The 71,614-nt window shown below is 42.4% G+C and overlaps 4 protein-coding genes across 10 annotated transcripts; 3 read left to right on the forward strand and 1 right to left on the reverse strand.

The window, feature by feature from the left end:
* Positions 1-2,414: 2,414 nt before the first annotated feature.
* On the forward strand, positions 2,415-7,897 carry LOC110485145 (nuclear receptor coactivator 7). Of its 2 annotated transcripts, XM_021556215.2 has the most exons (7): positions 2,415-3,077; positions 3,678-3,816; positions 5,124-5,270; positions 5,644-5,796; positions 5,934-6,029; positions 6,252-6,325; positions 6,506-7,897. In XM_021556215.2, the coding sequence occupies exons 1-7, from the start codon at positions 3,052-3,054 to the stop codon at positions 6,639-6,641; spliced, it is 771 nt and encodes a 256-aa protein (XP_021411890.1). In that variant the 5' UTR covers positions 2,415-3,051; the 3' UTR covers positions 6,642-7,897. The 2 variants fall into 2 exon arrangements, with proteins under 2 accessions (XP_021411890.1, XP_021411897.1); XM_021556222.2 differs by lacking the exons at positions 2,415-3,077; positions 3,678-3,816 and adding an exon at positions 4,375-4,634.
* A 1,489-nt stretch (positions 7,898-9,386) lies between these two features.
* Positions 9,387-13,653, forward strand: LOC110533712 (histidine triad nucleotide-binding protein 3-like). The gene is made up of 4 exons (XM_036934604.1): positions 9,387-9,432; positions 11,567-11,636; positions 12,183-12,309; positions 12,999-13,653. The coding sequence occupies exons 2-4, from the start codon at positions 11,575-11,577 to the stop codon at positions 13,062-13,064; spliced, it is 255 nt and encodes an 84-aa protein (XP_036790499.1). The 5' UTR covers positions 9,387-9,432; positions 11,567-11,574; the 3' UTR covers positions 13,065-13,653.
* Positions 13,654-15,883: 2,230 nt separating this feature from the next.
* Positions 15,884-21,636, reverse strand: LOC110485162 (actin-binding Rho-activating protein). 3 transcript variants are annotated; one of them, XM_021556245.2, is made up of 2 exons: positions 21,526-21,636; positions 15,884-17,651 (listed from the first exon to the last, which is right to left on the reverse strand). In XM_021556245.2, the coding sequence occupies exon 2, from the start codon at positions 17,585-17,587 to the stop codon at positions 17,090-17,092; it is 498 nt and encodes a 165-aa protein (XP_021411920.2). In that variant the 5' UTR covers positions 17,588-17,651; positions 21,526-21,636; the 3' UTR covers positions 15,884-17,089. The 3 variants fall into 3 exon arrangements, with proteins under 3 accessions (XP_021411920.2, XP_021411912.2, XP_021411905.2); XM_021556237.2 differs by having other exon boundaries at positions 21,393-21,622; XM_021556230.2 differs by having other exon boundaries at positions 15,886-17,651; positions 21,397-21,622.
* A 244-nt stretch (positions 21,637-21,880) lies between these two features.
* Positions 21,881-38,964, forward strand: LOC110485187 (tRNA (guanine(10)-N2)-methyltransferase homolog). Of its 4 annotated transcripts, none has more exons than XM_036943774.1 (15): positions 21,881-22,119; positions 22,323-22,388; positions 22,520-22,593; positions 22,748-22,829; positions 22,917-23,009; positions 23,171-23,305; positions 23,627-23,783; positions 23,899-23,979; positions 24,472-24,636; positions 24,825-24,906; positions 25,093-25,227; positions 31,584-31,704; positions 34,891-34,966; positions 35,301-35,454; positions 38,431-38,609. In XM_036943774.1, exons 1-14 carry the CDS (start codon positions 22,042-22,044, stop codon positions 35,432-35,434), a joined length of 1,479 nt encoding a protein of 492 aa, XP_036799669.1. In that variant the 5' UTR covers positions 21,881-22,041; the 3' UTR covers positions 35,435-35,454; positions 38,431-38,609. The 4 variants fall into 4 exon arrangements, with proteins under 4 accessions (XP_036799669.1, XP_036799675.1, XP_036799681.1 ...); XM_036943780.1 differs by lacking the exon at positions 38,431-38,609 and adding an exon at positions 35,547-35,845; XM_036943786.1 differs by having other exon boundaries at positions 21,882-22,119; positions 35,304-35,454.
* The last annotated feature ends 32,650 nt before the right edge of the window (positions 38,965-71,614 follow it).

Below are 71,614 nucleotides of genomic sequence, written 5' to 3' on the forward strand. Positions count from 1 at the left end.
AACAATGCAAAACGTTATGTTTGGCGTAAAAGCAACACAGCTGAACACACCATCCCCACTGTCAAACATGGTGGTGGCAGCATCATGGTTTGGGCCTGCTTTTCTTCAGCAGGGACAGGGAATATGGTTAAAATTGATGGGAAGATGGATGGAGCCAAATACAGGACCATTCTGGAAGAAAACCTGATGGAGTCTGCAAAAGACCTGAGACTGGGACGGAGATTTGTCTTCCAACAAGACAATGATCCAAAACATAAAGCAAAATCTACAATAGAATGGTTCAAAAATAAACATATCCAGGTGTTAGAATGGCCAAGTCAAAGTCCAGACCTGAATCCAATCGAGAATCTGTGGAAAGAACTGAAAACTGCTGTTCACAAATGCTCTCCATCCAACCTCACTGAGCTCGAGCTGTTTTGCAAGGAGGAATGGGAAAAAATGTCAGTCTCTCGATGTGCAAAACTGATAGAGACATACCCCAAGCGACTTACAGCTGTAATCGCAGCAAAAGGTGGTGCTACAAAGTATTAACTTAAGGGGGCTGAATAATTTTGCACGCCCAATTTTTCAGTTTTTGATTTGTTAAAGTTTGAAATATCCAATAAATGTCGTTCCACTTCATGATTGTGTCCCACTTGTTGTTGATTCTTCACAAAAAAATACAGTTTTATATCTTTATGTTTGAAGCCTGAAATGTGGCAAAAGGTCGCAAAGTTCAAGGGGGCCGAATACTTTCGCAAGGCACTGTAACTGAATGGTGCGGCAGGTAGTCTAGTGGTTAGAGTGTTGTACCAGTAACCGAAAGGTTGCTGGATTGAATCCTTGAGCTGACAAGGTAAAAAATCTGTCATTCTGCCCCTGAGCAAGGCAGTTAACCCACTCTTCCCTGGTAGGCCATCATTGTAAATAATAATTTGTTCTTAACTGACTTGCCTAGTTTAAAAAAAGGCTACAATGTAGTCATTGTCTATATTTGACAGTTGAACGGCTATGTGCTTCTAGGTGGATAGTACTTCTCTATTTAATTTCATGCTCATAAAATGCTCATAAAATGGGTATTTGTGTGCATATATAGGAGGAAGAGACAACTCCCTATCAGAGGATGATAAATACAGTAGTAAAGTTTTGTTTTACAGTAAGGCAGTTTCTCTTCCTCAACATCTGTGAGCGAACAGGTGGACGTCAGGAGTCCATCTTTAAAGAGGGCTGACACCTGCACTTTTGCCTTTTACCAGTGAATGCTGTTTACTCTTTCAAAACCTTTTGAACAGTCAATATTCTCCTCACAGTTTTGTTTTCACATGGTAGCCTAGTAATCCTATTAGTTCTCTGACACCTCTTTAGAGTCTGTGACCTATGTGTGAACCCTACTCTATCTCTCCCATCCCAAATCAACTGTTATTTGTCACGTACAGTTTACAGCAGGTAAGACTAACTGACGCAGGTTAGGGGTGATAGACAAATGTTTTCTACTGCCTATTATCACTCAGACATGCACCACTATTGACATGAAAACACACAATAAGAGTTGGAATGATAACCTCTGTGTGAAACAGTACGTTTTTTAAATCAATGGGTTTCATAGATTGGGGTTGCGCTATACAACGTTTCAGTGGTTCTTACATGTAATATCCCTAGGTCCAGTCAAAGTCTCTGTGAGAATGGTCTGATGAAGTGTCAAACTCTGTTTGTATTCTGGATGATAATTCCTCATCCTTCTACTCTATTGTTTTTGATAGAGGGCCTGCCACAGGGTCTACAGCAGTCTACCACAGCAAACCAAACTAAAGACATGCCATGGCCTTCTTCCCCATCCCCCATCTAAATATACACATTTTCGTTTAAATACTTATTGCCTGATTTGCATTTTGTACACGATCCCAAAGCAGCCATTCAATTAGTTACAATTAATATTTAAATGCACTAAGGATGCCTTTAGCATGTCCAGGTCCATGTGAGATTTCCCATGACTCATCTGGAACATGCTGAGGCAGAGAGCGGATTTGCATGAATTGGAGGAGAGTTGAAGCAACTAATTGATGCTTAACTGCCAAGTGAAAGTTGTCTAACAGGTACAGTACAAACTGTAATTATTAAGCAATTATCCTGGAAATCACACCCACTATACCAGATTGTTTTCTCAATCTGCATTCATTTTTTTATATACAGTAGGTACCAGTAGATCTTTAACTCACTGCTGTCTATTGCGCATGATTAATGTTTTTCACTCATGGAAAGTTGTCCATTTATATTTAACTTAATAAAATACATTTCACATATTCATGTAACTGTCAACACCATCGACCCTCCATGTGTGTCTGTATAATCAGCCCCCACTCAGTCTGATATGGATTTCTTCCATCTTACGGTTGGCTACTCTTGTGTAACCTCTTGGCCTCCTCTGTGACCCCTGGCTTTCTTTTAGACAGAGTTTCCAATTCGCTCCTTACCCCTTCCTCTTGACACTAACTCTTGGAGATTTGAAGACTGTACAGGGTATGGATAGGTATATGCAATGTAGTGGAGGAGCTTCCACCTTACAGATCTGCACACCTTGAAGGGTAAGGGCCAAAGTGAAGTGGTAGGGAGTCAATTGGGACTGGCTGTGTTTCACACAATAGAGTGCAGATTACAATAAAACAAAAGTATCAAGAAAAGAGACAGATAGAGATAGACAGTGTCCGTCAGCCAGACCTTTATCTGTTCGTAAATTAGCATCTCTGAGACAGTGAATTAACACGGTCATTTTCTGAACCAGGTCCAGCCCAGAGAAGCATACTGTAGCAAGTCAAGATGTGTCACAGAGGCTATCTAACGCCATTATGAAATCCTCCATGCCAGGCAGCCTTGAAGGACCTTAAGAAAGGGTTTTATGGTGAAAGGGGCTTATCTAAGGCAACGCTGGAGTATAAGATGGCTGAGATGGGGTGGACATGCTGTTAAAGCTCTGAGCCTGCAGACAATCCGCTCTCATCTTCACCACATCATCCTCTCTTCTTCACCTCCTTTTCCATCCCCTGAACCACCTTTCTACCCCGGCTACTATTCAGCATGGGAGCCAATTACAGCGTTGAAGAGTAAGTCACAATACTTACTTTGGATACCAAACCTGGACGCTTGATTTGGAGAAATATGGTTTTGTAGGTTTTGTAAAGACGAATCTTGCTCTTTCTTTGCTAGAGCAATGGGAGGGATTTTGATATTGCAGCTTTTGGGGGTTTTCTTGTTCGGGGGAATAGCTAGGCCTATGTCAGCTCTAGCCTCTTCTGCATGAGACTTCAGGTCTTGTCTGTGCAAGAATTCATGTGGGTGGTGAGCCACAAGTGAAGGCTATGCATGATCCGATAGTGGCATTCCAATGGTGTGTAGTCATGTATTTGGACCCTTAATGAACTTTTTCCTATAAGTGTTATTTCTGAAAAGTAGCTGAAAGACTTGTTTTTCCATGCAGAAATTGGTTAACTTTAGACTTGTTTAAAGATTTCTGGCTTGTGGTTGTTAGATTAGATTGTGTTTCAATAATATTGTAGAATAGTGTGTGGGCTTTTGGTGAAACATGTATTACATAATATAAAGTACATAAACAATATATTGATGTAGGAAAAATAGGAAAAACCCTTGAATGAGTAGGTGTACCAATACCAAGCTTTTGACTGGTATTGTGATTGCCTCCTCAGGGTTGACCACTTCTACACCAAGGACAACAACATGAGACACCACAATAATCCCCACTATCTGGTAGTGGAGAAAGACAAGCTGGCTGTGATTGACAAGTTATTCCTCGACCCAGCTGCCCCTGCCTCCAAAAACTGGGAGGTGAGTTCTGACTCAAGGATCTCTATCTCTCAAGGATCTCTATCTCTAATACAATGAGAGCAGTTTATCACCATAAAGAATGGATTAGAAAAATGATGCAAGTATGAAATAATAGATTTAAGCAAGTTTGAAACTTTTTTTAATTTGACATTTATTTTTCCAGACTAGGTTTGTTGTGATGAAATATCTATCAACCATTGTCGCTGCAATGCACAGATGTGTTAGCCTGGGTACCAGTCTTCTTCTCCTAACATTCCACTCCTTGCCACTTCTCATAATGCTAAACATGTTTGGCATATGGCATGGAGTACAAGGAGTGGAAGGTTAGCAGACAGACTAGAACCCAGGAGTACAAAGAGTGGAAGGTTAGCAGACACAGACTAGAACCCAGGCTACTTGTTTGCCCACTGCTGTTAGTGCAATAATTACATACTTTGCACCTGGTGGACATACCATATTTGGGCATACTTCCCATAATTCAGTTAACTGAAAATGACATCCTGTTTTTCGAGAATCTGAACCACAAAACGGAGGTGGCCATTGACGTTACCATAAGCAGGGTTGCTATCAGCCAATGATATTTAGGGGGATGAAACTTGAATTATTTAAAAGAGAGCATTTGATGGTTGGGTACAGGTTATCAGTTCACACTCTTGCCTGTGCCTGTGGTACATACAGTATCATATACTAAGGCTAATGTTACATTATTAGTATAAATGAGTGTTAGACTAAGAGGAATATTAGTAGACATGAGACCAATGCAGGAGAACATCAAGGTGCTTTACTTTGCAAACAAATGTCTGGAGCCATATGTAGAGGTGGGTTGCTAACTATACTCAGATATTCATGAATTGTAATGTTTAGCGTGAGATAATGTACTAGTTTGTATGCCTTTTTTGTTGATAGAAGAGTCGTTTTTGGGTGGTCTGCAAAAATGGTAATTTCTTGGAAATAAATGATTGTATTTAGTCTTTTATCACCCACCCTCCCTCACTAGTACTGATTGTGGGTGGTTTCATGTTTTATGTGTGTTTGCGTTTGAGTCAGTTAATCACTCAGCCTTATGTTTTACAATATCAGTGTGGTTAAGAAACTAACAGCAGAGAGAAAAAGAGAGTGTGTTTGAACAGAGTTGTGGTTTCATATCCAAATCATCTTCAAGTATCTGAAATTGATTGTGTATCTTAATAAAGTTACTTTAAGATCATTTGAACATGAATGCAGGAAATTATAATATTGGGGACATAATCAATGTGTCATTTTGTAATTTGCATGAACTTTCCCCTTAAAGAGTTATTTCCCTGCAGATCATCACAGGGAAGGATGCAGTGAAGCGTCGACGGAGTGTGTGCAGCTCAGAGGAGGGTAACTGCTCTGAGGACGAGGAGCCTGAGGACTTACTTCCTGTTCTCCGAAACCACAGCCAGCTCCTTAATGACCACCACATCGAGAGTGTGAGTTACTGTTAACCTACACCAAAACGAAACACTGTAGCTAATACAGTCAATCCTGGCATGTTTACAGAAATGTTGATGAAGGTGCTTTGTACTTATCAAATAAACCTAATGAAGTAAAGGAAAAGTAAAGCAATCATCTCCCAGCACTATATAAGCTACACAGCCAGCTCATGGGAGGAACTTAGTGCTTTGGTTTATTTGATATGTACAAAGCTAAATATATGGGACTTTTTTGGGGGTTCTTCAATTTATACTGAGTTCCGGGCAAATAAAGTGCACATACTCATCTCAACACTACACAGCTTTGACATGTGAATTTAATGGGACATTTTCTCATCATCAATCTCATCCTCTGTTTCTGAAACCCCAGCTAGCCAATCACATGCCAGCAAGGACACAGGGGTATCCATGGAACCTGGTCTACAGCACAGCCATTCATGGCACCAGCCTGAAGACTCTGTACAGGCAAATGGCCCACATCGACAGTCCTGTGCTTCTGGTCATCAAAGACATGGAAAAAAAGGTGGACATCTCAACAACGTACTGTTCTATATGATTGACATTTAACGTAATATTACATCCATGTACATTGTTATTACATTATGAATGGGTCATACGATCCCAGTAAAATGCTAATAGGTTTGTTTTCCTCTCTCTCAGGTGTTTGGTGCCTTCTCCTCCCATCCCTTCAGAGTGAGTGACTGTTGCTACGGAACAGGAGAGACTTTTGTCTACAGTTTCGACCCTGCATTCAAGGTAACACTGCATGCTGTTGTGTGCACGGCTTTGTCCAAAATGGCATCCTATTCACTATATAGTTCACTTCTACGTTTGACCAGATCTTACCTTTGTACTATAGGGAATAGGGTATCATTTTAGATACAGCCCCTGTCGTTGTAGTTAATAGGCTGTGGTCAACATCACAGTATCTTTCCCCTGACTGTCGTGAGTTAGTCTGACACCTCTCTCTTCACACAGGCCTACAGGTGGAGTGGTGAGAACTCGTACTTCATCAGGGGCCATATGGACTCTCTACAGATTGGTGGAGGAGGGTAAGTGTTCAGAATTTTCTTTATCAGAAATACCTAAGCCTAAAATACCTAATACCTAAATACCTAATCTAAAAGTAAATCGAGTTAGCTTCCACAAACCCATTGATGTCTACAGATCAGATAGGCTAAACCGCATCCCTTGGCGCTGGTCTGATATATGTTTCTCTTGTTGACCTCTAGGGGGCTTTTTGGCCTGTGGCTGGATGCTGATCTGTACCACGGTGCCAGCTACTCCTGTCACACCTTCAACAACCAGCCCCTGTCCACCCAGCAAGACTTCACAGTGCAGGACCTGGAGGTCTGGACTGTCCAGTAAACAGAGCGAGACACTGAGAGACTCAGAAGCGGAAAAGAGAGAGAGAAAAAAGCCAGAGCCATGTCTATCTATGGTTTACAACATGGCTTTACTTGTGTTCAGTGAGGTTTAGCCTGTGCTCAAGCTGTTAGAGTACAGTGAGCTGAATTCATATATGAACGGACAAAGCCATTGATCATGTGACACCAGTCATTCCTATGTGAAAACTCAATAGTGCATTTGAAGCCAAGGAAGTCTGTTAAGATGGTGTCTCATGTGGGAGATTTACGTAGGCATAACATGCTTAGTTTGAGCTACTCCAGGATGTGACGCTGCAGGCTAGCTCAGTGCTGCCCCCTCTCATTGAGTTTTTCACATTGAAGGCAGATTGGGGTAAGGCACGCTGCCATTAGCTACAAAAGTATGATAATGACTTCTTCTGTGTGCGATTTTAAAATAATCGGTTCCAGCACATACATATGGTATAATAGAAGCAATTATCAGTAGCATTATTTTTTGGTTTGTTATTATTTTATTTACACAAAGATTGCCATCTTCCCATTCACTATTAATGGGGATCCTGTGTTCTGCAAATAATGCCTGCAGTACTGTGGTTGGCCTTGAATGAGAGGGGGCAGTCATTCTCCCCTGGGTTTGTCCTGTGTAAAACCTGGTCTCGTGACTTTTAGGCTGGTTTTAGCTGTGTTTTACCAGCGCGTAACCTATTATACCAGCATTAACTCAGATTGTATCTGTGTTTCGCCTGGTTGTATCTGTGTTTTGCCTGGTTAACTGAGGACTGTAAAAACCTTTAGAAATACCTGGAAGTCCATTCACTTGTGGTCTCTAATGGTTTGTACTAAAGGTATGGGTTTAAATCCCATGTTAAATGTTTTCTTAACTTTGTAAAAGAGAATGAAAAAAAATGTCAAGAACAAAACAGGATATAAGATGTACGAATTGTTTTAATTTGGCATCTTCTTCACATTACTTTGATGTTCTTATTTACAATGACGGCCAAGGAACAGTGGGTTAACTGCCTTGTTCAGGGGCAGAACGACAGATTTGTACCTTGTCAGCACGGTGATTCCAACGTTCTAACCACTATTTAAATAAATGTTATCTAGGGAAGTATTTTGTTTTGTTTGCTTTGTTCTGTTCTATTTGTATGTGTTGAGTTTGTAAGTATGTTTTTCTGTATGTGTGCTGTACAGTGCTGGCACTGTTAATGGCTCATTAAAATTCTGCATTTCCAGGTGACAAAAATGTGCTTTAAACCTGTGTGATTATGTGACTGATTGTTATAAGATCAATAAGCATCATTGCCTGAAATAGTAATACTAATATTAATCTCATCAACAACAATATAAAAGCAAGATTTATAATAACAAAAGGATTTGACATGTGTTAGATTAACCCAGTAGTTTGAAATATCATACTAGATGCCCAGTCATTTCTGTATGTTGAAATTAATCTAGCAATAGGTAGCCTAAGGCCACCTCAGTAGTCACACATCAGTCATTGTACAAGTATTGGTTTTGAAAGAAATTATAAAATGTCACAGCATTGATTTACATCTTGTTGTACTGTCAAAGAAAGGACGTTTGTTTAATGAAAACGACACCTGCTATCTCAAAAACGAGGTCTACATAGGATACAGCCTAATGTGCTTTCGCAAGAGCTAATGGGTATCCTAATAAAATACAAAATACCTCAATTGAGCACATCTTTATTACTGTAAATAGTAAGGAGGAGTTAGATCAACTAAATTATAGGCTATGACCAGTAAAATTAATCAAGTTAATCTGTATCGTTCTTTTCCTAGGTCTGTCTGCTGCAGAACACGAAAATGGCTTAAAAAATCCCATCTTTAAATCATTTAGGCAAAAACAACAATGCAATATAATCGATGCATTAACGTATACATGTTGAAGATGTGGCAGAAAATAGAAAAGCATATCTGTTAAATGACTAAAATGTAAATATTTTATCTAGACTGATTCAGTGAGGGACGTGTTTCACTTCCGCCTTCAGGTGGTCATTAGTGCATATTGCCAAGTTGGGTAAATGTTTGCTTTTCCCGTCGACTCACCAACTATAAACTAGCTAGCTAGGCTAACGTTACCTTAACTAACGTTGGCTAGCTATGTTAGCTGTCAGATAAACGGCGACAATGATGACCACTGACAGTTAATGACAGGTCATTTGAGCTAATCCGTTAACCCCTTTGTTCTATGATCATACTCCATAGCTATGTGGAAACAATATACAGTATTGATCCCCCAAAAATAGTTTTTAGGCAGGTTAGCTTCCAAACTGAAAACAATGCTGATTGTGATGGACGTCCTAGTTGAACCAGCGAGCCCCACCATTACCTGGTTGTGCCCTGTTGGAAACTGTAAGTCACTCAGTAAAGAGCATGTGTCATTAGGTATGCAACTTTAAAGGTGTGTGTTAGAGGTCGACCGATTAGTCGGAATGGCCGATTAATTAGGGCCGATTTCAAGTTTTCAAAACAATTGGAAATCGGTATTTTTGGACACCGATTTGGCTGATTTAAAAATACATTAAAAAAAATGAACACCTTTATTAAACGAGGCAAGTCAGTTAAGAACACATTCTATTTTCAATGATGGCCTAGGAACGGTGGGTTAACTGCCTTGTTCAGGGGCAGAACGACAGATTTTTACCTTGTCAGCTCTGGGATTCAATCTTGCAACCTTACGGTTAACTAGTCCAACGCACTAACCACCTGATTACATTGCACTCCACGAGGAGCCTGCCTGTTACACGAATGCAGTAAGAAGCCAAGGTATGTTGCTAGCTAGCATCAAACTTACCTTATAAAAAAAAACAATCAATCAATCATAAACACTAGTTAACTACACATGATTGATGATATTACTAGTTTATCTAGCGTGTCCTGCGTTGCATATAATCGATGCGGTGTGTATTCGCGAAAAAGGAAAGTCGTTGCTCCAATGTATACCTAACCATAAACATCAATGCCTTTCTTAAAATCAATACACAAGTATATTTTAAAACCTGCATATTTAGTTAATATTGCCTGCTAACATGACTCGTTGCGAACTGTGTGACCTGGCTTGTTGCGAACTGTGTGAAGACTATTTCTTCCTAACAAAGACAGCCAACTTCGCCAAACGGGGGATGATTTAACAAAAGTGCACTTGCGAAAAAAACACAATCGTTGCACGACTGTACCTAACCATAAACATCAATGCCTTTCTTAAAATCAATACACAGAAGTATATATTTTTAAACCTGCATATTTAGCTAAAAGAAATCCAGGTTAGCAGGCAATATTAACCAGGTGAAATTGTCTCACTTCTCTTGCGTTCATTGCACCAGAGTCAGTGTATATGCAACAGTTTGGGCCACCTAATTTGCCAGAATTTTACGTAATTATGACATAACATTGAAGGTTGTGCAATAACAGGAATATTTAGACTTATGGATGCCACCCGTTTAGATAAAATACTTAACAGTTCCATACTTCACTGAAAGAATATGTCTTGTTTTCAAAATGATAGTTTCCGGATTTGACCATATTAATGACCTAAGGCTCGTATTTCTGTGTTATTATGTTATAATTAAGTCTTTGATTTGATAGAGCAGTCTGACTGAGCGGTGGTAGGCAGCAGCAGGCTCGTAAGCATTCATTCAAACAGCACTTTCGTGCGTTTGCCAGCAGCTCTTCGCATTGCTTCAAGCATTGAGCTGATTATGACTTCAAGCCTATCAACTCCCGGGATTAGGCTGGTGTGAAATGGCTAGCTAGTTAGCGGGGTGCGCGCTAATAGCGTTTCAATCGGTGACGTCACTCACTCTGAGACCTTGGAAGTAGTTGTTCCCCTTGCTCTGCAAAGGCCGTGGCTTTTATGGAACGATGGGTAACGCTGCTTCGAGGGTGGCTGTTGTCGATGTGTTCCTGGTTCGAGTCCAGGTAGGGGTGAGTAGAGGGACGGAAGCTATACTGTTATACTGGCAATACTAAAGTGCCTATAAGAACATCCAATGGTCAAAGTAATGAAATACATATCGTATAAGAAAAATAGTCCTAAAATTTCTATAGTAACTACAACCTAAAACTTCTTACCTGGGAATATTGAAGACTCGTTAAAAGGAACCAACAGCTTTCATGTGTTCTCATGTTCTGAGCAAGGAACTTAAAAGTTAGATTTTTTTTTTTTTTTTTACATGGCACATATTGCACTTTTACTTTATTCTCCAACACTTTGTTTTTGCATTATTTAAAACAAATTGAACTTGTTTAATTATTTATTTGAGGCTAAATTTATTTTATTGATGTTTGTTTTAACTTATAATAAATAAAAATAAGTGTTCATTCAGTATTGTTGTAATTGTCATTATTACAAATAAATGAAAAAATAAATTGTCCGATTACTCGGTTCCTCCAATAATCGGTATCGGCGTTAAAATCATAATCAGTCGACCTCTAGAGTGTGTGTGTCACGGCTGATTTCCTCCTCTTCATCTGAAGGAGGTGTAGCAGGGATCGGACCAAAATGCAGCGTGGTAAGTGTCCATAGTAGATTTGAATGAAAAACCGAAACAGTACAAAACAATAAACGAAACGTGAAAAACCGAAACAGTACCGTGTGGTGAAACAGAAACAAGTACCCACAGAATATGGCTGCCTAAATATGGTTCCCAATCAGAGACAACGATAGACAGCTGCCTCTAATTGAGAACCAATCTAGGCAACCATAGACATACAATATACCTAGAAGGGAAACAGCCCCATAAACATACAAAAACCCCTAGACAAGCCAAAAACACATACATCACCCATGTCACACACCCTGACCTAACCAAAATAACAAGGAAAACAAAGAATACTAAGGTCAGGGTGTGACAGTGTGTGTGTGTGTTTTAACTGATTATCCTGCTGTGTCTGTGATCAGTAGAGAAGATGGTGGAGATAGGGATGGAGATCCTTCAGAAGAACAATGTCTTAGACCTCAGAGATGTTAGGTATGACCACAACATTCTCTCCAGTCAATGTCACATGATTCAAATGAAGGAGCGTTTTTCAATCTTCAGATGTTATTAGGGCTGTGACAATACCAGTATTGAGATATGTTTTCCATGGCAAAAAAAATTCAATACAAGCAAACTCTTTGGTTCTTTAAAAACCTGCTGTATGCAAAGTATTGTGTGATTTAGCCTGAAAAATGAACAAATGTGACTAGATGACAACATAATGATAACTTTACAACATTAGGGCTGTTTTTCAAAATAAGTTAAATCCATGTTGTGTTTTTGTTTCTTTGCCACGATACTGACGAGTGTTGCAATACTGGTATCGTCCCGGCCCTTTTATTAACAAGTGACTCCAATTCTATAGGCCAAATGTTTGCTATGCATGCATATTTGATTGGTTTGGCTTAATGCAATGACATACAACAGCAAATCACATTCTGTAGTCTGTAGAATTTAGCATTTTGAACATGCTGCTGTTGTCACAGCAGATCATGCAGAGACAAAAATAAAATAAACATTGCCTGCTTCTGTCTACAGGTTTGGCTTCCACTGGCCCCCATTCTGTTCTGTCTCTCACCTGCATCACCATGTGTTGGCACCTGCCAGTCAAATGGGCTTCATGTCCCGCCTCTTCTACAGACCCAACTCCTATTGGTTTGTCATGGTAAGTCTCTTTCAATTGGCCATTGTAGTACAGTAGCTGTCAGAATTTGTGTGATAAATGTTTCACTATTCCCCCCACATTGTCTGTTCTGTGGTAATATTATCCACCTATTGAGTTCAGTGTTCGTCTATACCACAGTCGGGATAGAACAACAATTTCCCTTGCCTTGCTGCCTTGACAGCACCTGGACACCAACACATCAACTCCACTCATTTAGACTTGTCGGAGTAGCTTGTTAGCATTGTGTTTGGGAAAGAGGGCTTTTTTAAAAACATATACATGTAGTTAGACAGTCTAGATTGGCAGATGATGAACAGCTCCATTGTTCCTGTTCTAGCAGCTCTTTTATTTCACTCTGGCTGTTGTGTTTTTGTCAAGAGCCAGTCAGCCAACACTAATCTCTCACTGCATTATCACTGCCAGCTTTCATGGTCGATTAACTCCATGTGGAGACTACTGTACTGGGGAAATCTGATGGGATGAAGTAAGGTGACTAAAGCCCCAAATACACCGGACTAAGAAACCTGTTTTTACCTGTGTCTGACTTTGGTGTGTATATGGGTCTTCCCAGGTTAAAGGATGGCCATCTATACAGTATGTCAGGGACACTCACCCATATCAGTCTATTCCCATCAGGTTGGTTTGCAAGCTCTCACCTCATGCAAGAGCTTTTGTTTTTCTACCTTTAGATACACTACATGAGCTTGACAATGGACTGGAAATTCAGACATCAAAAAGCCATGAAGAAGCCATGAATTGTAATTTATTTATTATTGTACTATGTGTGTTTGTCTACTTCAGGCGGACCAGTTGATTCAGCAGCTGAACTCTTAAGGGAGAGACCAACTGAGTGGTGGGTTGCAGTCTGGGCTGGTCCAGTGAGAAACGGGGTTACCTTACTAGTAGTGAAGTGAGCACGTCAGGACTGTTCTGGTCTCCCTCCGTGGTTCTCTGTGTGAGAGTACTATACTCCCTAGCAGGTTACAGTGAGACTAGTGATGATGGTACAAATCAACTCAACTGAGGTTTTTAATTCTACTATCAAGCTGAACAGTCAAATCAGAAATTAAGCTAAATATTTTTTCCTTCTAATTCTAAAAACTTTTGTGAAAATTACCAATAGTTACGCTTTATTTTTTAGCACAGTATATGAAATAGTAATGACTGGAATGATTTTGGGGTCATTTTACCCTTGGTAAAGAAAGATATCAAAAGTGATACAAATATACACTGCTCATAAAAATAAAGGGAACACTAAAATAACACATCCTAGATCTGAATGAATGAAATATTCTTATTAAATAGTTTTTTCTTTACATAGTTCAATGTGCTGACAACAAAATCACACAAAAATGATCAATGGAAATCAAATTTATCAACCCATGGAGGTCTGGATTTGGAGTCACACTCAAAATTAAAGTGAAAAACCACACTACAGGCTGATCCAACTTTGATGTAATGTCCTTAAAACAAGTCAAAATTAGGCTCAGTAGTGTGTGTGGCCTCCACGTGCCTGTATGACCTACAACGCCTGGGCATGCTCCTGATCAGGTGGCGGATGGTCTCCTGAGGGATCTCCTCCCAAACCTGGACTAAAGCATCCGCCAACTCCTGGACAGTCTGTGGTGCAACGTGGCGTTGTGGTGGATGGAGCGAGACATGATGTCCCAGATGTGCTCAATTGGATTCAGGTCTGGGGAACGGGCGGGCCAGTCCATAGCATCAATGCCTTCCTCTTGCAGGAACTGCTGACACACTCCAGCCACATGAGGTCTAGCATTGTCTTGCATTAGGAGGAACCCAGGGCCAACCGCACCAGCATATGGTCTCACAAGGGGTCTGAGGATCTCATCTCGGTACCTAATGGCAGTCAGGCTACCTCTGGCGAGCACATGGAGGGCTGTGCGGCCCCCCAAAGAAATGCCACCCCACATCATGACTGACTCACCGCCAAACCGGTCATGCTGGAGGATGTTGCAGGCAGCAGAACGTTCTCCACGTCTGTCACGTGCTCAGTGTGAACCTGCTTTCATCTGTGAAGAGCACAGGGCGCCAGTGGCGAATTTGCCAATCTTGGTGTTCTCTGGCAAATGCCAAACGTCCTGCACGGTGTTGGGCTGTAAGCACAACCCCCACCTGTGGACATCGGGCCCTCATACCACCCTCATGGAGTCTGTTTCTGACCGTTTGAGCAGACACATGCACATTTGTGGCCTGCTGGAGGTCATTTTGCAGGGCTCTGGCAGTGTTCCTCCTTGCACAAAGGCGGAGGTAGCGGTCCTGCTGCCTTGTTGTTGCCCTCCTACGGCCTCCTCCACGTCTCCTGATGTACTGGCCTGTCTCCTGGTAGCGCCTCCATGCTCTGGACACTACGCTGACAGACACAGCAAACCTTCTTGCCACAGCTCGCATTGATGTGTCATCCTGGATGAGCTGCACTACCTGAGCCACTTGTGTGGGTTGTAGACCCTCATGCTACCACTAGAGTGAAAGCACCGCCAGCATTCAAAAGTGACCAAAACATCAGCCAGGAAGCATAGGAACTGAGAAGTGGTCTGTGGTCCCCACCTGCAGAACCACTCCTTTATTGGGGGTGTCTTGCTAATTGCCTATAATTTCCACCTGTTGTCTATTCCATTTGCACAACAGCATGTGAAATTTATTGTCAATCAGTGTTGCTTCCTAAGTGGACAGTTTGATTTCACAGAAGTGTGATTGACTTGGAGTTACATTGTGTTGTTTAAGTGTTCCCTTTATTTTTTTGAGCAGTGTACATGTGTGTGCATAGGCTCCAGTATTAATGTAAAGAACGATTAGTAACGTAAAGACATTCTTAAGTGATCATGACCAGGAGACCTGAGAATGGTAAGTGAATGGGATGTATTGGGACTGGGAAACATACTGTAAGTCTCATTGCAGGATACCTTTGATAAAGATGAGTAATGCATGTGCATTGTGCCACTGGCCGGCATCCCAAATGGCACCCTTTCCCCATCTGGGCTCAGAAGTAGTTCAATGAATAGTGTGCCATTCGCGATGCAGTCCCTGTCAACAGGATCTTGTATTATGAGGTAAAATAACTGAAAGCAGAGAAACATAATGAGAAGTATGAGCTCTTTTAGGCCTCAGTCAAGTGGTCAGAAAAGCAACTGTTTTGCATGAATGGTAATCAATCATATATGATCAAAGAGTAACATGGAAGTGTATGCTGGAGTGTGGCGGTTTAATATATTCACTGAATAATACCTACATTACTAATTCATCAAGATGCATAATAGGAGCTCAGTCATCCATAAACAATTGTTTCTTGAGTCACACATTCATTTAACACAATACTCTACATTAACTGTGTTATTTTATTAGGAATGTTGGAGAGTGATTCTTAATTTTGTTATGCACTGCAGCCCGATGGAACACTCAACAAAGTAATTATTAAATGTGTATATATATATTTGACCTTTACTTAACTAGGCAAGTCAGTTAAGAACAAATTCTTGTTTACAATGACGGTCTAGGAACAGTGGGTTAATTGCATTGTTCAGGGGCAGAACGACAGATTTTTACCTTGTCAGCTCGGGGATTCGATCTAGCAACCTTTCGGTTATGTAATGTATGTTTAGTTGTATGCTGCTGCATGAAATTGAGAGCGTCATGTGTTTGTATTTATTGGTTGACGTGTTGCTGTAAAAAAATCTCTACATGTATTTATGTAAATGGTTGTTCATGGTTAGGTTAAATAAATGATGCATTGCTGCCTCCACTAGGGTATTACATTTCCTTCCTGGTCTCTCATTAATGGGAAACATCATTCAGTAACACTTAATGTAAAGTATGCAGTTATAAGGCTTTATGACTTGATATAAATGTTTATGACCCTTTTCCAATGCCTTATAAAAAGTATAAAGTGTTACCTATCATTCTAATGCAATTTATCATGAATTAACAGTCATTTTTGGTGATCTGTTGGAAGACTTTATTGAAAAACATCAGTGCTTTCCTTTGTAAACATGAACACGTGTGTGTGTGTGTGTGCGGAATAAAGTATATTAGTTGGTGACAAAATAATTATTTTTCAAATGAGGAGTATATTTCATCATATTGTGTTATGAGTGCAAGTAGCTGCAAAAGCATTCCTCAAACAACTCTTGTTAAATTGAACAATGTGAATTTAGTACAGTGTGAATTCCACAAATTCCAGTGGCCCAAAAAGTGATGTGCTATTTCTACTGAATGTAAATAAAATGGTGGTACATTTTGCTACATTGTCAACCATGTATGCAGTTTCATAGCCTCCTTCCAGCATTTCTAACATAAGCCTACAGTGTCAGTGTGTTTTATTTGTGCCCTAAAAAGTACACCTTTCCTCTGTGTCTAATTACAAAGGTTGCTAAGGAACATTGTAAACGCTATGTAGATTACAGTGTAGTGGTGTAACTGGGAATGCAACGCAAGGTCCATTCAGGCCAATAGGCTCAGGTTCATCCTACATATTGCATGTCACTGCTGCCACAGGTTGGTTCTCTTGGGGCCTGTCCAGAAACAACTACCCCTACTAGGTGCAGGTGTAAATCTGAAAGAATTGATAGGTGTTGTAGCTGCACCTTGCTACCTAATGTAATTTATCATATTGCTTAGACCTAGCCAATCCTTTCACAACTACTGTACATGAGTGCCTAAGCCAAGGGCTAGGGGATGTTTCTGGACAGGGCCTTGGTTACTGACTTGTCCGTCAGCTGCATTAACCTGGTCACTGAAGCAGCATAGAGACGACCCTGTCATCTCATCCTGGTGACTGTAGCAGTGTGATGAGGACCCTGTCATCCTGCCCCTGCCACAGCATCTCCCCTTCAAAGCTGACCAGGCCTTGTTTTCTGGCCCTCAGCAGGATCCCCACCACCTTGTTGGAGATGTTCACATAGTGCTCAAACAGCTTCCCAAACTCCACTGTCACCACAGGTCTCTCCTCGCTGCCTCCGTCCCCACAGCTTTCCCCGATGTCCCTGATCACCTGGCAGAGCTCCTCCACCTCCCGGCTGATGTGGATGTGGGCGTCCTGGCCCCTCTGCTCTGTCAAGGAGCCCTCCTGGGGCCTCCCGTAGCCATCCTGGTCCCGCTGGAGCCTCTGCTGCTGGGCAGTCGCACTCACCATAGCCCCCCGGTCGTTACTGAAGGGGTTGTCTTTCTGGTACTCCTGGTGCTCGTTGGACCATCTCTGCCAGTTGTCCTTTAACCCTTTCACTGACGTCACACACACGGTCCTGTCATCGTTGTTCTCCATGGTGGTGTCTCAGATGTCTTGTACATATTAAGTGGTCCGTCCACTTTTAGGCATAGTTCATTTTCTGTGGGTGTAATAAAAGTTTTAATGAACAACTGTTGAGAGCACAATTACATGTCTGTGTATGGTAGCCTAGGCCTATTTCTAATTTACGGAGACAAAGTACTCATCACAAATACCCTATTTAAACACTTAATTACACCCTGAATAAAGTTATGATAACTTTATTATAACTAATATAGTTTATAATAACAGGTCATCATCCTACTAATGCTCTGATGAAGGTGAGAGTTCTTCCAGATCAGAGGTTTCATACCCATAGGAGGCACATGGGCACGTGCCCCCTCAGATTTGTCCTGTAAAAAAATATATATATATATATATATATACAGTACCAGTCAAAAGTTTGGATACACCGACTCATTTCACGGGTTTTCCTTACTTTAAAATGTTCTACATTGTAGAATAATAGTGAAGACATCAAAGCTATGAAATAACACATGGAATGTAGTAACCCAAAAAAGTGTTAAACAAATCAAAATATGTTATATTTGAGATTCTTCAAAGTAGCCACCCTTTGCCTTGATGACAGCTTTGCACACACACTTCTCTCAACCAGCTTCATGAGGTCACCTGGAATGCATTTCATTTAACAGGTGTGACTTGTTAAAAGTTCATTTGTGGAATATCTTTCCTTCTTAATGTGTTTGAGCCAATCAGATGTGTTGTGACAAGGTAGGGGTGGTATACAGAAGATAGTTATATTTGGTAAAATACCAAGTCCATATTATGGTAAGAACAGCTCAAATAAGCAAAGAGAAACAACAATCTTTACTTTAAGACATGAAGGTCAGTCAACCCAGAACATTAGAAAGATTCTTCAAGTGCAGTCGTAAAAACCATCAAGAGCTATAATGAAACTGGCTCTCATGAGGACCGCCACAGGAAAGGAAGACCCAGAGTTACCTCTGCTGCAGAGGATAAATTCATTAGAGTTACCAGCCTCAGAAATTACAGCCTAAATAAATGCTTCACTGAGTTCAAGTAACAGACACATCTCAACATTAACTGTTCAGAGGAGACTGTGTGAATAAGGCCTTCATGGTCGAATTGCTGCAAAGAAACCACTACTAAAGGATACCAATAAGAAGAAGAGACTTGCTTGGGCCAGGAAACACGAGCAATGGACATTAGACTGGTGGAAATCTGTCCTTTGGTCTGATGAGTCCAAATTAGAGATTTTTGGTTCCAACCGCTGTGTCTGTGAGACGCAGAGTGTAGTTCCCACCGTCAAGCATGGAGGAGGAGGTGTGATGGTGGTTTGTCAGTGATTTATTTAGAATTCAAGTCACACTTAACCAGCATGGCTACCACAGCATTCTGCAGGGATACACCATTCCATCAGGTTTGCGCTTAGTGGGACTATCATTTGTTTTTCAACAGGACAATGACCCAACATACACTCCAGCCTGTGTAAGGGCTATTTGACCAAGAAGCAGAGTGATGGAGTGCTGCATCAGATGACCTGGCCTACACAATCACCCAACCTCAACCCAATTGAGATGGTTTGGGATGAGTTGGACAGCAGAGTGAAGGAAAAGCAGCCAACAAGTGCTCAACATATGTGGGAACTCCTTCAAGACTGTTGGAAAAGCATTACAGGTGAAGTTGGTTGAGAGAATGCCAAGAGTGTGCAGAGCTGTCATCAAGGCAAAGGGTGGCTACTTTGAAGAAACTCAAATATAAAATATATTTTGATTCGTTTAACCCTTTTTTGGTTACTACATGATTCCATATGTGTTATTTCATAGTTTTGATGTGTTCACTATTATTCTACAATGTAGAAAATAGTAAAAGAATTTGAAAACCCCTTTGAGTAGGCGTGTCCAATCTTTTGACTGGTACTGTACCTCTTGGTGAGAATTTCTCTTTTGCCAAGATAATCCATCCACCTGACAGGTGTGGCATATCAAGAAGCTGATAAAACAGCATAATCGTTACGAAGGGGCACCTTGTGCTGGGGACAATAAAAGGCCACTTTAAAATATTCAGTTCTGTCACAGAACAGAATGCCACAGATGTGTCAAGTTTTGAGGGAGCATGCAAATGCTGACTGCAGGAATGTCCACCAGAGCTGTTGCCGGATAATTAAATGTTTTAAAGAATTTGGCAGTACGTCCAACCGGCCTCACAACCGCAGACGTGTAACCACGCAAGCCAAGGACCTGCACATCCGACTTCTTCACCTGCGGGATCGTCTGAGACCAGCCACCCAGACAGCTGATGAAACTGTGGGTTTTCACAACTGATTAACTTCTGCACAAACTGTCAGAAACCGTCTCAGGGAAGCTCATCTGGGTTCTCGTCATCCTCACCAGGGACATGACTTGACCGCAGTTTGGCGTCGTAACCGACTCCAGTGGGCAAATGCTCACCTTCGAAGGCCACGCTGGAGAAGTGTGCTCTTCATGGATGAATCCCGGTTTCAACTGTACATTTCAGATGGCAGACAGCGTGTATGGTGTTGTGGGGGCGAGCAGGTTGCTGATGTCAACATTTTGAACAGAGTGCCTCATGGTGGCGGTAGGGTTATGGTATGGGCAGGCATAAGCTATGGACAACAAACACAATTGCATTTTATTGGTGGCAATTTGAATGCACAGAGATACCGTGACGAGATCCTGAGGCCCATTGTGCCATTCATCCACCGCCATCACCTCATGTTTCAGCATGATAATGCACAGCTCTATGGCGCAAGGATCTGTACACAATTTCTGGAAGCTGAAAATGTCCCAGTTCTTCCATGGCCTGCATACTCACCAGACATATCACCCACTGCACATGTTTGGGATGCTCTGGATTGATGTGTACGACAGCGTGTTCTAGTTCCCGCTAATATCCAGCAACTTCGCACAGCCATTGAAGAGGAGTGGGACAACATTCTACAGTCCACAATCTGCCTGATCAACTCTGTGCGAAGGAGTTGTGTTGCGCTGCATGAGGCAAATGGTGGTCATACCAGATACTGACTGGTTTTCTGATCCACGCCCCTACATTTATTATTAAGGTATCTGTGACTAGTAACTCAGTAAAATCTTTGTAATGGTTGCATGTTGAATATACTATTTTGCTGAGTATATATATATATATATATTATAAACGTTTTTGTCAAATATTTTGTTGTTTCTCTGTAATACTACTAGCCACCTAGCAATTTTATGAAGTTGGGTTTAGCTAGTCCAGATAGGTTCCCAATCACCCAACCTCATAACTAGCTACCAATTTCAGGCTATCAATCAAGTTATGAGTAGCTAGCTTGTCTATCTATCTTAGCTGGCATGCCTGCTGGCAAGGTTGGTAGTCTATAGAAAAGCTAGCAATTACTAAATGTACTGAATAAGACTCACATTCCTTTGAATCTTTTACCTAGATTTTAGTAGACCTGTAGATATATATATATTTAGTTTCTTAAAAAAAAACAGTCAGGAGGATACAGAGAGCTCTGGAGGTATGCTTAGATATGCAGTAAAATAAACATATATTTTTTACATAGAATTAAGCATAATGATTGTGGCTCTAGATTGCAGGAAAAAGCTGCCTAAATTCGCAAACTTCTGGAAGGGGACCACCCACTGCCATCCTCACATACTTTGTGAACCCTCAAATGTTTAGGGTACATGATACCCTGTTCCAGATTGCGTTATAAATGAAAAATAATGAATTAATCTCGCACAAATTAATTTCACATTACAAGAAATATAGGAATGCAAAGTGAGCACACATCTGTAAACGGAAAGTGACATACATACGGTAAGGTGACAAGTGTCACTGCTACAATGTCAAAGTCGATGTATTGCTTATTCTGAGATTTTCTTCTTCTGTCCGTGTCGACCCGTTATGAATAGCTGACATTGGTCCTGATATTTGATTTTTGGTACCTTAACACTTCTTGTCACGAACACTGATGTAGCCTGTGGAACGTGTGTCTGTTAGCAACATTGTATCCATGCTATGGAACTTTACATTGGAACAGTGAAAAACACTGATAGGCATCCAAAGTAGCCAATGACAATGTGGTGATGATGCAGGCGGCTAAATTTTGATCCAATCGTTGAGGAGGTGTCACGTGCCCTGTCAGTGAGCGGTGTTCTGAAGTAAAGCGGTTACCCCTGGGATATGTTTAGTTGGTGGATCATTAGCTCCCTCTACAGTAAAATGATGCACCCTCATTTATGAAGCAGTTATGTTGCAGCTATACAGAATAATAAGCACACAATGATTTAGACGTTAATGACAAAACAAAAACATACACATCTTAATTTTGCTTTGACAAAATACATGCATTTAATGCACAATCATTGCTGTTAAAGTGGTATTTATTTTGAAACAGACAGGAACCACTATTCGCGGGGACGCAGTTTTAAGCCGGGTGTATTTTGCGTAAGAACTCGAACATGGCGATCCACTGTAGCAGAATATGCCTGCAATATTTGATACATCTGGCCCACGACAATGTTGACTTCAGGCTACCGGTATGCATATAAATGTCGTACCTCTCTGTCAAACTGTAAATGTTGTGTTATTTCTTTCTATCTCTAAAGATGTTGGTGTCTCATTACGGAATTTCTCCCATACATTAGCTTGCTACGATAGTAACGTTACTATCTACAAGCTGTCATGTTTGAATTCTTCAGAAATGTTCTGATTTTATTTATTGTCCATCGTAACATTACAGGAGATTAGGTCGCTGCTGTCCCTCAGGGGCAAACCGTTTGATCCAGGTGAAAACTTTAAAGAAAAGGTAAAATACGTTAGTGTCTATATGTATTATTAGCATGATAGCTTTACCACTGAAGGGAGGAGTTGACCATTATCAGCTGTCCATGCATAGGCTTCTCAAATCCTCAAATCTTCTGTAATTCTTCTCCCCAGTCTCCATTCTGGCTCCTGAATGGCTTGTCAGAGGAAGATGTCAACAGCATCATGGCCAGAACTGTTTGTGCAAAGTAAGTGAGACAAATCAACAATGGAGTTGCAATGAAAAGAGCTAGAGGGGCACTGCAGCATTGCTCATCAGCCCTTCTCTTCTGAGATGATTCTCAACTTGAATGTCACAGTAAATTGTAATGACCTTTTTGTGGTTATTTGTTTATCACCTAGGTCTGCATTTGAGCTGTGGGGCCATGGCAGAACGCACAGTGAACTCAGGAACTCGCTCTTGAAATATCCAACAGAGAACATGGTTTGTGAGAAATGGCATTACATCTAAATAGAGGGCAAACTAATCATGTGGAGTATCTAATGTGTGTAACTTTACTGCTCCCAACAGTCACCCTTCCTACAGAAAGACTCAACATACAAAATCAATGTCTACACTTTCAACAAGACTCTAGAGTTCGAAGATAGAATTAAGAAGATAGATGTGAGTATGATACACTTGACTTGCTCCCAGTAATTTGTATTTAAGATTGATCCCAGAAAAGTCAACTTACTCTACCTTTTTTACTGCCCTATTGTGTTAAAGGCAGGCACTGATAAGCAGTATGCACCTGGACAAGTTACCCTGTGGTCTTCCTCCCCAAGGCAATGGAATATCTCTCATTCGAGGGAAGGGTCAATCTACGGAACCCTAAACACATCTTCTGTCTGTTGGAGGACTATGGAACTGACCCTAACGACATCCCAGACGAGCCCCTCTACATCTACTTTGGGAGATGGGTGAGTCAGTGTGCTGTGTGCTCCTTCATTTCTGTGTCAGTATCCAAATGAGTAATTACTATGTCAGTATACAAATGAGTAATTACTATAACTCATGAACGTTATTTACCACAGTGGTTGTTAACCTTATTTGGTTACCAATCACATTTTGGTCTGCCTGAAGTATTCCCTCTTGTGAAACTTATCATGAGGCCTATGTCCTTATGAGTCTTCCCAAGTCCCCCGTGTATAAGCCAGGTACCAGGTTGAGAAGCACTGTTTCATTTAATGATAAAGGTAAGCCTATATTTGATATTGTCTTATCAACTGTATGTTCCTTAGATTGCAGATGGCCAGCGTGAGTTGATTCGCTCTCACAGTGTGAAGAACAGGCACTTCATAGGTAACACCAGTATGGACGCTGGGTTGTCTTTTATCATGGCCAACCACGCCAGTGTCAAGGCTCACGACCTGGTCTACGACCCCTTCGTTGGGACTGGTAAGAGATAAGTTACTTTTGGTCTTTGAACTGACACTTGCAGAAATACACTGCATTTAGCTGAAACCAAGGCTAGTCTGTGCTTATTGGATTTTTTTTTCTATTTCTCTCTCAGGTAGCCTCCTGGTTGCATGCTCTCATTTTGGTGCATATGTCTGTGGAACGGATATTGATTACAACACCATCCATGGGATAGGTAATATCCTAGAAATGGCCTTGTTTACGTTCTCTTATTTTGGAACCCAGAGCTAAATATCTTGTTCTTTGGCAAGTTTGTTAATCCATTTATATGATGAACATTATGTTGTTTATGCTCTTTCTATCATCTTTTAAAATAGTTCTTTTTTTTCTGTGCTCATTTTCACGCTCAAATCCAATTGCATTGTCCTATAGGCCTAACACTTGATACTGGTATCCCCCCGGTCCTAGTTGTAATCATATCACGTATCTCAATTTTTTTCCATGGCAAAATAAGAAATAGATCAAACTCTACTGGTCCTTTTACACCTGCTGTGTGTAAAATATTGTGTGCTATAGCTTGGAAAATAAATAAATGTGAATCTCGATGACATATTTTCAACATGTTTCCTTGCCACAAAACTAACGATTATCGCGATACTGCTATCATCCCGGCCCTAATTACAACCAAGTGCATTGTTGTATAATAGTATTTTTGATTGTTTTTCAGGAAAAGCGAGTCGTAAGAACCAGAAGTGGAGGGGTCCAGATGAGAACATCAGAGCCAACCTGCGTCAGTACGGCTCAGAGAAGCTGTATGTGGACGTCCTTGTGTCTGACGCCTCCAAGCCTATCTGGAGGGACGGAGTGCTCTTTGACGCCATCATCACTGACCGTACGTTCTTATCCTAGAGCTCTGTGTGTTCTCTTCCCATGTAGGGTCCTCCATCCTGTAATGTCTCCTGTACAGCCATGCACGAGTAAAACGTCTTATTCTGTTGAAGTCCACAGTCTTTGTGATTTGTTCAGATTTAAATCTGTTCAATCTCTTGTCTTTCATTTTTGTGTTTGTTTAATTCTCAGCCCCCTATGGGATTCGGGAGTCAACCAGGAGAACAGGCTCTCAGAAGGACAGTGTAAACAGTGTGAAGCCATCTGAAGACTAGTACGTCTTCATCTTCCTCTTGAGTCTCAGTGTTGTTTATAGTGCTTTGTATATTTGCTCAGTTTTGAAAAAGACGGCCTGTAAAACTTGCAAGCAAGCAATAGATACACTATAGAGATATAAAGTCCTCTCAGATTATGTTAAATCAGTGTGTAAACAGTGAAGATGCGTTTATCTTTCATCCAGCGTTGGAGACAGCCATGTCCCCGTTTCCATGGCCTACCACCTGAGTGACATATTCACTGACCTGTTAAACTTCTCAGCTCAACACCTGGTCATCGGAGGGCGGCTAGTCTACTGGCTACCAATCTACAGGCCAGAGTGAGTAATGTTGTGTTTGTTTATTTGTCAGGGACCTTTCACAACAACACCAGTATTGCACCAGAGTTATCTACATATAGGTACATGGTTAATATCCATCTGTGGTCCCTGGATACAGCACTTCCTGTTAAAGCTCTATAGTCTGAATTGGTCAAATATTCACATCTGGTGTTGTTGAATCTACTGTATCGTCATGGTGTTTACATGGGTTTGAGCTCACAGATGTATTGTCTACACAGTCTCCCTCTTCTATGTGTAAACCAAATAGCACTGTCATCAACTGTTGTGATGTCGAATAGATACAAACAGCATTTGATAAGACCTTATTGCACACAGGGTCAACCTCACCAGTCAGCAGTGTTTCCTGCTGATACATGCTGTTGTCTTTTCCCCTTTACCCTGTTAGACCACTAGAGGGCCACAGTCACACTGGTGATTTAGCCTACACCCTGATGAAGTGGTGCTACTGTACTAGATCTGCTTAACAAAGCATTCTAGTTTAGATGAGGGCTTTTCTCTCTGCACCTTTTCCCCTCATAAGCATCATATTCTCTGTCAGGACCAGGTGTTTATTCCCATCAGCACATCTCATTCTCTGTCCCAGGCCTGGGGTTAGTGGTGTTCTGGTCGGTGTGCAGGTGTCCTGAGGTATATTGGGTGTATTGTTCCATACAGCTGGTTTACTGTGTGGACCACAGACAGGATACAGGCCCCTGGGACTTCTGGCCACTGATTACAGGGCAGGGTTTGAGTATCAGGAAGATGAGACCAGACCATACACCACAGCCCTGTGATGTTTCTATTACACCTCCCGCTCACCTCCAGCAGTTCCCCCTGACTGTCTGTGACACACACACTGGAGTTCCCCACACTGACTGGCTGAGACAGGGAAAGGAGAGAGGGCTACAGCCCTTAGCAGTGGTGGTTGAGAGAGCGAGAGAGAGTCTGTGCAACTGTGTGCCTCAGTCTGACTGACTGTGCCTGTGCTCTGCTCTTCTCCTCACTCTGGGTGTGTAACTACTTAGCAGTTCCTGACCCTGTCTCATTCAGTGCAGAGTGCCAAAATAAACCCATGAGGCCAGACATGCTGACACTGACCAAACACAGCCTGTCTCCAGGTCCTGATCTGTGGGCTCCACACTGGGGATTGGGAGGCTGTCGGGGGGTTATTGGGTTTCTGTCACCCTGCTATGGTGACGGGAAGGAGGGAGAAAGGCCGGGTTGCACCCAGGCTGGGTTGGGCTGGAGGTCCTCACAGTATCAGTCAGGAGTCATGACCTCCAGAATGTCAGGACTGGGTCAGAACAAAAATACCCCTGTGTTGGGCCTGCTCTGACCCTTCCACTCATCTCCACATTTACTGAGCAAAGAAGAAGGCGGGTCTTAGAGAAAGAAAATATATGGAGAGAAAACGGAAAGTTTATGAACAAGAGACTTAGGGGATGCTAATAAGACAAGGCATGTGGGTTTTTGGTAGAGGTGGGAATTCAGTTGAGAGAAAATGTTATTGCACAAAGTTGGTTAGTAACACTGTTGAAACATTAATAGTAGATGTCTTAGCTGGTTAGATTTAAGTGGTCCTAAGTCTGTCCTGAGAGAGCGCGATATAGTACACCACTAGATGTCGCCATTCACCAATGACTGTTACTGTGGTGGACCTTTGAGATAGAACAGGGTGACTAAATGGTTGAAGGGGACAGGACTGTGGAGCAACATGCTTGTTTGTAAACACTGGAGTCACAAAGGGGGGTTGCAGTGCAGCTGCTGTAGGAAAAAACGATTTGCTGTGTTGTGTTACTGTTGTGTTGTTTTGGGCTGGGGTCGGACCAGACGCAGGCCAATACGAGGTCCCCTAACACTGGTCACAGGCCTAGGCAATGAGGTCCCCCAAGCCGGCCAATTAAAACATTTCTGCCGTCGTCATGAGGAGCACCGCCTTGCCCTGTGCCTCAGCTGCCTTTCAGTGTTTCAATTAACTCTGTGGTTTCTCAAGCTCATTAGTCTTTCTCTTGCGCTCTCTCTCTCTCTCTCTCTCCCCCCTGTGATACTGTGTTTAAATTTGAACTAGTTCAATACTTTTCCAGCCGCGGTGTGGTCTGTTGCCATTTCCTCTCTGTTGCAGCCCCTTGGCAGGAACCAGACCCATTATCTCAGAGGCTAAAGCATAGAGATAAAGATGAGTCCTCTATATCTGTGCTATTATAGCGTCTGTGACAGCATGGGCAGCGCCATTGAGGCTACAACCCATAGGAATCCCCACCGAGTTGACTACTTTAAAATGGCTGAAGCGTGGTTGAAGCCCTCAATGGCGCTGCCAATGCTAAGATGGCCTTTTGGTTACTAGATGTGTCTATCATTCTCAATGGGTTAAAGTCATAAGCCAGACGGCGCTAATGAAGCAGAGTGCAAAGCTAACAGGAAGCTCATGGGATTTGAACTCCCATGGTTGGTTTAAGGGGTTATCGACTTCCTTTTGTCTACAACACTCCTGCTGCTGCCTTACTGAGAGACAGATCCTTGTGCTTAATGCCGGTGTCTATCTGACCTACAGTATACCATCAGGGCTCTACAGTGCAACCATTTTAATCGCATATGCGCCTAAATATTTTGCTGTGTGACCTGACATTTTTTTATTTGGAGCACCATAGCACCAAAAAATGTAAAGATAATTGTTGCAAGGATTACTTCACTGTGCGGCAGCCCCTGAGTGGCATGGAGAATACACTGAGTGCAGATTCATGCCCGTCACCCTTGCACTATTGCTACAAAGAAAACGGCTTGTTACATCAAATATATTTCATTGTGCTCCTCAATTTTTCAACTTAGGCGCAAACATGCTCCTTAGAGCCTTGACCAGGAAATAAAGACTATTGGGCTTAAATGGTCTCTAACTTGACCCCCAGTCTGCATATCACATGGGGTTGGTGGCACGTGGTAATGGCTGGAGCGGAATTATTTGAATCGTATCAAACACGCGGTTTATATTGACTCTGTGCTGGTGCCCCTTGTGTATAACCTCGCTATTGTTAGTTTACTGCTGCTCTTTAATTATTTGCTACATGTATTTCTTATTTAAGGGTTTGTAAGTAAGCATTTCACTGTAAGGTCTATATACCTGTTGTATTTGTCACATGTGACAAATAAATTTTTATTTGATGCCATTCCATTCGCTCTGTTCCAGGCATTATTATGAGCCGTTCTCCCCTCAGCAGCCTCCTGTGCTGCTTACTTAGCATCTGCACAGAGGTTTCAAGTCTGTATTTGTCTGAGGATGGAAAAAGCTGTATTGAAAGGCCCCATCCATCTTTAAATGAAACAGCCAATGTCGAAGGTCCAGCTATCCAGTAATAAGAGGTGATTGATTGGCAGGTAGAATTAACACCCGTTTTGGTCGCGGTGCTCCCTGAAGCATGTGCGCGCACACACCATAACATATTAGAGGCCTGTATTCCACAGTGGCCATAGCAACTCAGGAGACAAACAGTAAGGTGAAAATATGGCCCAGTGTGGTGCTGGTTGGAGAAAGTGCTACGTATGCAAACAAACACTCTCTCGTAATCTACATGTATTCATAATAATGGCTACACTGCAGTCGTTCATTTCGTTAGTTGCTTACTGTTAGAATTACAGCTCCTGATCCTAATCTCTCAGAAGCAGCTATTCTCTAAACACTAGCGAGAATCTCACAATATTAGGAACCACCTGTGTCCTTGGTTCTGCCGTTTGATGTCAATACTATTCATAATAATAATAATAATAATGTGATTAATAGATGTGCCTATAAAATACAGGCCTCTCGTGTGTGTGTGTGTCAGCACTGACCAAAGCGAGGCATTGTGGACGTTTTAGAGATTCGTCACTCCACTCCATCCTATAAATTGAACAGAGTCATAATTCTGATCAGATGGGCTTCACTTACTTCCTTCGCCCTGTCTAGTGCATAGAAATAAACTAAACAAAACATTTGCTGTGTTACGTTCTAGCACCAATAAAGGGTTAACTAAGGTATAGTGTATTGTGTTAGTTAACCCTTTATGGGCGGTAGACTAAGGTATAGTGCAATGTGTTAGTCTACCACCCATAAAGGGTTAACTAAGGTATAGTGCATTGCCTTAGTACTTATTTATAAAATGAATAAAGTCCCCTTGATATGGAGTTTCCTCTGGTTCTCATAAACTTGTTTTGCATTTTCATTCCCGCACCACTCACACCCAGCAGCATCCACTCGTCACACACAAAATAAGAATTCACTTCAATAAAACGTTGCTCTGCTGATTAACATCAGTAAGCTGACCAGACTATCATATCATATGGAGCAGTACGTCCTTACTCTACTGAGGCTTTGCTTCCAGTTGCTTTCTCTGAGCAGGCCCTGATATCCTGATGTCAAGGGCATATCTTATCATTAACCCAAACACCAGATGTGCTCTGGGAGGAGATGCTACAAGCAATTTAGGTCAGAGGCATTGGGCTGTGATGTGCTCTTTTAATTTGTTTTTTTTTAAAGCTACTTTTGCTGCTTGCTTGAGTGATTTGAGATGTCAGGGAGTTCCATGCTATCATGGCTCCATACAGTATATTACTGTGTTGTCTTGAATTCCTTTTGGTTTTAGGGACTATGAAGATACCTTTTATTTGCATGCCTTGTGAAATATGAATGTCTGTCAGCGCTGTATGTTAGTTGATTGAATAGACAGTTTGTCTGCGTCACTTTTATTGATTTTTTCCCAATCTCCTCAGCAAACAGGGGGCGTCGTAAGGATCTCCAGGAGACATTGACACAACCTCCAGACCTTCCCGGAATGTCCTAAGGACTCATTTTAGTTTGAGCCAGGAAAGATCAACATGCGTTTTGTTGACATTGGAACATTGCTGGGCAGCTGTAGGTTTATTATGTATTTATTTTTAGCACCTGAACACATTACCAGGCAGTAGTCAGGGTAAAACCTTAGACTGTAGGACTTGTTTGGTCAGTTGTGTGGTTAAGAATGCTGAGCTTCTCCTTATCAAAGACAGGCCTTCTCCCTATCTTGACAACAATTGAATGAATATGCCTTGACAATGTCTATCTGGCCTACATTATACCATGCAATAAAAGGTAGGTGGGCTAGTCTACTGCACCTCAGCCTATAGGGCTTAAATAGCCTCGAACCTGACCCACAATCTGCCTGCCTATGGGACATCTGCACAGAGGTTTCAACTCTGTATTTGTCTGAGAAGATGGAAAAAGCTGTATTGAAAGGCCACACCCATCTTTAAATGAATCTGCCCATGTGGAAGGACCAGCTACCCAGTAATAAGATGTGATTGGCAGGTAGAATGAACGCCTCGCTTTGGTCACGGTGCTGACAAACACACCCACACTAGAGGCCTGTAATCTACAGGCACTTGCATTCAGTAGCATCTATTAATCGCATTATTATTATTATGAATAGTATTGACGTCAAGCGGGAGAACCAAGGACACAGGTGGTTCCTAATTTTGTGAGATTCTCGCTAGTGTTTACAGAACAACTGGTTCTGAGAGGTTAGGATGAGGAGCTGCAGTTGTAGCAGTAAGCAACTCTATCAAAATGGATGACTGTAGTGGAGCCATTTGAATATGTTGCATGGATTGCTAAGGCAAAAGAATATGAAAGTGTGTATCCTTATTTTTAATTGATGTAGTTCTGTACCTGTCGATTTAATGTTATGTATTATGTCAATTTATGTAGTTCTGTCCTTCAGCTTTAATGGTCTATTAATATGATGTTTCATGGACCCCATGAAGAGTAGCTACAGCTTTGACCCTAGCTAATGGGGATCCTAATAAATACAGTACCTTGCCCTGGACAGCTTTAGTTGTGGTGCTTTGCCGACATGCGCGCGAACACACACACACACACACACACACACATACACACACACAGCGCTCCTGACAAGAATACGTTTTCCCGATATCTTAAATCTAATCTAGTTCACCTTTTTCAAAGTGGCTTTTGTCCACTTCAGTCAGATCATGACATGGTCAGTAAAAGCCTGGAGCTGAGAGAGAACTGGCCTAGAGTTGGGAGCGGGAAAGAGGATAGAGAAAGTGAGCGAGAGGGAGGGAGGAGAGAGCTGATCTGGGTTGAGTTCAATGGAGAGAGAGCTGACCTGGCCTGGGTGTAGTGTCATTTTGAGGGGATTACATGGAGGCTAAGGCTGGCCTACTCTGCAGGTGAGTGTATGGTGAGATGCAGATATTGTAGTTTGAAGGATGATTTGGACCCACCAACCCTTTAGATGTATTAGTTCATGCTTTACAGTACAGGACCAGCTGTTTAAAAATGTACTCAACCATAATGATTCACCAGTAGAGTGTGTGTGTGTTTGTAGGTACTGTGAAGAGATGGTGCCCCTGAATGCCTGTCTCAGACTGGTCAGTAACTGTGAACAGACCCTTTCCAGCCACACCTCCAGACGTCTCATCACCATGGAGAAGATCAAGGAACCAGAGGTGGGTGTCTGTCGGTCCTTCCATCTGTATGTGTCCGTCCGTCTGTCTGGTGTGTGTGTATATATATGCTTTTGTACTTGTCTACCCTGTGTGTGACTGCTGTTACGAGCGGGTGTATGCGTTTGAGTGGAACATCACTCATTTCGAAAAGGTCGATGGATCCGTTTGTGAATAAGATTGCAACATTATATAATTGTAGGTTTTCATGTTGCTGTGGTGTGCTTACTATGAATTACATGCATGTATCTACAAAGTAAAGTATCCGTGCGTGCCTCTGAATATGTTTGTGCCGTGTTTGTAGGTACAAGCATGCACATATGTGTACTATGAGTGTTGTCGGTCTGTGTTCTTTAAACATACACACGCGCAATACAACACAGTTAAAGGGGATGTCGATGGTGCTTCCCTTGAGGTCTGCCATAAACCTCAGCATCTGGCTATGATTGGCTTTTTTTATATACAGCACATAAATGACTTAATCACACATTTTATGGAAAATAATCCATCTTTGGATTTGACAACCTCTTCACTTCAAAACACAATTATACCCATAAAGGCAAGCCCTGTCTGAATCAACGCACACACACACACACACACACACACACTGGCATCTGTCTCTAACTCCCAGTGCCCCAAACCTGGAACATATATCTCATAGCATGCTACTATATATAGATAAATAGTTCTTCATAAAGTATTCATACCCCTCGACTTATTCCACATTTTGTTGTGTTACAGCCTGATTTCAAAATGGATTAAATCGATTTTTTTCCCCTCTCAATCGTCTACAGAAATATCTCATTTACATACAGTCCCAGTCAAACGTTTGAACACAGCTACTCATTCTAGGGTTTTTCATGTAGTAACCAAAAAAGTGTTAAATAAATATATGTATTTTATTTTTGAGATTCTTCAAAGTAGCTACCTTTTGCCTTGATGACAGCTTTGCACACTCTTGGCATTCTCTCAACCAGCTTCATGAGGTAGTCACCTGGAATGCCTTGTTAAAAGTTCATTTGTGGAATTTATTTCCTTAATGCGTTTGAGCCAATCAGTTGTGTTGTGACAAGGTAGGGGTGGTATACAGAAGATAGCCCAATTTGGTAAAAGACCAAGTCCATATTATCGCAAGAACAGCTCAAAGAGAAATGAGAGTCCATCATTACTTTAAGACATGAAGGTCAGTCAACCCGGAACATTTGAAGAACTTTGAAAGTTTCTTCAAGTGCAGTCGCAAAAACCATCAAGCTCTATGATGAAACTGGTGAGGACCGCCACAGGAAAGGAAGACCCAGAATTACCTCTGCTGCAGAGGATAAGTTCATTAGTTACCAGCCTCAGAAATGGCAGCCCAAATAAATGCTTCACTGGGTTCAAGTAACAGACACATCTTAACATCAACTGTTCAGAGACTGCGTGAATCAGGCATTCATGGTTGAATTGCTGCGTACTAAAGTACACTAACAAGAAGAAGATACTTGCTTGGGCCAAGAAACATGAGCGATGGACATTAGACCGGTGGAAATCTGTCTTGGTCTGGTGAGTCCAAATTAGAAATGTTTGGTTCCAACCACTGTGTCTTTGTGAGATGCTGAGTAGGTGAACAGATCATCTCTGCAAGTGTGGTTCCCACCGTGAAGCATGGAGGTGTGATGGTTTGGGTGTGCTTTGCTAGTGACACTGTCAGTGATTTATTTAGAATTCAAGGCACACTTAACCAGCATGGCTACCACAGTATTCTGCAGTGATATGCCATCTCATCTGATTTGGGCTTAGTCCCACTATCATTTGTTTTTCAACAGGACAATGACCCAACACACCTCCAGGCTGTGTAAGGGCTATTTGACCAATAAAGAGAGTGATGGAGAGCTGCATCAGATGACCTTGCCTCCACAATCACCTGACCTCAACCCAATCGAGATGGTTTGGGATGAGTTGGACCGAAGAGTGAAGGAAAAGCAGCCAACAAGTGCTCAGCATATGTGGTAACACCTTCACGACTGTTGGAAAAGGATTCCAGGTAAAGCTGGTTGAGAGAGTGCCAAAATTGTGCAAAGCAGTCAAGGCAAAGGGTGGCTACTTTGAAGAATCTCAAATATAAAATATATTTTGATTTGTTTAACACTGTTTTGCTTACTATTATTATTATTATTATTATTATTATTATTATTATTATTATTATTATTATTATTATTATTCTACAATGTAGAAAATAGTACAAATAAAGAAAAACCCTTGAATGAGTAGGTGTGTCCACCCCTTTGCTAAGACACTCCAAACTGAGCTCAGGTGCATCCAATTTCCTTTGATCATCCTTGATGTCACTATAACTTGATTGGAGTTCACCTGTGGCCAATTCAATTGTTTGGACATGATTTACAAAGAAACACCTCTTTTATATAAGGTGACAGTTGACGGTGCATGTCAGAGCAAAAACTATACTATAAAGTCCAAGGAACTGTTCGTAGATCTATATACCTGAGGAAGTATACAACTATTTCTAGAGCGTTGAAAGTTTCCAAGAGCACAGTGGTCTCCATCATTGGAAAATTGAATAAATATGGAACTATCCAGACTCTACCTAGAGCTGGCCGTCTGACCAAACTGAGCAACCGGGCAAGAAGGACCTTGGTCAGGGAGGTGACGAAGAACCCGATGACCACTCTGACCGAACTACAGAGTTCCTTGGCTAAGATGGGAGAACATGCCAAAGGTGCTTCTACAAAGTATTGACTCAGGGGTGTGAATACTTTTGCAAATGAGATATTTATGTATTTCATTTTCTTTACATTTGCTAAATTTTCTAAAAAATACATTATTATGGGGAATTGTGCATATGATGGGTCAGCAAAATCAGGCTGTAACACAACAAAATGTGGAATAAGTCAAGGGGTGTGAGTACTTCCTGAAGGCCCTGTATACAGTGCCATCAAATTATTGACACCCTTGATAAAGATGAGCAATAATGACTGTAAAATAAATAATTCAAATACTGCGCCTCTAAAACTACACACTACATTTTTTAATATTACTTTATATTGTGCACAAAATAATCTGAAACAACCTAAAGTAACTGAAAATGCATCCAAGTTTGTAGAGTATTTGAACAATTTATTTTATACAGTCATTGTTTTTTTTAATCAAGGGTGTCGATTTGGGACCCCACTGTTTATCACATTTCCATAGTCTCCTCCTGGCAGGCTGTATCCAGCAATGCTGCTCAACCCAGTCTTCAAAGGCTTCTGCTTTAGAGGCTGTAATGGTAAGAATCAAATCAAGACGGGCTTTCCTGACTGGGCCGTGAACTTGGCCCGTTTTCCATATGTTGTGATGTGATCTTAGGCCAAAGTTCAGTCTCAAACTGAAATGACTATTTATCCAATCAGAGGTAAGGATTTGCAAAAGCTGGAGAATGTAGGCTACCGTTCATAATGAGATCAGTACACAGTTTAGCAGATGTTATAGCGGGTGCAGAGAAATGGTTATGTTACCAGCTCCTTACAATTCAGTACAATGTCAAGCAAGTACACACATAATTCAACTGCAGCTACATGCTGATCAGGCTGATAGAGACTCATCCATGCTTTTATTTCAAGCAGGCTTGACTACTGTAATGCTATTCTGTCGGGTCTACTCAAGAAAGCCATTGGTCAACTGCAAAACATGCAGAATGCTGCAGCACGGGTACTGCCCAAGACCAGATGAAGAGCGCACATTACACCGGTTTTAAAGTCTCTGCGCTGGCTGCCTGTGAGTTTTAAAATAAATGCTAAGATTCTTCTATTGGTTCTTAAATCAATGAATGATTGTGCACCCAAAATCATGTCAGACGTGCTTTTTAGTTATGTGTCCCTCAGGTCCTCTGGCGCTGGCCTTTTAACTGTCCCAAAGCTTAGGACGAAGACTATGCCCCCAGCCTCTGGAATAGCCTGCCAGAAAACCTGAGGGGGGCTGAAACTGGACATATTTAAAAGGGATCTTAAAACACACATTTTCAGCTCTGCTTTTCCTTAGTGTGCTTTTTAGTCTTTCAGTTTGTATTGTTATTCCTTTGTTTTCTATCCTCAAATTTTTGGTCATTTATAAAAATAATAAAACTGAAATATTACATTTTAGAAAAGTATTCAGACCCTTTACTCAGTAGTTTGTTTAAGCGCCATTGGCAGCGATTACAGCCTCGAGTCTTCTTGCGTATGATGCTACAAGCTTGGCACACCTGTATTTGGGGAGTTTCTCCCATTCTTCTCTGCAGATCCTTTGATCAGGTTTATGTCCGGGGTCTGGCTGGGCCACTCAAGGACATTCAGAAACTTCTCCAGAAGCCACTCCTGCATTGTCTTGGCTTTGTGCTTAGGGTCGTTGCCCTGTTGGAAGGTTAACCTTCGCTCCAATCTGAGGTCCTGAGCAGGTTTTCAGCAAGGATCTGTCTGTACTTTGCTCTGTTCATCTGTGTCTCGATCCTGACTTGTTTCCCAGTCCCTGCGGCTGAAAAACATCCCCACAGCATGATGCTGCCACCACCACCATGCTTTACCGTAGAGATGGTGCCAGGTTTCCTCCAGATGTGATGCTTGGCATTCAGGCCAAAGAGTTAAATCTTGGTTTCATCAGATCAGAGAATCTTGTTTCTCATGGTCTGAGAGTCCTTTAGGTGGCTTTTGGCAAACTCCAAGCAGGCTGTCATGTGCCTTTTACTGAGAAGTGTCTTCCATCTGGCCACCACTACTATAAATGCCTGATTGGTGGAGTGCTGCAGAGATGGATGTCCTTCTGGAATATTCCCCCATCTCCACAGAGGAACTTCAGAGCTCTGTCAGAGTGACCATTGGGTTCTTTGTCAGAGTGACCATTGGGTTCTTTGTCAGAGTGACCATTGGGTTCTTTGTCACCTCCCTGACCATGGCCCTTCTCACTTGATTCCTCAGTTTGGCAGTGCGGCCAGCTTGAGGAAGAGTCTTGGTGGTTCCAAACTTCTTCCATTTAAGAATGATGGAGGCCACTGTGTTCTTTGGGGACTTTCAATGCTGCAGAAATGTTTTGGTACCCTTCCCCAGATCTGTGCCTCGACACAATCCTGTTACGGACAATTCCTTCAACCTCATGGCTTGGTTTTTGCTCTGACGTGCACTGTCAACTGTGGGACCTTATATAGATGTGTGCCTTTCCAAATCATGTCCAATAAATTGAAGTTAACACAGGTGGACTCTTATCAAGTTGTAGAAACATCAAGGATGGTCAATGGATGCACCTGAGCTTAATTTCGAGTCTCATAGCAAAGGGTCTGAACACTTATGTGTATAAGGTATTTCTGTAAATTAGCGTTTTTAAACCCTGTTTTTGCTTTGCCATTATGGGCTATTGTGTTGTGCTGAGGACATTAAAAAAAAATATATATTTTAGAACAAGGCTGTAACGTAACAATGTGTAAAAATTCAAGGCGTCTGAATAATTTCCGAAGGCACTGTACGTTTACACCGGAACAGTTTACACCGGAACAGTTTACACCGGAACAGTTTACACCGGAACAGTTTACACCGGAACAGTTTACACCGGAACAGTTTACACCGGAACAGTTTACACAAGATGTGCTAAGAATGATATGTACAGCAGTAAATATATTAGTGAGCTGTCAATAATCCAGTATTTAAATAAATATGTTGTGTGTATAAATAGAGTAACTAAATACATAGTACAGTAGTATAATTATTAGAATGAGCTATGACGGTAATAGAGTATTTAAATACTCAGTGGGAAATGGGAAGTGTCCAGTGGTTCAATGTCTCTATGACATGGGACAGCAGCGCTGGGTGTGTGTGAGAGTTTGCAGTGTCAGTTTGTGTGAATTGATCTGCTTCCATTGAGAAGTGATGGTTGTCTTTTTAACTCCTACCACGGAGCACTTTGAAGTTAGTTGCTGTGCTTTCCTATTCTGTGTTGAATGGTTTGGTGTATGGTCGTGTTGGGAAATGTTCAGATTTGGGACAGGTGTGTGAACTCTAGGCCTATCAAGGACTACCAGGTAGAAAAGAACCTGGACAACTTTGACCCTCTGGTTATTGAATAGCCCTGCTATATGGCACCTTAGGAAGTGTTAGGAGCTTCATATCTGGGATTGCTCTTGGATGTGGTGGCGACTGAGGGTAACCATCTCTAGGTCCAGGACAGGTTGCCTGGCAGTGGTAACCAGGGCCAACAGAGAGAGGTGGCGTTGACGAATGGCAGGCCAGCTGGGGAGTCATCTCTTCTAGCACTCTGCATCCCCGGCACCTCGTTACTCCTCATTCCTCCCGCTCCATCCAACTGTCCGTCCGCCCCGACACTTTCTTGCCTGCTGGCCTTCCAAACACTGCCTAACAACCTGGCTAAAGCTCCAACCAGGAAAATATGAGGAACATAACACTCTGCTAACATTTATTATTGTTACACTGAGCTTGTGATGGCAAGGAAAGGAATACAAGGTGAGAATTTTATCCTGTGGTTGTTTGGTTAGTTTAATGGGATACCTGGCAGAGGTCTGATATCATCTGGTTTCTTTCTTCCTTCACCTGTGTTCAAAGGCATTTTTATGACGCTACATTTGTTTACTGAACCGAGGTTGTAGGTGAATTGGTTCCACTTTGTGAAGGCAAACCCTCACACTTTTCTCGCAATTTTAAGAGGTATAATTGTACCAAGAACTTTCTGTCGTTGGTATATGGGGCTGAATTGTCTTTTCTCTCTCTGTAGGAGACAGATGCGCTGGCCCACCTGTCAGACCCTCACTTTAGCCCGTACCAAGGCCACAACGCCTTCAGGGAAAAGTACTTCAGCGGCATCAGCAAGAGGACATTGACAGGAAAGGAGGAGACCAACAAGATGGCCGCCAACGGTGGGGAGTGATGTAAGAATCACAGGATGGCCCAATTCCAAATGGACCCCTAAGCCAGTATGCAATTGTGCAGAGGATTTGAAAGGTGCAATCAATATGGTAATAACTCCACCTTGCTGTTTGATAGGCTAGATGGAAGTTTCACCATATTGCATATACAAATCGAATTCTCACAGATCTGCACAAGTGCATTAGCTGAAGGTTCTAGGGCTCCATTTAGGATTGGGCCGATACCTGACTATGGTTTACAATGGACTCCATGGGGACATAGGGCTCCCTGTTTTAAATGTCTTATTTTCTATTCAAATATGTTTTTTATTGTTTGATGTTTATTGCCCTTTGTGTAATAATGAATGTGAATTGTGAACGAATAAACACCATTTTAAAATGTATTTATTTATTGGAGGCAGGAGATTTAAGGGCTCTCAATTTTCTATATCTTTCTGTGTTATGTTTTGTTTTATCCCAGCAAGCACATTATCAGATTTGATTCAAGAGGGCCCTAAGTGTCCAGAGAACTGTTAAAGGGCTTTACTTTCAGGCAGCTGTATTCATGTACCAGAGGGCATTTGGATAACAGTTTGACAGTATCCCTGCAAGATTCCAGACGAGACAAGGGACAAACTTGTTCCTCACAAGTCTTACCTCAAGCTTTTATATCCGGACATTTAAAGAAACTAACGGTTCCTTATTGTGAAGACACATAATAAGTTTCTGAAGTGCCAGCCATGGTTCGTTTGTTGTTTTGCCATCATTGGCAGAATCTGGGAAATGCTCAACGGTGTGTTCTTTTAGTGAAGGTGTTGTTTATCTAACGTTGGCTCTGAGAAGTGATGCCATCATCTTGGCCACCCTGCATGGCCCAAGCCTGGGGGGGGGGGTGAAGTGATGTCTGTGTGACTGAAGGAAATACTTTTGTGGAGGGGGCTGTCTATACAGGATGCCATTTGGGACGCAGCCTGTATCATACCAGTCTACCTTTGACAAAATGGCTAGAGTGAGAAGCAACCTAACTGTCTGTAGTTTCTGACAGAAATTTAGACTGCACCGCTGAATCAGGGAGGAATAACTTTTTAGATTAGGTTAATTTTACCTAGCCGCAGCGATCAGGCTGGTTCCACCTGGCTTAATGTGTTACCTGCTAATTTGTCAAATCTGATTGACCTCTTTCAGTGGGTTAAGCAACCATCATAACATAATACACTTATTACAGGGTTTTTATGGTCATGAAAAGTCCATTTCAAAATGGTGTTTCCCAGGCCTGGAAACGTCATGGAAATGTATTTAATAATTTGTTAATTTAATTTATTTAGGCACAGTTTTTACATATTTGATCAATCAAATAAAACAATTTGCATATCAGCCAGGATTGGAATGACACTTGAGAGTGCCTGTGTTTGTTCAATCAAACAGAATGTGAATCAAAATAATAATTTGTGAATCGCGAACAGTAATTTTAGGAAAAAATATTAGATGTAGCTTTTCTTTTGGATTATCTGGCTTCAAAACTTGTTTTGTAGATACTTCCAGTTGATTTGGGCATCCATCGTATGGGACATTGCAACTGAATAGATGATAGTCAGCTGGGGCGGACTGGGACAAGAAATTGCCCGTGGCATTTGTAACACATCGGCAATTTATTTCCATGAGGCCCCCAAACCGGCCCGTTTTCTTCCCTTGAGGCCCCCATTATTAGTCAGATAATTTATAATAAAAAATATTAAAAAACTAGTTAGGCAGGCCCACTGGGCTAAAAATGGACCGATGGCTAGTCATGGCTAGTCTGCCACTGCTAGTCAGCCTGCAAAGTAAACACTTCTAAGGTAGCTAAGATAAATAAACTCAGTAAAAAAAAGAAAGGTCCCTTGTTCAGGACTCCGTCTTTCAAAGATAATTTGTAAAAATCCAAATAACTTCACAGATCTTCATTGTAAAGGGTTTAAACACTGTTTTCCATGCTTGTTCAATGAGCCAAGTACAATTAATGAACATGCACCTGTGGAACGGTCGTTAAGACACTAACAGCTTACAGACAGTAGGCAATTAAGGTCACAGTTATGAAAACTTAGGACACTAAAAGAGGCCTTTCTACTGACTGGAAAAACACCAAATGAAAGATGCCCAAGGTCCCTGATCATCTGCGTCAATGTGCCTTAGGCATGCTGCAAGGAAGCATTAGGACTGCAGATGTGGCCAGGGCAATAAATGACAATGTCCGTACTGTGAGACGCTTAAGACAGAACGGACAGCTGATCGTTCTCGCAGACCACGTGTGGGTGTGCAGGCTTTTATTCCAGTCTCCATTTAACAAAGCACATTTTGGAAATTAGCTGCTCAGCCGGGCCTTGATAAACTGCCTCTGATGTGTTTGAACAGGGCTTGATCAAATGCCTGCACATCTAGTATTATTCAGTTGCCTACCTGGTATTTTACTTTGGGGGTTAAGTGCCTTGCACAACTACAGGAGATTGTAAATGGGATCAGAGAGCAGCCTCCCGGTGTTAATACCACATTACACTTACTTTTTTATACATTATGTACATAGAAACACTGCTAATGGTTGGTCATGGAAAAGTCATGAAATTCCATCTATCAAAATGTGTATGAACCACAGGAGGCTGCTGAGGTGAAGACGGCTTATAATAATGACCGGAACGGACAAAATGGAAAGGTATCAAACATGGAACCCATGTGTTTGATGTATTTGATGCCATTCCACGGATTCTGCTCCAGCCATTAACACTAGCCTGTCCTCCCCAATTAAGGTGCCTCCTGGGTATGAACCCTGTTACTACTATACCATAAATCAATCAGGGATCTTGTTTTGAGCAGGGGCTGGGTTGGCACCTTCCTGTAATAAAGATGGAATACTACTACCCTGTCTGTTGGTGAACTGTGACCTTTGAACTGAGAGATGAATAAACCCATGACCTGAGAGGCTGAGCTCTCAGTGCTGGTGGTAGGGTGGAGGCCAAGTGTCTAGGGCTTGTTAGGGGGGTAGGGGATAGGTTTTGTTTCTGGACAGGGCCTGTCAGCGTGTTGGGTTGAAATAACATTACTCTGGAGCCCTGAGTGGTATTTTGAGGGCATCATCAGTCTACTAACCAACCTCTAGTCCAGTAGGAAACCTGTTGTTAATCTGTTTCCAAGGTGACAGGGCTATACTTGTTTATTCTATCTTTTTTTAATGATGTGTTGATTTGCACTAATGGTGGTAGAATCCATATAAAAAGCCCAGTTTTAAAACATTCACCTGATACATCATTACATTCTAGTGTTTACACAGCAGAAGTACAACAGGAAATTCACTCCAGGGAATGAGAGATTTCATTGGTTCTGAGTATGATGCCTGTCAACCCAGTAAAAGACACACACATTTACTAGAGATATGAACCCAATGCGATATGATTTCTAATCCCCGAGCCGATTAAATGCCATCTGTATTGAAGTCACTTGGAGTTTTAATGAGACACTTGAAGACTTAGGAAAACTCCTCAGATTGAAGTGTTTCTTTATCCTCTGTAAGGAAAGTAAGTGATAATAAACTGCAGTCAGTGAACTCCTTTCCTGTGTTTTAAAATGAGCTGTGTTGTTTAAATAGGGTGCCCACGAACAGGCCTTTAAACTGATAAAGGGCAAAAACAATGACAGCAACAGGTCTCTATTTAACAGCAGGGCTATTTTGGATGGAAGGAGGAAGGTGATGAGCACTTATTTATGTGATACAGATGGTGGCAAAAAATACAGCCCTGGTTGGTGGGTTGGTTGGGTGGTTGGTATACCCAGACTAAAGAGGACATGTTTAGATGAGTGAGGCACTCTCAGTCAGGCAGCCCAGGCCCAGACCAAATAACAGGGTGCCCCCACCTTTTACCCCACTGCAGTTAGTCAGCAGCTTTCTGTGTTTTCCGACCACAGTTTACATGTGGCTGGGTCATTTTTCATCTCCAAAGCTTGCGTAGTGACCATTTATATACTTTACTCCTCAGCCTGTTTATCAACGGGGTTCAGCTGCGCCCATAATTCCCCCCAATTTCCCCAGAGGAAAAATGGCAAAAACATGATCACACGATCACCAGTTGCATCGTTTGTGGTGCATATCGTTTAGATTACCCAACATGCCTTGGCTCATCAGGGGAAACTCTACCCTACCACACGACACACAGACCTCCCATCTTCCCTCTATCCCCCCAAACTCCCCCTCACCCCCTCATCACGTGTAAACAAACAATTCCTATGAAGAAACAGAAGAGCTTTTCAGGCTTGTTATTTTTACTGGTCTCTCTATGGAGTGTTGCCACCACGTAGTGAGAAAAAGTTTACTCAGAAACTTCCAGTGTGTGGCTGGAGACTATAATTAGGAGGGGGTTCCTTCTTTCTTCGGACATGTGGTGTACACGCATACTCTCGCTCTCACTCTCTCTCGCTCTCTCTCTAATGCTGTCCAGACACAAGTAGATACAGGGTTGTTCCACCTCAAAAAGCACAAGAAAGAGAATTTTGACACCCACCATCTCAGATTGTTCTGAAATCGTTTCTGTTAGAAAGATTAGCATTCCTGAAACGTTCTTTTGTTGAAATATAATTTTAAATTAAGCTGATTGATTGCACCCAAATTTGCCATTTTAATTTATAAGGTTCATATAATATTCAATAAATATAGTACCTAACACCCGATTTGGACCAGACTTTTTTCTAACAATGAGTTAGACATGAGGAATCAAAGGGAATGGTCAAAAGCCCCCCATGGACCTCCCCAGAACCCACGGATCCCCCAGAACCCACACCAATCTGACCCCAACAACGGAGGTGGGATTTCACCCTGCCTTTCAAAGCTAATTCGTAAAAATTGAAATAACTTCACATATCTTCATTGTAAAGGGTTTAATCACTGTTTCCCATGCTTGTTCAATGAACCATAAACAATGAATGAACATGCACCTCTGGAACGGTCATTTAGACACTAACAGCTTACAGACGGTAGGCAATTAAGGTCACAGTTATGAAAACTTAAGACACTAAAGAGGCCTTTCAACTGACTGAAAAACACCAAAAGAAAGATGCCCAGGGTCCCTGCTCATCTGAGTGAACGTGCCTTAGGCATGCTGCAAGGAGGCATGAGGACTGCAGATGTGGCCATGGCAATAAATTGCAATGTCCGTACTGAGACGCCTAAGACAGCGCTACAGGGAGACAGAACAGACAGCTGATTATCCTCGCAGTGGCAGACCACGTGTAACAACACCTGCACAGGATTGGTACATCCAAACATCACACCTGCGTGACAGGTACAGGATGGCAACAACAACTGCCCGAGTTACACCAGGAACGCACAATCCCTCCATCAGTGCTCAGACTGTCCTCTATAGGCTGAGAGAGGCTGGACTGAGGGCTTGTTGGCCTGTTGTAAGGCAAGTCCTCACCAGACATCACCGGCAACAACGTCGCCTATGGGCACAAACCCACCGCCACTGGACCAGACAGGACTGGCAAAAAGTGCTCTTCACTGACGAGTCGCGGTTTTGTCTCACCAGGGGTGATGGTCGGATTCGCGTTTCTCTACAAAGAAATGAGCATTACACAGAGGCCTGTACTCTGGAGCGGGATCGATTTGGAGGAGGAGAGTCCGTCATGGTCTGGGGCGGTGTGTCATAGCATCATCAGACTGAGCTTGTTGTCATTGCAGGCAATCTCAACGCTGTTCGTTACAGGGAAGACATCCTCTTCCCTCATGTGGTACACTTCCTGCAGGCTCATCCTGACATGACCCTCCAGAATGACAATGCCACCAGCCATACTGCCCGAAAGGCACAGCGGTCTAAGGCACTGCATCTCAGTGCAAGAGGCGTCACTGCAGTCCCTGGTTCGAATCCAGGCTGCATCACATCCGGCTGTGATTGGGAGTCCCATAGGGTGGCACACAATTGGCCCAGCGTCGTCCGGGTATGGCCGGGGTAGGCCGTCATTGTAAATAAGAATTTGTTCTTAACTGACCTGCCTAGTTAAATAGAGGTTAAAAAACATCACCAAATTGAGAATACATTACATAGGATGAAGAAACAGTCCTCTGAGCTGCAGCTCCATCCTACCTGTCAAACAGAGAACTGATGCTATATCCTCATTGTTGGGGTGGGATTGACGTGAGGTGTGGGGAGTCCATGGAGGGTTTTTGACCACTTCTTTGTATTCTTGCTCATTGTTAGGAAAAAGTTTGGTCCAAATCTGATGCAATGTTTTAATTAGGGTGAACTATCCCTATAAAAATAGGGGGGAACAATACTATGAGCTGCAGCTCCATAGTACTTGTAATTATTTCATATTAAATTAATCCTATAAATTACAATTGACAATTTGGGTGCAATCAATTAGTTTACATTCACAAACATCAAATTATATTTAAACAAAATTCAGTTTCTGGAATGCTTATCTTATGTTTCTAACAACTTAAAATATTTCAGAACAATCTGAGATTGTGAGTGTCATGGCTTGTGGAAATGACATGGAACGACCCTACAGTGGATTTAGTTGTTTCCTTTCTCTTAGACCAGAAGGGAATTTTGTGTATTTACTCTTCTTGCATCTTTGTTGTGCACATTGTCTATTGGTAATAGGTGATTGTGTTGGTTGTGGTGATTTATTGTCTGTACTGTCTGCCACTCTAAAAGGTCCTCTAAAATATGATAATTTGCAGGATACTGAGGGATTGTCTATATAACCTGAGGGAGATATTGTTGAAGTGGCAGGAAACACTTAAAGGTCAAAGGTACTACCATTACAAGTCACATTCCCTGTGAGACCAGAAAGTCCATGTCCATGCCATTATATCAGTCAAGGCATCTCCTCTGCATCCCGAGCTCCTGGAGGTCTGACTGCTAGCCTGGGGGAGGGGTTGGAAACTAGCCGCCCCTCCAGGCCTGCTGTTCCAGAACAGTGCTTACTCCTGATTACTTTCTCCAGCGTGTGAAAGTGCTCTCCAAACTGCTGAGTCAGTCGAGCTAACCAGACCGCGATTAGCATCATTTGCCAGCAAGCAAGAGGAGGAGGAGGTAGAAAATAAGGAGGAGTGTCATCGCCCCCCCCCCCCCCCCCCCCCCCAGAGATTTAGGGAGTCCAGGTCTAGGGAGAAGAAGACATTCATCATGGTGATGTCTCTTACCCAGTCAGGTAGATTGTTCCACATCTGTTTGTTGTTGACTGATGACGTGTGTTGGGGGAGAGAGAGAGGTGTTTTATGTTGTAACACAAGGCATCAAGCACTCACATACACACACACAGTAACACTATTGTTGTCTGTGTGTATGTATTTGCATTGCGGATGTTGGAATGCGAATGAATGTGGGTTTGATTGAGCATATGTGGCGCAGGTGCAGTGCACCTGTCCCTAGCCAGAGGAGTTAGCCAGGCACACACACCTGCAGGTTCCCCACCCACCCACCTCTACCTTTTGCCCCCAGGTCACCCCAATGCCCCCTCCACACCACCTCGACCTGCCTCCCCTCCTCTACCTTCCTCTCCTCTGGCAGTCAGCTGTGGAGCCACAAATCACTGCAGGAGACCGTGGCTTGTTTTTATACAGCTGTGTGAAACTAAAGCCACTGTAGGCTACTGCCTCAACATCAAGGACAGGCTACAGCTCTCAAACTCTCTGTCTAACCTTTAAAAAAGTAAACAAGTAAAAGAGTGTCTATTCTTTTAAAAATAAACCACTAGGTGGCAGCCTTGAGTAAAGGATACACCAACCAACATGTCCTGCTGTATCGTGCCTCGCCCTGGATGGTGGATAGTCTACATGAGTTGCTTTTGAAAAAAGGCAGATGACCACTGAACACACGCCATGCTGTTGAAGATACACGCCTGGACGTGGAGCAGGTCAGTGACCTGGAAGTACAAGAGGGCACTGACCGTCCTGTCACCAAACTCACACCCCACACTGCCACACACCCCTCTTCCCTCAGTGCCTTTTATTCTTATTAAGGCCTAGGGTGCATCCCAAACGGCACCCTATTTCCCTTATAGTGTACTAAATAATCAGTTTGTTCACCTGGTTCAACCTCATTAATATGTAATTACACAACTATTAAAAAGTGAGTCACTGCCATTATACAACTGTGGCCCCTGCATATGGAAAATTAAACTGTGGAAAGAGCCTTCAATGGCCCTGTTGCTCACCCTAGTAAAGACCACATTCATGACTGTTTGTTCATTTGCATGTGTTGTGTTAATAGGGTCATCACTTTATTTGACAGGTTTCTACAGAGAAAGTGTAATATACAGAGCAACTGGGAGAAGAACCAGAGTGAAGTGGAGGGTGAGCTCAGCTAAGGAGGGGGTTGGAGAGAGAAAGAGCAAATGGAGAGAGATGAGGATAGAGGGGAGAGAGTGATGTAGAAAGAGAGAGATTATGAGAGAGGGTGAGAGATGTTGAGAGAGAAAGAGATGGGAGAGAGGAAAAAGTGGGTAAATTTTCAGTTTGGTCCATGCTTCTCAGTTCCAGGTTCGTTAACAAGGCAAACCTCCGCCGGGCTCACAATGACCCAGCCCTTGTATAATGACTCTGAGGTGCCAAGTGGGCAACCAGGACGGCGGTGACACCATCCATAACACATTTCCTTTTCCAGTCTGTCAGGGGACTCAAGACGAGAAGTGCTAATTCTTTTTAACAAAGCAAATTGGAATGTATACTATAGGCAGAGTCGTATTTTAGTCAGGGCTTCTTGTGTGTGGAATAAGTAGATATTTTCTTCAAATCAGAAAGCCTCTTCAGTCCTTATACTTTATATCAAGATGGCAATGCACTGTGTTTGTTCAAATAGTTGGCGTGTGAGTTTGGTATGCAACAGTTGCAAGACTGACTCGGTTAAATGGTTTCGAAATAGATTTCATAACAGATATTGTGAGTATTATAGTCTTAAACCTTCTCTTTGTTTTGTGAAAATAGGGCCTATAGTGGAAGGATCCTCTTTGAAACAATAGAATCTCTTAGAATATAATCTATTAGAATAAAGTGGAATCAATTAATTCGATAGAATCAAATGAATCTATTAGAGTTCAGGTAACGGTACTTAAATTGCTCCTAACTTCAACTCCTGTCTGAACCATATATACCTCCATCCCTGCCTACACGGTGTTTGCAGCCCTCACACTCATCTCACTCTGAGGACATATTACATCTTTCAGGATGAGATGTTCTGCCTCTTGTCTCTCCAGGAACTGGAGTGTTGCCTGTGAGGGTCGTTGGGTTTGAATTTCGGCGATGCGCCTGAGTGCTCGTGGGGAGGGTGTTATTGGGGTGTGGGGGTGTGTGTGTGGAGAGGTGAATTGGGGGGGTGGCTCTCACAGCTGCCTTGATCACTGGAATGTGTTATCCATAGGGGTCTACGTTAGCAGGGGCCAGGAAATACGCATGGTGCTGAAATGTTGTTTTCTCTGCCTGCCTGGGACCTTGGAGACAGTCACCCCTATTGGGGCGGATAGAGGAATCTGTGCCGGCTGATTGGTGTTGGGTGTTGAGGAGCTATAGGTACAGGTACAGGTAGGCCCAGGCTGCAGGCACACCTGTCTGCTGGTGTACAGGTGAGCCTGCTGGATGCCTCACTCCCTCAGCCCGCTCACCTGCACGCTATGCCTGCTCCTCAACTCAGGTACAGCCTTATCCCAGGCTGCTCCAACTGTAACACTGGCTGCCAACGACTGGATGGAGCTCAGCTCATACCCAATGAACCCAACAAAGACAGCTGTGTCATTTACTGTTGTAATCCATGGTGTATGTTAGATCAAACCTCAATTGAACTGGTGAGGGGCTATGTACTGTACATATGCACATTGCCTGGACATGATGGTGATTGTGAACATGATGAAAAGTACCATGGGCTTTTAGTATCAAACATCATGTAGCTGTACGTGTCACGTAGTACGTAATAAAGATGGTCGGAACAAGGCGCAGCGTACTCCGAGTTCCATATATTTTAATGAAAGTGAAACTTAAGCTAATACAAAACAAAATAAAGAATAAACTAACCGTGATGACAATGTAGTGCGAACAGGCAACTAAATATAAACAATATCCCATAACCCACAGGTGGAAAAAATGCAACTTAAGTATGATCCCCAATTAGAGACAACGATTACCAGCTGCCTCTAATTGGGAATCATACACAAACACCAACATAGAAAAACAAACCTAGAACCCCACATAGAAATAACAAACTAGACTAAACACCCCTAGTCACGCCCTGACCTACTCTACCATAGAAAATACAGGCTTTCTATGGTCAGGACATGACAGTACGAGCCAGAAAATAAAACAAACTTACTGCTATGTGCTCTGAGGTTTACTGTACTGTAGCTTTTAACTGAACTTGTTGCGAGTTAAGTTGCTGAATCTGTGGAATATGAGTGGTTCTGAACCACAGGCCTTCAGTGCAGCTTCTCTATGGAGAAAAGGTTCAATGTGGCAATGTAACAAGTTTATCAGACAGCGTTTGGAAAAGGAGGGAATCTTTAACTCTTCCAGCCCCTCTCCATCCATTCACTTACCTTATCTGGAATTCGATCTCTAATAAACATATTTGGATGGGGCTGATCGGGAAAACCACAGTGCTATATTTTCCTCTCTAGAGACAGAAGGAAAAGTAGCTACTTCAGGCACTGTAAATGGCTTGTGTAAAATCAAGTGTTATAGGCAGGTTAACAAGTTTACGTTTACAACTGATTTCAAGCTACTGCCAGAAATTCACTTTTTTTTTTCCTCTTTTCAGTTTTACTGTTATTTAACAATGTTGCCATGCTACCCCTTTTTGTTATAAAAGGATAAACCACAAAGAAGCAGCGAGGCCTAGCCTGCAGTGCTGCTGGAGGTTGTCAGGTCTGGGTCTGGGTGGTTGGAAATGGGTTGTACACTGGATGTGAACAGTAGCTACCCTCCTGGTACAAACTCACCGTGCTTAAAGACAGCTGTGTGTGAATATTGGTTATGTGTACGGGGGTTGATTGGGTTCCATTTGTAAATGTGTGTGGGTTGTTTTAGGCAAATTGTTTGTTGGCGTGTGTGTTTGTGCTTGCGTGCATGTGTATGTGTGTGTGTGTGTGTGTGCATGCGTTTATGTTTTATGAGATTGAGAGAGATTAACATATCTTTGCGGTTATGTGTCAAAGTGGGGTTTTCCAAAACCTGTGCTTGATACTTTTTTCTTGCGCACACTGAAATGTGCTTCTCTTTTCTCTCTTGATGACTATCTAGTTTCACCTCTGAAGGTAATATAGTGAATCAGCACAGACAGTGATACATCAAAAACCATCGTAGTTCAGGTGGTACCTTTGTTCCGCTGGGATTTTCTGTTGGTTGGATCGTCCATTCAGGAGAAATCCTATAAAAAGGTGTTTGATCAGAATAAACATTTACAGTAACTACAACGTAATTACTCTGCAGACTTCAGTAATACTGGCCTGCCTTGAATTAGGTATTTCATTCAAACCTGAGACCATGTGAACCCAAGCTTTAAAAAACCAAACCTATAATACAGTACATTGTGTAGTGGAGGTGATTTGGAAACACGCTCTCATGAAGACGTAGCCCTGTCTGAGACTTAGAACCCCAAACGTGTCCCTTAGACACATGGCCGACTATCCCAAGTAACAATACGAGACCTTGGGACTATACAGTTCTATCTGCACAAAGCATAGTTCTGAGATATTGAGCATCAAAGTTTTCACATCCCAGTGTGAATTGATGAATTCTTCTTTCATAACCCAGGGTCCTCACCTTAAAGGTACCTAAAATTGAGTATCAAAATCCTAAGACTTTTGCAAATTTGTTTTTTTGGGGGGTGCAATCTCGGATAGAAATGTCAATCTGGGTTCAGCCATAAGGCCATATGGCACGGAATGTAATTTAATTTGAAAAGTACAGACATACAATAATGAAATAACAGTCTCATAGCAGACCCTTTGCTATGAGACTCGAAATAGAACTCAGGTGCATCCTGTCCATTGATTATCCTTGAGATGTTTCTACAACTTCTTCGGAGTCCACCTGTGGTAAATTAAATTGATTGGACAGGATTTGGAAAGGCACACACCTATTTGGCCTGAAACGTCACGTCTGGAGGAAACATGGCACCATCATGTTTTTCAGCAGCAAGGACTGGGAAACTGGTCAGGATAGAGGGAAAGATGAGCGGAGCAAAGTACAGAGAGATCTTTGATGAAAAACTGCTCCAGAGTGCTCAGGACCTCAGACCAGGGCGATGGTTTACCTTCCAACAGGACAACGATCCTAAGCACGCAGCCAAGACAACGCAGGAGTGGCTTCGGGACAAGTCTCTGAATGTCCTTAAATGGCCCAGCCAGAGACCAGTCTTGAACCTGATCTAACATCTTTGGAGAGACCTGAAAATAGCTGTGCAGCGTAGCTTTCCATTCAACCTGAGAGAGCTTGAGAGAACCTGAAGAGAAGAATGGGAGAAACTCCCCAAATACAGGTGTGCCGAGCTTGTAGCATCATACCCAAGAAGACTTGAGGCTGTAATCGATGCCAAAAGGTGCTGCAACAAAGTACTGAATAAAAAGTGCAAAAAAATGTTTCCACCAGTTTTTGCTTTTTTACATTATGGGATATTGTGTGTAGATTGATGATGACAAAAACTATTTTTAATCCATTTGAGAATAAGGCTGTAATGTTACAGAATTTGGAAAAAGTCAAGGGGTCTAAATACTGTACTTTCCGAATGCACCTTATATCCTATGGAGAACTAGCATCATTGCTAAAGCTTAGCTCTGGATAAGTAAACTGATATCTTTTCCTGGTCTCTGACACCCAAAGTCAGTAAAATACTTGCTATTAATCAATAGAATGTGGTAAGTTTGTAATGTTTGAAATACCCTCTTCCATGTAGGTTTCCGTATTGATATAGAACAAGACAAAAAACAGCAATTCCTCTCCTAAGGGACTAAAACATGCTCTAAGGAACCTGTATTTATTTGTTTTTACCATATAGAGCTTACGATATGGCCATTCTTCTGAAAAAGTGGTGAAAAAAATGTAATGAATTGAAAAAGAGGACCAGAACCTATGATATGAATAATCACGGACTTGGGAATATAAAGTTCTAACTGCAAAATGTAAAGTTTTGAGATAATGAGTATGTTATAAGTCCCAGATCTCAGAACTGCTTTGTGATGTATTCCTCTTTCATGACTCTAAGTATATCACCTTACATACAATTATTTGTGATTGACAACCCAGCATTGTGTGATTGGATTGCAGATAGAACCTTATAGCACCAAGTTCAAAGGTGTTGTGCAGATAGATGTTTCATTTTTTTTCATCGTTCTGAAATATCTCACATGTAAAGGACCAACTAAAGGGCAACTCTATTGGCCCGATTCCAAATGAGTAAGTTACATCTTTCTTACACACACCTTTCCTACTCACTTCTCAGTAGTTGGTATTCAGACTTAACAGGCTTTGCCGGCATGGTTCCCTTGCGTTCGCTGCATAAATGTAATTCAATCTTTGAAAACATTTCCTCTTGCGCACCAACAGATTTTCTTGTGGAGTTTTCATTCAATAGAGTTTTGAGTACATTTATCTTAAGCCATCCCTTTAAATACGGTGTACCTTTTAGTTATAATTTTGTCGACAGACTCACTAGAATATATGGAGAGAACAGGTTCAGAATATTAGGGATCAATGAAAGAAAGCCTTCTAAATATATGCATATTCGTCTCTTTCAGCACCAATTGGTAGATACAATTTTTTGATTATTTAGGGTAAGAAAAGTATTTATGAATCATAAAAGAACAGGTTTGGAGAGCCTTTACGCACAAAAGAAAGAAAACTGGTTTGATTCATTCTGAAAATTGCGATATTCAGTTCTTCAACCCATGATAATATTGGCAGGTTAGTGTACATATATTTATAATATGTATAATAGTAGGCTATACTCTTGTCTATGTCACGTGTGCTCCCTCTTCAGCCTCTGGGTCACCAGGCTGCTCGTTATGACGCACACCTGTCACCATCATTACGCACACCTGTGCGTCAACAGACTCACCTGGACTCCATCACCTACCTGATTACCTTCCCTGTATATATGTCACTCCCTTTGGTTCCTTCCCCAGGTGTTATTGTTTCTGTTCCAGTGTTTAGTCTGTATGGTGTTTGTGGTTCTTGGTTTATTTTGCATTTATTTATTAAAACACTCACTCCCTGAACTTGCTTCCTGACTCTCAGTGCACATTGTTACAGTCTATTGCCTGCACTAACCATGGAACTGTGTGATGACACAGTCAAGGATTGCACCATGCATCGGGTTCAAACTCTTAGGCTTGGTCTGTGCTCCACTCCATAACAATTTAATTAGCCTACATGTCTTTTTAAATATTATCAACTGTTACTGATTATCCGCAGCAACAACCACATGGCCGTGATGGCGTTTACAGAGGAAGCAAATGAAGGTTTACAAAACAATGTAATTAAATGGAATGAAAATGTAGACTATACCAACTGAAGGGAACTAACAGTAAATTGGCAGTTGAATATGTGTGGTTATTAGGCCTACTGATGGTTGATACTGATAGTGGCTAATATTTAACATGATAGACATAGGAGACAGAGAAAGTCGGGGTAGCCTATAATTAAGACTTTCGAGAGTGCCCATCCCTGCAAGTTAAAAGGCCGTACAACTTAAATTCTGCATAAATGCACAGCATTTCATAAACTTTACTGTGGAAAAAAGTGACTGGTTTCACATTTGTCTCCAGGTAGGTAAAATAGATATAAAACAAGTAGAATTTATATTTAGGCTACAATTCCCTTATCCAAACAGATTACACATTTATCTAGCTCTTGTCTATTTGTAAATTACAGTGCATGGAGAATGGTGTTATTTCTATCAGAAAAAAGAAAGTAGGCCTAGATGTTTTTCCACTTGGAACCTGTAGGTTCGCTAGACGTTATTCTAGGTTTCCCTGCACATAAAGTAGGTGGAATTATTAGGGAACTAAGTCAAAGTCATAATATGCCACACTTTAATTTACTCGAGCTCCACCCAAAACAAACAGCAGGTGAATAGCACAATATTTTCATGCTTAAGGTCAAGGAAAAATGCATAAAAACTTAATTACGTTCCATTTACGCACGCTTAACTCGGGTCAGAATCGGGGCCTTAGTGAATATATCATTTTTTACCAAAATGTCAGATAGAACTTTATAGTCCCAAAGCCTAGCATATTTATCCACCCAGGCTTCCTAAACCTACAAGTGTGTTTATCTCTCTCTCTCCCCCCATACAGTCTGGTGTTTACAGCTCTGCTGTGTGAAGCGCTTCCCTGCGGCTCCATGCTCTCCACACACCATACGATTTGTCATGGATCACAGGCCTGAGCCAGAGCTATAGAACCAGTGCCAGGAACTCAGTGGGAAATCAAGAGAGACAAAGGTTATCCAGGATCAGATAAGGAAACAGTTTAGTAGAGATAAGGAAATAGATAGCTATAGATGTATAGTGTTGGTAGGGTTGGGATACCTCTACCACTGCTGCTCAGTTGTTATGATAGTGCCCATATTCAACTGATCTCATGTGCAGTGGCAATATGTTAGGCATAATGAGTATCGAGGCCAAAACTGCAAGGGGTAGATGAACGATCTCTGGAAAACAAATCTGAAACACTAATATTTATTCAAAAATGTCTCATTTGGAAGCATGGAAGGAAAGAGAAAACAGAGCTTGTTAAAAAATGTTCAGGGTGCTTTGAAATAGTGTATTTTATCCACTCTTCAGATGATGTTATAGAAAGCCTGATCCGTTTCACATCAGTTGGAGGTGAATTTGGTGAAGTATTAAAGGAGAAATGTCCTGATTTAAGGAGTGTTGATCTGCCTTTATTAGACACTTAGCACCTCATCAGCCGACCTTCAGAAGGGTGTAGTTAAAACATGGAGTTTGGAGCTGCTCCAGCCACGGCGGGTGTGTGTTTTTTCTGCTGGTGGCATAGCTACCATCCTGACACAGGACCACAGGCAGCAGCCATGCAGTCATCCTCACCTAGTTGTTTGTAAGCCTGATTCATCCTTGGGGTGGGTCTACTGTACTGTACTGGTGTACTGGTGTGGGTCTGCTAGTGTGTGTGTGTGTTTTACTGTAGCACACACACTCCTCCCCAATGGTGTCCAGTGGTGAAATACAGTGTGTGCTTCCAACAGTCATTTATCACAAATAACTTATTTCCAAAAAAGAACGGTTTGTGTAATGAAAGTTGAAAAAACTAAACGTAGCTAAACGAGTTCAACCTGTAATAAAAAACAGACATTCCAAGCAGCATGAGGAGGCGGAGAGGCTGTTTCATTCGCTGCCAGGGTTCCCCTGAGGTGGGGGAGCTGGTTGGTGGGGAAACTTTACATTGTAAGGAATTAATTAAGGCTTGGATGCAGCAAGGCAGTTAAACGCTCCTAATTGTTATGGGGCCCTATCAAAACCAATGACCCCCCCCCCCCCCCCCCCCCCCCCCATCACCCCAACACTCCACTCCGCATCAGTTTGTAACAGTTGAACCCCCCTCCCCATATTCACATTCTCTGAATGTATGTCGATTTTTACATTGGAAAGCGGGCTGTCTTTTACATTGGAAAAGCGGACACTGTCTTCTGGTGTGTAGATGACCCGAGTTCAAACCCAGTCAGTCACATGAGAACATTGAGAGTGGAGGGACATAGATATCTAGATATGACACATTGTTCACCCTGACTGCTACCCAACACTGACCTTCTGTATACCAGCTCCACCTTAATTGAATTAACTATAAATTATGGCTATTAAAACAACCATTGAACCATATTGGCTCATGGAAAAGTTTTGAATAATCTGGTCTTTTTCTCAACACCTTTGTAGCAGAACAACTGATGTGACACATATGGGTCCATGAAGTCTGTCTGATTTACCGTCCAGCTAACTGACACTAATGGAATGGAATTAATCGGTCCTGTTATTTATTGAGCATTATGCATTTTACAGTTGCAGATTTACTCTCTTCTCATTTTCTCATCTCTCTCTGAAATACTTTCAAGTAAAACTTCAGTTTTTTTGTATCAGTACTTTACTATTTTCATTTTTGAAAACTTTTCATTTTACTTTTCTACATTCCTAAAGAAAATGCTGTACTTTTACTCCATACATTTTCCCTGACACCGAAAAGTACTCTTAAAAGTAATGCTTAGCAGGACAGGAAATGGAAGGAAATGGTCCAATTCATGCACTTGTCAAGCGAATATCCCTGGTCGTCTACTGCCTCTGATCTTGAGGACTTATTAAGCACAAATGCTTTGTTTGTAAATTATGCGTTGGAGCCTTTTGCCACATTTCAGGCTTCAAACATAAAGATATAAAACTGTATTTTTCTGTGAAGAATCAACAACAAGTGGGACACAATCATGAAGTGGAACGACATTTATTGGATATTTCAAACTTTTTTAACAAATCAAAAACTGAAAAATTTGGCGTGCAAAATTATTCAGCCCCCTTAAGTTAATACTTTGTAGCGCCACCTTTTGCTGCGATTACAGCTGTAAGTCGCTTGGGGTATGTCTCTATCAGTTTTGCACATCGAGAGACTGAATTTTTTTCCCATTCCTCCTTGCAAAACAGCTCGAGCTCAGTGAGGTTGGATGGAGAGCATTTGTGAACAGCAGTTTTCAGTTCTTTCCACAGATTCTCGATTGGATTCAGGTCTGGACTTTGACTTGGCCATTCTAACACCTGGATATGTTTATTTTTGAACCATTCCATTGTAGATTTTGCTTTATGTTTTGGATCATTGTCTTGTTGGAAGACAAATCTCCGTCCCAGTCTCAGGTCTTTTGCAGACTCCATCAGGTTTTCTTCCAGAATGGTCCTGTATTTGGCTCCATCCATCTTCCCATCAATTTTAACCATCTTCCCTGTCCCTGCTGAAGACAAGCAGGCCCAAACCATGATGCTGCCACCACCATGTTTGACAATGGGGATGGTGTGTTCAGGGTGATGCGCTGTGTTGCTTTTACGCCAAACATAACGTTTTGCATTGTTGCCAAAAAGTTCAATTTTGGTTTCATCTGACCAGAGCACCTTCTTCCACATGTTTGGTGTGTCTCCCAGGTGGCTTGTGGCAAACTTTAAACAATACTTTTTATGGATATCTTTAAGAAATGGCTTTCTTCTTGTCACTCTTCCATAAAGGCCAGATTTGTGCAATATACGACTGATTGTTGTCCTATGGACAGAGTCTCCCACCTCAGCTGTAGATCTCTGCAGTTCATCCAGAGTGATCATGGGCCTCTTGGCTGCATCTCTGATCAGTCTTCTCCTTGTATGAGCTGAAAGTTTAGAGGGACGGCCAGGTCTTGGTAGATTTGCAGTGGTCTGATACTCCTTCCATTTCACTATTATCGCTTGCACAGTGCTCCTTGGGATGTATAAAGTTTGGGAAATCTTTTTGTATCCAAATCCGGCTTTGAACTTCTTCACAACAGTATCTCGGACCTGCCTGGTGTGTTCCTTGTTCTTCATGATGCTCTCTGCGCTTTAAGAAAGCCATTTCTTAAAGATATCCATAAAAAGTGTCGTTTAAAGTTTGCCACAAGCCAAATTTCAGTCTCTCGATGTGCAAAACTGATAGAGACATACCCCAAGCGACTTACAGCTGTAATCGCAGCAAAAGGTGGCGCTACAAAGTATTAACTTAAGGGGGCTGAATAATTTTGCACGCCCAATTGTTCAGTTTTTGATTTGTTAAAAAAGTTTGAAATATCCAATAAATGTCGTTCCACTTCATGATTGTGTCCCACTTGTTGTTGATTCTTCACAGAAAAATACAGTTTTATATCTTTATGTTTGATGCCTGAAATGTGGCAAAAGGTCGCAAAGTTCAAGGGGGCCGAATACTTTCGCAAGGCACTGTATATGAACAGATTGTTTTATAAGATTTCCTGTTGCTAAAATTCTGTCAATTTCACTTTAAAACAATACCAAAGCGTTGTCCACCACTGTTTTGGTAAACAGCTGTAAGGGTTTGTATTTATTTCTTAGTCAACCTTGTGTTCTCTTTCGTTGTGTTCTTGAACATAGCCCTGTCTTTCATGTTTGTTCATTGTTTTCACCTGTGTTAGTTACTCACCTGGTCTCATCAGCTCCTTATTTAGTTCAGTTCATTCTGTTTGTGCCTTTGTGAGGTATTGTTCGTTTTGACTCTACTAAGCCATTTCCTAGCTCGTTTGTGAGAACTAGTTACAGCCTTCAGTCTTAGTTTTGATTCACTTGCCTGTTTGCCTTTTTCTCCCGGAGTGTTCATTACGAAAGCGTGGGGATGGAGCTAGAGAAATGTAACCACTCTCATCCACTTTGGGTTCTGATGGGTACGTCAGTTGAACTAAGCTCATTATCCATTTCTAAGTTATATTTTTGAAGAATAAATGGGTACATACAGTATAATTAATTTATAAGTCCAAAAATGTATGTAACTGCTGATTGCCACTTTAAATTATCCTTGTTGGACTTTATGAGCTGACTCATAGACATGAGAGACACACACACACACACACACACACACACACACACACACACACACACACACACACACACACACACACACACACACACACACACACACACACACACACACACACACGGTCAAGGCCAAGGCCCTGCTATTCTAAAGGTTTTAGACTGGATGAGTTTTTCCCTTTCCTTCTCCAGAGGGAGAGCAGGCACTGTGTCAGTACCCGGCAGGGGGCTCAGACAGTACCCTTTACACATTCTAGGGCAACAAGGTGGTCTCTATCTGCACGCTGTGGGAACTCACTCATAGTAAAAGAGGTCAATTATCAAGTGAAACTACTGCGGTTAGAATCTGTAGTCTCTTTCCCCAGTCATACAAGGGAGTTAAGTAATTAAACAACGAGGGGGTGGGCATTAATTCTGTGTATACATAGAGAGCAGGAGAGAGCGAGTGAGAGAGATAGCACGAAAGAGAGCATGAGGGAGCGAGAGATTGAAAGGAAAGCTTTGACTATGTACAGACTCAGTGAGCATAGCCTTGCTATTGAGAAAGGTCGCCGTAGGCAGACATGGCTCTCAAGAGAAGACAGGCTATGTGCACACTGCCCACAAAATAAGGTGGAAACTGAGCTGCACTTCCTAATCTTCTGCAAAATTTATGACCATATTGGAGACACATATTTCCCTCAGATTACTCAGATCCACAAAGAATTTGAAAACAAACCCAATTTTGATAAACTCCCATATCTACTGGGTGAAATACCACAGTGTCCCATCACAGCAGCAAGATATGTGACCTGTTGCCACAATAAAAGGGAAACCAGTGAAGAGCAAAAACCATTGTAAATACAACCCATATTTATGTTTATTTATTTTCCCTTGTTTACTTTAACTATTTGCACATTATATGACATTTGAAATGTCTTTATTCTTTTGGAACGTTTGTGAGTTTAATGTTTACTGTAAATTGTTTATTTTGGTTTCTTATCTATTTTGCTTAACATGTGTTTTCCATGCCAATAAAGCCCTTAAACTGAATTGAGAGTAGAGAAAGAGAGGGATAGAGTGAGTGTGAGAGAGAGAAAGAGAGAGCGAGAGCTGGAATATCTCATACAGTGCACACACACACACACACACACACACACACACACACACACACACACACACACACACACACACACACACACACACACACACACACACACACACACACACACACACACACACACACACACACACACACACACATTGAGATGATATCACTCCTTTGGTTTAGGAGAAGAAAAGGCTTCTGTTCTGTGGATGTTAAAGTAAGGATGGAAAATCAAGAAAACTACATAAACTCACATCTCTCCGAACAGTAACACAACACACTGAAGAAACACCATCAATACCACTCCCCTGGAAAAGCCAAGGCGGTTTTGGATCTGGGGCGACAGTACTGTACGTCTAGGTCTCAGAAAGGCAGATGTATTTCAACGATGTATTCAGAAGGAGCGGTAATACCAGTTTGTCTGTAGCTTACAGAAGTTTGCATTTCTCCATTTCATTCATATCCCGGTTTGATATTGTCAGTTTGATTGACCAGCCAGCCCATAACTCTGAGGTTCATATCTTTAACATTGTAACATTCACAGAGTGAGGGTTCACTGCAACTTACATCTCACATATTTTACAAGTTGAAGAATGTTGGATGTGTCTTTTTGAGACAGATAATCAGTTACAGTAGATTAATCACCATGACCCTTCTTCAGGTGGAATCCGTCTAAGGTTTGACTTAAAGAAGTTTACCATGGCTTGGTTCAGCAGGTGTTCCTTGGCATCAACCAACCGACTGTAGCTCTATGAAAGTTTGCAGCCGATCTACACTACCTGGTTTAAAGAGGTGAGGTTGGCGTCCCAAGGGAGAAGGAGAATGGATCTTCAATGCACTAAGGTGCTCAGAACGCATACACTGACAGGTATTGAGACTAGGGTTGCAAAGGGAGGTTATAATATATTACTGGAAACTTTGTGCATTTACCAGTAAACTACCAGAATGTTGGTATCTTTCAAGAATTGTATGTATTCTATCACATCTAGTGGCCCTTTTGGGTACTTCAGATTATCACGTAAAATGTATGAAATAATTAAACGAGATGATACAATGTTTAAATGTTTTTCAAGCATAAATTACCAAAGTTACGATAGATTGCCATAGAGTTACTGCTAATTACCAATAATACTGAAGGTTCCAGTAACTTTGGTACATTTCCGGAAGTTTTGCAACCCTAATTCAGACCATTCTTTTTGGAAAAACATTGTATCCACTTCCATTCCCAGAGGGCATGCCAACCTTTACCCAGCAAGAGAAGTCAGGGAATGAGCACAAAGCCCCAATCTTAATTGCCAACGAGAAGCTACTGACAGGCGAGACAGAGAAGAGAGCTGACTATTAGTGTTTACTGGTCACATCACCAACCAACTAGCAGACCAACCAACAGAACAACCAACCACAACGACTTTACGATGACCACACACTCATGATCACTAAGGGCCGGTTTCCTGGGCACAGATTAAGCCTAGTCTTGGACTAAAAATCAAAAATGTTGTCCAGGACTAGAGTTAATCTGTGTCAGGGAAACCAGCCCTAAATCGAATATGGCTTTGGTTCACATCTAAAATTATATTTAATATCAGAGGGGAGAGGTTATTTTAACGTATTGCATCTTTAAACACTGGCCCGGTGGTCAGTGATTTACGAGAATACCATAACGGGGCTCAGTAAACCCACATGATGAATCACACAATCACTTTCTCATTAAAGATATGGCTCAGTTTATCTGCTCGCTCAACTATGCAGTTTACTCCTCCCGCCCCTCCTCACGTGTCACATTAACATCATCTACACCACATTTTTTGCTCCAATCAGGTTGGGGCTTTGTCCAAAACGGCACCCTAATCTATATGGGTCCTATGGGCCCTGGTAAAAAGTAGTGCACTAAATAGGGAATAGGTTACCATTTGGGATGCAGCCTGGATATTTTATAAGCACCGTAAGTAGGCTGTTGTTTGTAGTGTGTTAACTCATCCCGTCCCAACAGGGAGGGACATCAATAATGCTTGACATTAAATAGCTCCCAGTTTTATAGTTTAATAGAAATGTCCATCCCAGTGATAAATCTAATGTTTTGGAACCCATTCATATCAATGCCTTCATGCATTTTTTTGCATTGACGATATTACAGATTGACGATATTTCAGGGAAGAATCTGGACTGGAAGGCTTCATAATTTATCTGTACGCTCACTACTAGTCTGAGCCATGAAAGCTGCTAACATTAACAACAACATCAACATGCATCTCTATTGTGTAATAAAGGATGTATTAATCATCTATGACCATGTAGAAGTAACCGATAGACAATAGGGACCATAGCCTTGCAACATGCTCTGTTTTCCCCCACCAGAGCTGGAACCATAGCTTTTTAATGTGCCCTGTTTTCCCCCACCAGAGCTGGAACCATAGCTTTTTAATATGCCCTGTTTTCCCCCACCAGAGCTGGAACCATAGCTTTTTAATATGCCCTGTTTTCCCCCACCAGAGCTGGAACCATAGCTTTTTAATGTGCCCTGTTTTCCCCCACCAGAGCTGGAACCATAGCTTTTTAATATGCCCTGTTTTCCCCCACCAGAGCTGGAACCATAGCTTTTTAATGTGCCCTGTTTTCCCCCACCAGAGCTGGAACCATAGCTTTTTAATGTGCCCTGTTTTCCCCCACCAGAGCTGGAACCATAGCTTTTTAATGTGCCCTGTTTTCCCCCACCAGAGCTGGAACCATAGCTTTTTAATATGCCCTGTTTTCCCCCACCAGAGCTGGAACCATAGCTTTTTAATATGCCCTGTTTTCCCCCACCAGAGCTGGAACCATAGCTTTTTAATGTGCCCTGTTTTCCCCCACCAGAGCTGGAACCATAGCTTTTTAATGTGCCCTGTTTTCCCCCACCAGAGCTGGAACCATTTAAAAACCACATCTTTTTAATATGCTCTGTTTTGTCCCACCATAGCTGGTCTGTGGCATTGTTGTTCAGACTGGAATGAATCATAGGTCAGAGGTTAGGTCTCTCTGTTCCCTTCCTGTAACGTAGTGTTCATTATTTTTTATATAGCTCATCCATTCCTTCCCTACGTGCTGCAGATTTACAGTGTTGTTTGTTCTGTTTGACCTCGGTACGAACTAGCTAGCCCATGCAAAGCAAGGCACAAAACCCACCATGTACCCTCACAAACACAGGATGCATTACTACGATTAACCGTCTTTTTACTAAAGACCTACAGTACATGGACAAAGCCAAGCGGAAGTTGACTAGAACATTCAAGGGACTCAATCTTTCATTCTTTTGTTTATTTTCCCATCTATAAAATATTTCTATAGCTTCTTCTAATTTATGTTTCAGATTCTGTAATGCTGTACCTAGTTAGCAAGCATGCAATCCAAATGGCCCCCTATTCCTTATATAGTGCACTGCTTTTGACCAGAGCCCTATGGGACCTGATCAAAACTAGTTCATTATTAAGGGAATAGGTGCTATTTGGGAAGCAGCTCTAGTGGTTGTCTGGTGGTCGTTGTGAGGAGGGCTCCAGCCTGCTGGCTCCTAGTAGCACCTGGCCAGCCCACCTCCCTGGTCTGCTAACAGGGCCTGACAGCACTGCTTCATCCTCCTCCAGCTGGGGAACAGGCTCTTAGATGTGCCTTAAAATGATGATGAGTTGGCAGGTTATTAGTGCTTTTTCTATTCTTGCCCTGACATATGAGCTATGATCTTTGAATGGTGTTGTGGTTGAATGTCAAGTGTCTGGCTTACTGTGCTTCAGCTCAAGCATGAAGTGGTTACCTACCTAGCTAGAGTTTGACCAATATGGTAGAGGATGCGATGCATGTGAAAATGTGACAAGTACCATCCACTCCCACTATCAGGTATCAAGGTAAGACCCAGATGCAGACATGTCAAATTGACAATTGTTTTAATATTCCAACAGGGGCAGGCAATAGACAGGTAAAGACAGGCAGGGTCAGTTAACCAGAGGTGGGTCAATGGTACCGGATGGTAGGCAGGCTCAGGGTCAGACTGAGTGGTCAGGCAGGCGGGCTCAGAGGGTCAAAACCAGGAGGGCGAGAAAAAGAGAGACTGGGAAAAGCAGGAGCTGAGAACAAAAATGCTGATTGACTTGACAAACAAGACGAACTGGCAACGGACAAACAGAGAAAACAGGTATATATACACAGGGAATAATGGGGAAGATGGGTGACACCTGGAGGGGGTGGAGACAATCACAAGGACAGGTGAAACAGATCAGGGTGTGACACCCACGTCAATGCAAGATTGATGTTGGACTTACAGAGATGTCTGAAATCCAAAATAATAGCCTGTCATACTTCAGTACCACAGGAGGCTGCTGAGAGGAGGACGGCTCACAACAATGGCTGGAACGCAGTCAATGGAATGGCATCAAACACATGGAAACCATGTTGGATGTATTTGATACCATTCCATTAATTCCTCTCCAGCCATTGCCACGAACCCGTCCTCCCAAATTAAGGCGGCAGCAACCTCCTGTGATCAGTACACTTACTGTGACCATCAATGAGAACTCTGGAGTCCTAGGTCTGTGGTACGGTTATGCACCACGTGTGCCTGCCATTTTTTCAGTGTCTTCAAATGGCACCTAATATGTGTTATTCACTCCTCCAACCCATCGCTCCATTCCATTTAAGTCCTGCCAGGTTTAACCTTTCACCTCAATGAATCAAGACAATGAAATCTGTATGCCCACAGTATTTTAGGTAGGATTTGTTGCTGTGTAGCCCTGAAATCGTCAGTAGAAGAAAAAGTTCACACTATTGGAATTGAGGAGGATAAAACCTTAATTTCCGTACATTAATTTCTATATTATATCCGTGAATATTCTAATCTATATCAAACACTACACATTATGAATGAACATTTCCCCCTCATGTCTAGGAGGCCCCATTCTGAGAGATATGTTAACTATACGAACATCATTGCATCTTTGAACTCTGAATTACCAAATAGTAACTTATTTTTATAGTCAATGGCAATGCCCCTTTAAAGGGGCAATCTGCAGTTGCTACATCCATTGTTGGACTTAAAAATGTACAGTATGATATGTACCCATTGATTCTTGAAGAATTTAACTTCTAAATGCCTCATAAGCTTTGTTCAACTGTCGTACCCCATCCGAACCCACATTTTAAGCTTGTTTTACTCCAATTTAGGGAAACAAAATAAATGTAAACACACACTTTATAGACATGGTTTAAACTAGAATTTTGATTTCATGTGTGGTCAGTCCTTGCATCCAGAGCTCTGCTATGAATTTGAGAGTGCCTCCACTTCTCCAGCCCCATCCCTCAGATTTTTACTGAAACAGCGGCAAGGAAAACAGTTTGTTTTTGTTTCAACTGTTGAATGCGCTTTAAGGGAGGATCTTGGAAATAGCATTTTTATCTAAGCCCGCTACACAAGAGCAACAGAACAACTTAGCTTGCGTGGCGACTAATCTCGACACTTGAAACCTGAGGACTTGCGTTAGCTACCACAAGCTGGCTTGCACAATCACGTGGCATGCAGGATACCTGGGTTTGATTCCCGGTCAGTCAAACATATATAAATGTCTAATGCTTATTACTATGAACGTCCATAGTCACCGGTCAGTCATCACCGTTGCGTTGCATCCCGATCCATCCCGATCGCTCAGCAGCGATGTCTGAACACATCCATCCGCCAGTCAGCGAGCAGCCTTGTCCTTTGGAAGAGCTGCTATTGTTCCATCCGACAGAATACAGTTAAAGCCTCCAGCCTGGTTGAATGGAAACGGCAGCAGTGGATAGATACTGAGCCTTACGGTCTGAGGTCTGTGGTCTGCAGGTATGTGGAGGTTAGCAGTAGTAGTGACAGGCTCTATAATCCTCCACCCTTTGATGTCCACCATCCAGCCCCGGGTGGGAGTTGAAAGGGTAACGTGAGAACCCAGGACCCACAATGCCGCTCTCACCTGGGCTCTTTGAAGAAGAGACAGGGCCAAGTAGGCCCAGGACATCTCCATCATTTCAGACACACACACAAGGACAGAGCACATACACACATATCTCACTGGCTTTGTTTTGGTGAGTGTGTCGTCAAACCACTCCAGTGGTCTTTTGTAAGCGTGTGCTCCATGCTGCTCCTGTTTCACTCTGCTGTTTATCATTGGATGGATGTCATACTGTTGTCTGGTCAGTCAATCTCTGTGTGAAGTACTACTGAACCCTACTCTGTGTGGAGTAACACTGAACCCTACTCTGTGTGGAGTAACACTGAACCCTACTCTATTTGGAGTAACACTGAACCCTACTCTGTGTGGAGTAACACTGAACCCTACTCTGTGTTGAGTAACACTGAACCCTACTCTGTGTTGAGTGACACTGAACCCTACTCTGTGTGGAGTAACACTGAACCCTACTCTGTGTTGAGTAACACTGAACCCTACTCTGTGTTGAGTGACACTGAACCCTACTCTGTGTTGAGTGACACTGAACCCTACTCTGTGTGGAGTAACACTGAACCCTACTCTGTGTTGAGTAACACTGAACCCTACTCTGTGTTGAGTGACACTGAACCCTACTCTGTGTGGAGTAACACTGAACCCTACTCTGTGTGGAGTAACACTGAACCCTACTCTGTGTGGAGTAGCACTGAACCCCACTCTGTGTTTAGTATCACTGAACCCTACTCTGTGTGGAGTAACACTGAACCCTACTCTGTGTTTAGTATCACTGAACCCTACTCTGTGTGGAGTAACACTGAACCTTACTCTGTGTTTTTGGTAACACTGAACCCTACTCTGTGTTTAGTATCACTGAACCCTACTCTGTGTGGAGTAACACTGAACCCTACTCTGTGTTGAGTGACACTGAACCCTACTCTGTGTGGAGCAACACTGAACCCTACTCTGCACAACTCTCTTCCCACACTCTGTCTCAAGACCAAGTCACCCTCCCAAGCTCTGAAGAAATGTGGCCCTCATGTCAACATTGACAGACTTGTATTCTTAGTCTCACTCACTCTCAACAATCCAAGGCCAAGTGCAAGTAAACAATGGGGTTTGGTGGCCTCTTCAACATATACTATAAGCAAACTGACTTAATTGGACAATTCAGCAGTAATGTGCTATTACTAGGGCAGTCATACCTGACTGATCTGGCCACATGAGGGAGTCAGAGGGTCAACAACTCCCTCTCTCACCTACTGCTCTGTATACGACCAATCCTATAGTCCAGGCTTGAGTTGGAATAGAAATAGAGATGACGAGCCTGGGTTGTTGGCTCCCCACCCCTTCATCCGACCATCCTTTCTCACCATCCACCCCTCCATCCTCCCTCCCTCCTCCCCTCTGACTGTGGACAGGTGAACTAGATACAGCTAGGGGTCAGGGCAAGGTCACAGCACAGAGTAAAGAAAGATAAATGACTCTGCATGAGGTAACATCCCCCTCTCTGTCCACACACACACACACACACACACACACACACACACACACACACACACACACACACACACACACACACACACACACACACACACACACACACACACACACACCATTTAGGTGGACAGAAGCAGCTCATTGTCAGGTCAGCGAGGTGCTGACGAGGCCTGTCCATCCCCCCACAGGCTTGACAATGGTTCCTGTCTGGAACAGAATAGGCCCTACCTCCACCTGGGAGAGATCCCATATTATCTGATATTAATCTCTGTTCATACTTAACCTCATGAATAATATCATATGATATCACAGGATGACTGTCATATGAGAACGGTTCATAGTTGTCCTATTTCCCTCATCTATGTCTATTCTTCTTCGTCTCTGTCTGTCTTAGAGGTATGGTGAGAGTTTGTAGTCGTTTCATGTCTGTTGTGTGTAGGCTACTTTAAAGATATTTTTGGTCAGTGCTTTATCAATCTCTATTGTATAAAGCTCTGACTTTCAACCAGAGACAATACAGTGATCAGTTACGTTTCTTCAGAGAGAAGGAATAAAATTATTGATTTATGATACTGGATTACTGCATTATTTTAGTATTTAGTATTCTATTAGGATCCCCTTTAGCTCACTGTTACTGATCCACATAGTGTTACTGGTCCATGTAGTAATGTACTATTACTGAGCCATGTAGTACTGCACTGTTACTGATCCACATAGTACTGCATGTTACTGATCCATGTAGTACTGCACTGTTACTGATCCATGTAGTACTGCATGTTACTGATCCATGTAGTACAGCACTGTTACTGATCCATGTAGTACTGCACTGTTACTGATCCATGTAGTACTGCACTGTTACTGATCCATGTTGTACAGCACTGTTACTGATCCTGTAGTACTACACTGTTACTGATCCATGTAGTACTGCACTGTTACTGATCCATGTAGTACTGCACTGTTACTGATCCATGTAGTACTACACTGTTACTGATCCATGTAGTACTGCACTGTTACTGATCCATGTAGTACTGCACTGTTACTGATCCATGTAGTCCTGCATTGTTAGTGATCTATGTTGTACAGCACTGTTTGCCCTCATTGGGGCGGCAGGTAGCCTACTGGTTAGAGCGTTGGGCCAGTAACTGAAAGGTTGCTAAATCGAATTCCCGAGCTGACAAGGTAAAAATCTGTCGTTCTGCCCCTGAACAAGGCAGTTAATCAACTGTTCCTAGGCCGTCATTGTAAATAAGAATTTGTTCTTAACTGACTTGCCTAGTTAAATAAAGGTAAAATATATTTTTTTTATATGATGGTTCAACACAATGCATGCCTACTGACCTCTGTGACCCCTGGTAACTTGCGCAAAGCCACTTCTCTCTGTCTCTGTCTCTCTCTCTGTCTCCTCTCTCTCTCTTTCTCTCTTCCCCATCTCTCTCTCAGCATTGTGACCCTCTTTCCCTACCATCTTACCATCCTGTCTGTCTCTATACTGGAACTCTGGCAGCTCCCAACCCGGGCCACAGCCCTCACCTTTGGGTGACTCTGAGCCCTGGCACGGTGACAGCCCCAGTCTGTCTCCGTCGGGCTGGCCTGAACCAACACCACCCTAATCCCCAGGATCACCTTCCTCCGCTGGGGACACAGGCTGGGGATCAGCCCCAGGAATCTCCAGTTTTATTCTCATCACTGAACCACGTGACGCAGTGACATGCCAGCCACAGCCACGTCTGTGTAATTACAATGGTAGCATTAGCACAGCTATTTATTGACTTTTGGAGCGCAGTGTGGGGGAGATACAGGGGATCTGAAGACACGACTAGAGGAGAGAAGACAAGCTGGTGTTTTTTGGGGGGAGGGGGCTGGTGGTGGTAAGGCTGGTGGTGGTGGTGTGTGCATGCGTGTGGGTGGGTGTGCTTTTGCATGTGTGTGAGAGAGTGAGAGAGTGAGAGAGAGAGAGAGAGAGAATGGAAGAGAGGGGGGCTGGTGAGAACATTTTAATCATAGCTGACATTCTGTCCATGACCTTTCCTTATAGCTCCACTGCCCACTCAGTGAGCTGGTCCTGCTATCCCACCACCACATAACACAACCTTCTCCATCCCTCTGCTCTGTTAATCACCAGGTTGGAGCATTCTGGAACATTCCCACCACCACATAACACAACCTCTCCATCCCTCTGCTCTGTTAATCACCAGGTTGGAGCATTCTGGAACATTCCCACCACCACATAACACAACCTCTCCATCCCTCTGCTCTGTTAATCACCAGGTTGGAGCATTCTGGAACATTCCCACCACCACATAACACAACCTCTCCATCCCTCTGCTCTGTTAATCACCAGGTTGGAGCATTCTGGAACATTCCCACCACCACATAACACAACCTCTCCATCCCTCTGCTCTGTTAATCACCAGGTTGGAGCATTCTGGAACATTCCCACCACCACATAACACAACCTTCTTCATCCCTCTGCTCTGTTAATCACCAGGTTGGAGCATTCTGGAACATTCCCACCACCACATAACACAACCTCTCCATCCCTCTGCTCTGTTAATCACCAGGTTGGAGCATTCTGGAACATTCCCACCACCACATAACACAACCTCTCCATCCCTCTGCTCTGTTAATCACCAGGTTGGAGCATTCTGGAACATTCCCACCACCACATAACACAACCCTCTCCATCCCTCTGCTCTGTTAATTACCAGGTTGGAGCATTCTGGAACATTCCCACCACCACATAACACAACCTCTCCATCCCTCTGCTCTGTTAATCACCAGGTTGGAGCATTCTGGAACATTCCCACCACCACATAACACAACCTCTCCATCCCTCTGCTCTGTTAATCACCAGGTTGGAGCATTCTGGAACATTCCCACCATCTAGAAAACATGTAATCCCGGGCGGTCCACCTTTCTCCGAACATAGCTTTCATAGCTGCAGCTGGGGAGGGACACACACACCTGATCCTATTTCCCTGACCCTCCCTGGGACTCAGGGAGACAGGTTCTTCCCACCATCCAGATCATGTGTGTGCATGCATGTGCTTGTGTGTGTGTGTGTGTTTGTTTGCGTGGTTGTGTGTGTGTGACCCAATGTGTGCGCTGTCTATAACCTGTACCACACACAGGCCATGCTGCATTAGGTCTGCACATTGAAGCATCGCTCACTGGCTAGTCATTGGAGAGTTCTAACAACGTTCTAGTGTCTACAAATTATACAGTAGTGACCACACCCAACAAATCAGCATAGACCGATGGAGGATTTTACTCAATTTGAACCAGAGATCTTTAAATCAGATCTCATGTGATAAGTATTCAACATGATGATCTCAGGTGTGTACCAGGAAACGTGTGTAATGGCCCAGCCCATTATTTCCTGGTTAGGGTATAATGATGCTGCGGCTGAGTCAGCCGGCTGGCACCAGCAGCTGCCGTTAATCAGGCTACTAATCAGGCAACTGTCGGAGCGGACAGGAACCACAATGGAGGGGTCCGGAGACCTCCTGAATCTCTGGGGTTGCCTTCAGTAGCGGCATGACGATGATAAAATGTCCACATCTGCTTAGCTTCACCAGTCCTTGGTTAGGCAGAGAGGGACATAACGATGGGGAGTGTTTAGTAGTAAGTTGATTTAAACTCATGAGGTGATGGTTCTGTTTTCTATCTTCAGAGAGAGAGAGAGGAGTATCCTAGCTAGTTCCAACCGGTGCGGAGGACCAGGCACAGGTCTGTGTGCTGTACTGCCCTGCTCTAGATCTGCACAGAGAGAGAGAGAAAGAGAGAGAGAGAGAGAGAGAGAGGTCAAAGGTACTTAAGCCTGGTTCACATTGGCAGTTGAAGTGACTCAAATTCAATTTTTTTGCATATCCGATTCCAATCTGTTCTTTTTCTTGCAGTCTGAACAGCCAGAAAGCACATGGAATAAGATACTTTTTTTCAAGCCACATTTCAAGCCACCTTCGTAGGTGGTTTGAAATCAGATACAAATCTGATTCCTGGCCATTTGCCCTCAAGTGGTTTTTAGACTGTTATTTGGCATATCTTGTTGCTGGCTAGCTACTCTGTTGAAAGTTTGACAAGAACATGTGGTAGCTAACTAGCTTGTTAATAGTTTAAACAGCTCTCTAGCTAGTTAGTTGACTGCTATGACTACCCAAAAATTATTTGTTTTGAAAGCTCTAAACCTCTGAGGCTTTAAAAGTGTTTGTACACTATGATTTTGAACATTCACACAAATCTGATTTGGTCACTTGCTGTTTGGACAGTCAGTATTCCAAAACGGATTTGAAAAACAACACTGATTTGAGCATTAAGGCCTGCAGTGTGAACAAGGCTTCAGTTCTTGATGATGACTCACAGTAGTGAGAATATGGTTAGCCTTTTGTCCAAGTCATTTTCTCCCTCTGACAAATAGGTATAATTCAGCCTCTCCCTCCTCAACAGGCTCTGCATGATGTACTAATATTTCTACTCTATACAAAAATGATAAGATCTTCCTTCAGTAATTACAATTAGTTTGATCTTTATTATCCTGGAAATACTTTGAGATTAATAATATTTTTTAGAGGGAGACCTGGAAGATGTTCTTTTGATGTAGTGAAATGTGTTGCAAAATCCTATTTGAAAAACTACAAAAACTCAGAGGAGGCGGTAGGAAGAGTATCTTGCAGCCAGCTAGGGGTCAGTGAACCTGCAAATGGACGTGGTCAGCCTATCAGAGGCCTCTGCAGTGTACCTCCGCAATACAGCCATGTCAGGAGAAGACAGATAAGGGAGGTAGACCTCTACTTGGTGCATGATAAAACTCATTTGCGTGGAGCCAGTTTAATGTGGAAGGACTTGATGTGTGTGTGTGTGTGTGTGTGTGTTGCCGTCTGGATAATTGGAGTCAGGCAGGAGTTGTTGATGTGGCTGTATTGTTATCTAAGGAGGCCAGAGCAGGACCAGAGTGATAGAAGAGAGTTCTCTACCCCCTCCAAAGATA

The sequence above is a fragment of the Oncorhynchus mykiss genome, chromosome 2 (assembly GCF_013265735.2).
Source record: "Oncorhynchus mykiss isolate Arlee chromosome 2, USDA_OmykA_1.1, whole genome shotgun sequence".
In the NCBI taxonomy this organism is placed as follows: Eukaryota; Metazoa; Chordata; class Actinopteri; order Salmoniformes; family Salmonidae; genus Oncorhynchus; species Oncorhynchus mykiss.

Coding starts and splice junctions, on each gene's coding strand:
- LOC110485162 (XM_021556245.2), bottom strand. CDS start 17,587: ATGGAGAACAACGATGACAGGACCGTGTGTGTGACGTCAGTGAAAGGG.
- LOC110485145 (XM_021556215.2), top strand. CDS start 3,052: ATGGGAGCCAATTACAGCGTTGAAGA. Junction 5,271..5,643: donor ATGACCACCACATCGAGAGT/GTGAGTTACTGT, acceptor CTGAAACCCCAG/CTAGCCAATCACATGCCAGC. Junction 6,030..6,251: donor GTTTCGACCCTGCATTCAAG/GTAACACTGCAT, acceptor CTCTTCACACAG/GCCTACAGGTGGAGTGGTGA.
- LOC110533712 (XM_036934604.1), top strand. CDS start 11,575: ATGGTGGAGATAGGGATGGAGATCCTTCAGAAGAACAATGTCTTAGAC. Junction 11,637..12,182: donor TTAGACCTCAGAGATGTTAG/GTATGACCACAA, acceptor TTCTGTCTACAG/GTTTGGCTTCCACTGGCCCC. Junction 12,310..12,998: donor ACTCCTATTGGTTTGTCATG/GTAAGTCTCTTT, acceptor TTCTACCTTTAG/ATACACTACATGAGCTTGAC.
- LOC110485187 (XM_036943774.1), top strand. CDS start 22,042: ATGGCGATCCACTGTAGCAGAATATGCCTGCAATATTTGATACATCTG. Junction 23,010..23,170: donor ATAGAATTAAGAAGATAGAT/GTGAGTATGATA, acceptor TTCCTCCCCAAG/GCAATGGAATATCTCTCATT. Junction 23,306..23,626: donor ACATCTACTTTGGGAGATGG/GTGAGTCAGTGT, acceptor TATGTTCCTTAG/ATTGCAGATGGCCAGCGTGA.